Source organism: Lemur catta, chromosome 3 (assembly GCF_020740605.2).
Source record: "Lemur catta isolate mLemCat1 chromosome 3, mLemCat1.pri, whole genome shotgun sequence".
Lineage (NCBI taxonomy): Eukaryota > Metazoa > Chordata > Mammalia > Primates > Lemuridae > Lemur > Lemur catta.
This window is the reverse complement of record NC_059130.1, coordinates 94909954-94982042: the sequence shown is the minus strand read 5'-3', so window position 1 is coordinate 94982042 and position 72089 is coordinate 94909954. Positions and strand designations below refer to the sequence as shown.

Here is a 72089-nt window from a genome sequence, read left to right as displayed (position 1 = left end):
TTCACTACAACCTCATGAGGACCTGAAGCCAGAGCCACCAGCTAAGCAGCTCCAGAATTGGAGACCCACAGAAACTACAAGCTAATAAATGTTTGTCATTTTAAGCCACTAAGTTTTGGTGTAATTTGTTTTGAAGCAGCAGATGACTAATACAGTATCTTTAAAGTATCCCCAATGACTATTGATCTTTGTGTCAGTATTACTAGCCCCATCTGCAAAATAGGGACACTAATAGTACCTCACTCACAGAGCTGTTTATAAGGGTATACAATGCTCAAAATAGTGCCTAGAACAGAGAGAATTCAGTAGATCTTAGCAATGGTAGTAGTGGCAGCACTAGTACTACTACTAATATCTAGTGAATTCTCACTCTGTAATCTCAAGATTCAAATGCCCAGGAAAGAGAATATGGTTAACTTATCTTGGGCCATGTGCCCTCCTCTTGGATAAGGGAGAAGTGGGCACTCTGATTGGAAACCCTACCAAATTTCTATTTCCTCAAAGGAAATTAAGATGCTCTTGCCAGATTAAGGGACAATGGCTGCAAGGCAGGCAGAAACAATACCCACTACCAAGGGTGTACACACCTGTAAGGCTTTTAATATATAAAACCTAATTGCTTTCCAAAAATGTATCAATCTGTGCTCCTGCTAACAGCATATGATAGCATCCTTCTCACTATACCTTTGCCAACATTGCTGCTGTCCTGAAAAAGACAGAAAGAGCCAGTTTAATGGGTAGAAAATAGTATCTCATGGTTGCTTATGTCTGCATTTCTTTACTTGTGAGATTGGACATGTTTTCATGTTTTTATTGGCTATTTGCATTTCCTGTTTTGTGAATTAAGGGAAACTCATCTAAAAAGTGAGACTTAGGGTTCTTCTTATTGATTTATATGAATTATGTTTGTGCTCATGGTATCTATTCATTTTCTGACATATACTACAAATATTTCCTCAGTGTGTATTGTTAGTTCTAATTTTGTTTATAAAACTTTTTGCTTGGCAGGGCATGGTGGCTCACACCTGTAATCCTAGCACTTTGTGAGACTGATGCAGGAGGATTGCTTGAAGTCAGGAGTTCGGGACCAGTCTGAGCAAGAGTGAGATCCCCTCTTTACAAAAAATAGAAAAATTAGCTGGGCATCGTGGCTCACACCTGTAGTCCCAGCTACTCCGGAGGCTGAGGCAAAAGGATCGCTTAGAGTCCAGGAGTTGGAGGTTGCAATGAGCTACAATAACGCTACTGCACCCAGGGTGGCAGAGTGAGACTCTGTCTCAACAAAAACAAACAAGGAAACTGAGCACCCCTCCTCACAACCCCACATCCCTTCAAAAAAAAAAGTCAAATATATCACTGATATCTGGAAATGTTTGTATGATCAACTTGACCCCTGGAAGTTAACTGAGCTTGGATCACCAGTGTCAATATTTAGTATAAAAGGCTTATATATGCAATAAAACTTTGTAATTCTCCCACCAAAAGAAGGCATTCCTCCAGTCATCAGAAATGTACCTAATATCAAGGTGTCTGTATATCTGAATATTCTGGGGTTTTCTGTTTGTTTTGTTACAGCTGGAACTAAAAGTTTTACTTTTAACTTTATTTTGACATGATTTCAGACTCACAGAAAAGTTGTAACAATAATGCAAAGAACCAATAAACTCTTTACACATTTTTCTCTATGTACATATATATATTTTTTGACTTTTCAAGACTAAGTTGCAGAAATGATGCTCCTTTGCTCCTAAATATTTCTGTGTGTGTGTTTGTGTATATCCCTCCAATATTGAGGATGTGTTTTAATAACCTCAACATAATGATCAAAACCAGGAAATTAACATTGATACAATACTATTTTCTAATGTATAGACCTTATTCAGATTTTGCCAATTGTTCCAATAGAGTTCTTTCTTTCTTCCTTCCTTCCTTCCTTCCTTCCTTCCTTCCTTCCTTCCTTCCTTCCTTCCTTCCTTCCTTCCTTCCTTCCTTTCTTTCTTCCTTCCTTTCTTTCTTCCTTTCCTTCTTCCTTTCCTTCCTTCCCTTCCTTCCCTTCCTTCCCTTCCTTCCTTCTTTCCTTCCTTCCTTCCTTCCTTCCTTCCTTCCTTCCTTTCTTTTCTTTTCTTTCTTTTCTTTCATTTTTTTGAGACAATCTCCTTCTGTCGTCCCAGCTACAGTGCAGTGGTGTCATTGTAGCTTACTGCAACCTTAAACTCCTGGGCTCAAGTGGTCCTCCGGCTAATTTTTCTATTTTTAGTACAGACAGGGGTCTCACTCTTGCTCAGGCTGGTCTCGAACTTCTGAGCTCAAGCGATCCTCCTACCTCGGCCTCACAGAGTGCTAGGGTTACAGGCATCAGCCGCCACGCCCGGCCCCCAATAGAGTTCTTTATAGCAAAAGAAGATCTTTAATCAGGCATTGATCCCAGTTGTCGTGTCTCTTTAGTCTTTTTTAATCAAGAAGAATTCTTCTGTCTTTTTTTTTCCATACAAAATTTGATATTTTTGAAGGTATTGGTATAAATTTCCTATTGTTTGCTATAACAAATTACCACAAAGTTAGTGGCTTACAATGACACAAATTTATTATACCTTACTTACAGTTCCAGAGATGCGAAGTCCAAAGTGGGTCTTGCTGGGCTCAGATCAGGCGTTAGCTGGGCTGTGTTCCACCTGGAGGTGCTAGAGGGAGCCCACTCTAGTGTCCAGAGGCAGCTGCGTTCCGTCTCTCCAGGCTCCGTTTCTCCATTTTCACAGCCAGCAATGTTAGCTGAGTCCTTACGCTGCCCTCTTTCTGGTTCTCTCTCTGTTGCCTCCTTCTTCACTTATCACTTGTGATTACATTGGGCCCACCTGGAGGATCCAGGCTACTCTCCCCCGTCTCAAAGCCAGCTGATTAGAACCTCAGTTCCATCTGCAACCTTATTTCCCGTTTGCTGTATAACCTAACATATTCACGGGTTCTGAGGATTAAGACACGGCGTATTCTGCCTACTACAACAGGCCAGTTAGTCTTTTAGAATGTCTCTTAATTTGGGTGTGTCTGATGTTTCCTAATGATTAGATTCAGGTTATGAACTTTTAGAAGAAATACTACAGATATTTTTTAGTCAGTTGATTTTGTATCTGGAAACCTTTGCTGAACTGTTGTATGCATTTGTCTCCCGATTGTTTTGGGTTTTCTGTGTGTGTTCATGTCATCTGTATAGTAATAGTATAAGTTTTCCCTTCCCATTTCTACACTTATTATTTTTCTTTTGTATTGGACAGGACCTCCAGGTCTATGTTCAACACTAACTGGGATAGCAGGCATTTTTTTCCTTGTTCTTGATCTTACTGGGGATATATCTAAAATTCTATGCTAAGTACTGTATAATGTTTGCTATAGGTTTTTTTATTTATAGCTTTTATCAAACTAAGAAAAATCTTTTCTATTTATAGCTTTCTGAAAGATTTTTTTCATTAAAAGAAGTTGAACTTTGTAGGGGTATCCACTACCCTCTGAAGCACGTGTCTCCCCAAGGCATTCAGAGTCCTTGTCACCTCATGCCCATTAGGTCTGATTAACATGATGTTACCAAAGAGATATTCTGTGGGATGGTCACAGTCCAGGACCCCTTGGATTCTATTATAACAGAGAGAAGATCCAACACAGCACTGGAGAAACGTGAATTTTGTGAATATGAATATGAAGCCTGTGAATGCATAACGGTATCTGTCCCATGTGCATGGAAACCGCTGTGACTCTTCCTAAACAGAACATCCTCATACCTTTAGTCTGTCCTTACCAAAAAAGCACATCTTTCATACCTCACAGTTTTACCTACCAAACACATGTATTACTTTCCTCACATATGGGTTTTTTTTTTTTGAGATAGGACCTCACTTTGTTGCTGGGGTTGGAGTGCAGTGGCATCATCATAGCTCATTGCAACCTCAAACTCCTGGGCTCAAGTGATCCTCCTGCCTCAGCCTCCTGATAGGTGGGACTACAAGAGTGCACAACCATGCCTGGCTAATTTTTTAAATTTTTTGTATAGACAGGATCTTGCTATATTGCACAGGCTGGTCTTGTACTCCTGGGCTCAAGTGATCCTCCCACCTCCCAAAGTGCTAGGATTACAGGCGTGAGCCACCATGGCCAGCTTGATTAGAATTTTTTTCTTTTAACTCTTGGTAACCTTAATTTCCATTAAAAATTAGCAAGCATTGTGAACTGTCTTATATTAGCATTCATCATTTTATAATTCCTAGGAACATGGGCTTCATCATAGAACACTTTTTTGATGTTTACTAACAGACTCAAATATATTTAGTCTTTTTATAAAATTTTAAAAGCCAAAAATAAAATTAAACTTTTATGTTTAGCAATTTATGTTTTATTATTTTATCTTAATTGAAAATGATCCAGATATTCCATGAATAGCCATCATTTAATCTAACTTAGCAAAACTCTTAGGGTCTAGGAACTAAAGAGATTTGGGAAACATTTTTAAGCAGACTTATTAATAAAACATAATTATTCTTTTTTTAATTATTAATTTTATTATTTTGCATATTATGGGGGTATAAATGTTTAGGTTACATATATTGCCTTTGCCCCAAAACATAACTATTCTTAAAGAGTTCAGTTATAAACTTTATCCTAGTTACACCTATTTAATTCGCTTGTTCTTAACAATTGTGCCTAGAATACTTATGAAAATTAAGTGAGACATTAGATAAAGTTAGCCATCATCCTAAATTATTTCCCCATTAACTATTATTAGAGCATGCGCATATCAGGCAGTCATTGCCAAAGCAAGAATCCTAAAGTTAAATACACGGGCATTTTGCTGATATCCCAGAAGATGCAGCTGTTTTCATTAAACCAATAATACTAAGCTAGTCTTATTTACCAAAGATTTACCCAAGTCATGTGAACTTGGCAAGCATTTTGGGTTAGTTATTATATTTCTAGCAATTTTAGGTATGCTCATTTATCTCTAAGCCAATTTGAATACAACCTTTTACTAATATTAGTAGAAAAGACTTGAAGATTTTTCATTTGCTCGATTTTTTTTTTTTTTATTTCAGCTCATCATGGGGGTATATAAGTTCAGGTCATATACATTGTCCATGTCCCGCCCATCCCCCTGAGTCAGAGTCCCAAGCGTGTCCATTCTCCAGACAGTGCGCCTGGCACTCATCATGTAGTCATACCTCCATCCCCCCCCCAATCATGCCCAGAAGGGGGCACAGCATATAATTAGCAGGAATTTGAGAAGAGGGGTTCAGTGGACTGAGAAGTTCCCACGGGGAGAAGCAGGATCCAACAGAGAGAACAGAGTGGCCAAAACACCATAGCCTGAATATCAGCTCCCAATTATACTGACTTCTGACCATAGAGTTTTTTTTAAAAAAAATCCTTTTTAAATATCTTATGATCAGGTTTCAGTCAAGATAAACAGCAGATATTCCCGGCAGTACTGAACACGCAGGTGGTTCCATCTGAGCTTAGGAGAGAAGGCCAAATGAATCAACAAAAAGGAAGTTCCTATCATGCTCTGAATATGTGAATAATTCAAACTAATTCAAACTGATGTTTCTTTCCTGAGCTAAATGAATTTACTGAAAAAAGAATTTATGGTGAGTTTAAAGGATTTGAACTTTGTTCTGATTTTTGCTTTTTGGTCATGTTAAGGTGTCTCTAAGGCTGTTAGACTCCTTGTGTCCTTTTTATCAGTCAGTTGATGAAGCTTTTTGTTTGCCTTCTGTGAAGAGTCTTTTAAAAGAAGCAATAAAAATTTTTTAAATCTTTTTAGAAGCTTCTGCACATCAGTAGGTATCCCTGGGTGAGCCTAATTTGGGAGGCTTCATTTTAAAATGCCCTTCTTAAAGTGCAATGTTGTTCACATGGAATGGTCCACATAACGGCCATTGTAATTTTAAATTATCTTTGGTGTAATTTGCCCATAAGTTTAAAAATGTGCACAATAATGGACTATAATGTTTGAATGTATAGTTGGCTGGAATCCTGGAAGGGGTATAATCTTTGTATGCCTTAGAATTTGGGGATCCGATTCCACTTCGTATGTATCTCGTGAAAGCAAAAGAAAAATCCTATAAATTTACTAGCTGCAAATGGGGTGCAAAGCACATTTCTATCTGGCCATGTTTTTGGGTGCTCCCAACTTTTTGGTTGTGTACCTGCACATGTAGGCCTGATAACCTGTGTGCCCCCAATAGACAGAAAGTCAAAACAGTGTTGACCAGTGCCTGTTAGAATGTTATTTTGCTCTTGGAAGGTATTCAGAAACAAGAAAAATCTAACTCATCAAAATTTTAAATTAGGTGCACAGAAACCAAAAGAGTACTCACCAGAAGGACAATGTCCTCCAGACCTTTATAAAACCAGATCCTGAATAAAGTCAGAGCTCAGCCAAAAGGAGGCAGCACAAAATCTGAGAAGAGACTCATGAAAGTGAAGGGCATGGGGGCTTGGGTGGGTATGACACACTGTTCTTGGGGGTCACCAATCTGTTCATGTTGAGCTTGCTTCAATCCCACTTCTGACACCAGATTATGTCAACCTAAAATGAGTGACAGACCAACTCTTCAAAGCAAAGAGTTTATTTGGGAATAGCAAAAGGATTGCAATCTGGGATATGCATGCTATGGTAACCATATGCATATCTGGGAGTTGAGACAAAGGGAAACTTTTAAAGACAAAAAAAAATTCCATGTAATCTGTTTTTAAAACAAAGACCATTGATTACAGGGGCTTGTTGCAGGAGCTGGCATCAGTTCATTGGTGGTGACACTTGTTGCTCAGGTAAGTGTTCTTGTGTAGGTGGCTTACTAGGAATACTGCAATCTTGAGGAAGTTCTTGTGATCAGGCCCATTGCTGCTCTGTGTGCAGGGATGTCTTGTGATAAGTCTTGGTATGGGCATGTGTGCTCGAGGGCTTCTTTTTAATGGCTCCCCCAATTCCATTTTGTTAGAGTTTGACATAGGTGACTTCATTTTGGTACTGACAATTTTCATAGCTTCTTTTAAGAAATGCTATATCCCAATGTTCATGATGGCACAGGAGCAAGACTGTTAAATTGGCAACTCTGAGTCAAAATGTAGTTTAGAAGAGTCAGACTCTGTATATGGAGACGTTTTAGGGTTAATTTTACATATCTATTTCACTTATTAATTTACTTCACAAATTTACTTCCTTTTAATGTAAATGCAGAAGTGATATATAATAAAAATATGAGAAAACTTTTTCAATATCTATTTAGTAAAAATTCAGTGTGAAAGAAGAATTATGTTATAGTTCAATTGGTAGAATTTTTTCTTTCTTAGTGATTCATATAATAATGATGCTCTTAAAAATTGATGATGTCTTATATTTAAAAAATGCAGCACTTAAAATGATATCCTCTACTTAGTATACACAAAAAAATTAGCTATTATTATTATTGCATCATTTTAGTTCTGTTTCTGGAGGAGGGGGGAAGAGAACTCCTATTTTTTTGTGTTAGCAAAGTGCAGGTGCTTCTGCCATAATGCCACATCCTGAAAAATCTTGCATTGTGTAAAATCAGGCACTGAAAATAGCAATGTATGGGAAAAATGGGATTGGGGAAGACCTCTCAAAACCATTGCAGCTTTGTAAGCACAGCAATAACAAATGCAAAACGATCCTAATGAAAAAACTCATACACTAAAAAAAAAAATGCTAAACTTCCTAATGAATAAAGAGATAACTGTGAATTTAGGACTTTAGCTTAAAAAGGTGAAGGTAGCTTGATGCAAAGGAGGTAAAGAAGGGATGTGGGTGCTGACTTACGGAGATACAGGCAAGATGCACACATAGCGGGGGAAAATTCACATCAGCTACTTCCATGACACAGCTGTGGCCAAAAGGAAGAACGTGGAGTGAGTGAGTATTATGGACCCAATGGGTCACATACAGTTGCTCCTTAGCTTGCTGCATTCGGTCACATTAGTGTGCTTAAATTCAGATGCTGTTAGTTGGTGGCACCAAGCATTAACATTCTGGAAAAATTACATATGAACCAGTGTAACTTCCATGTAATAATGGCTTCGTTCCTGTATATGCTAGTCACATGGGGCTAATTGGAGTTACAGACACATGCTTAAGAGCAGAACATCTGGAACATCACATTGTCCCCTAGTAACCTTGCCAAGTAGGCGCTATTCAACATTTTACAGGTAAGAGAATAGATTGAGGATCAGAAACCTGCTTTGGGTCAGTTGTGTGGGTGGTGAGTAACGATGATGCTAGGAGTCAAATCCAGGTCTTCCCGGCTCCAGAGCCCACGCTTTTTATACATCACAAAGCCTGCTTCATCCACGTTTTCTCCCGACCCCTCATGTCCTTTTCTCCCATTTTGTCCCCAAGAATAATCCTGCCTTTTCCTGGATGAACTCGTAGCAAGTCTTCATCAGGCTAAGGTTTTGGAAATGGTAGCCTAGCAGGAGCAAAGATAGTTGATTTTTCCTTTAAGTGTTTTCTCTTGTTGTTTGGTATGTTTGGCTCTCCAATTTTTATCTTTATTTTTTTCCTTCCCCCGCCCTCCCTCTCCAATTTTTATCTTTAATTGGCAACTGAATTTCCTAATGTAAGAGTTGTGACTTCAGGATGGGTAAAACATTGCCTTTTTTTGCTTATTTATTTTATTATAGAATTTCCAAAGTTTATCTTGGTCATAATTCCTGATTTGGGGACTTCACCTGATATTAGGCCCCTGAGAGTAATTCTCTGTAGACTCCAGAGCCTTCTAACCTTATGCAAAAGGAGATGTTTCTGTTTCTGTAAGACTTTTGTATCTTTCTTGCGGTAGACGCAGGAAAAGAGAGTTAAAATTGTTACAGAGTATGAAAAAAACCGCTCAGGACTAGGTTCACTAGAATTTGGAAGTTTATTTATGACTACTTATTTTTTTTCTTTTTGGGAAACATTTCTGGTTTTTCCCACCAGGAAGATCATTTGCTTGTGCATACAGTGGTTGATTGCATGGGTACCAGGTTGTGTTTTTAGCAAATATTTATTATTTGAAACCACAGATCATAATCTCAGTACTCACAGAAGCTGAGCCCAACCGTCTCACGTGAAAGATGACGCTGGCCAGGCGTGGCCCCAGGGAAGCAGGCCCTGTGCTGCCAGATCTTCTGTTTTCAAGACAGGGTAGAAATCACAGTATTTTTATCCATAAAATCTCCTGATTTATAAGTGTTGGCAATTAATTAAACAATTTTTTTTTTTTTTTTGAGACAGAGTCTCACTCTGTTGCCCAGGCTAGAATGAGTGCCATGGTGTCAGCCTAGCTCACAGCAACCTCAAACTCCTGGGCTCAAGTGATCCTTCTGCCTCAGCCTCCCAAGTAGCTGGGACTACAGGCATGTGCCACCATGCCCGGCTAATTTTTTCTATATATATTTTTAGCTGTCCATATAATTTCTTTCTATTTTTTAGTAGAGACGGGATCTCGCTCTTGCTCAGGCTGGTCTCGAACTCCTGAGCTCCAAGGATCCACCCGCCTCGGCCTCCCAGAGTGCTAGGATTACAGGCGTGAGCCACCGTGCCTGGCCTAAACAATTTTTTAAAACAATGCTGAGCAGGTTGCTGGAAGCCGCTCAGGCCCTGCCAGTTTTTGCAGCCTCATGTCTGACTTAATGACTGACACCTGCCAATCTTGATGCACTATTTCTTTAGGAAGCTAATATATCAGAATTTACATCTCCTTTTTGTTTATTTAGGTCCAGCTAAGTTGTTGTATGTTAAGGTTTTTCAGAACTTTTGACTTTGAAAATTTTCAAACCAATGAGAAAGTTGAATGAATAATACAATGGACACCTGGGTGCCCCGTGCCTTTGACCTGGGCATGGTGAATTGGATTTCACAACTGTTAATATGTTGCCATGTCTATTTTGTTAGACCAATCGAAAGTAAGTTGCAGAAATGATGACATTTAGCCCTAAATGTTTTGTCATGTATTTCCTAAGAACAAGAATATTCTCCTATGTACTGATATTGCTGTTACCACATCTAAGAACTTTCACATTGATAACAACAATATATCTAATAAGAAGTCTGTGTTCAAATCTGTCATTTTCACTTTGGTTGCCCAGCATCAGCTTTTACTTCCTTCCCAAGAGCATTCTGATTTTCCTTTTGGGAAATTCCTCCCTTAAATGTGGAAATAGTGTCTGCCTCTCTCCATGACTGTCCTAAGGGTCCCTCCTCACCCGCCCGAGTGTGGCTCACCAGGGGATTAGTACTTGCCTTAGCTTTGGCTAATCAGATGTTCTGAGGACCCTTGATACTAAGGAAAGACTTGGAGGTGATTGGAGGTGAATTCATTGCAGGAAATGATGTCATTGCATAGGTTAGGCTACTCTATTTTGTCTTCTTATAGTTATGCTTTTATTTATTATTTATTGATCGGGTTATCTTGCTATGTCATTATTTATGATTCCTGCTGCCAGTACCACTAATTCTTTTCCAACCTTCATTTTCCAGCCTTTAATTATTTCTGTGAACCCCAATAATTTCCCTTTTTGCTTAAACAAACTAGAATTGGGTCCTTGTAACCAAGACCCCTGATACAATTATGGCTGGCAAATATAGCAGAACTATTCACTTCCATATGTTATTTTTGTATCAAGCCACCTGAATAAACACTCAGTTTCAATGCTTATCGTGAATTTTGGATGTTAATTCTAATAGTTTTTCCAATCAATTACCCTGCCTCAGATTTTCTGCTATTCAGATTAAGCAATCTATAAATAACAGACAGTATTGTCTCTTATATTCTAAAATATAGAATATATTTTATATATAGAAATATGGAGGTATAAAACAAGACATATGTCTTGTTTCTTGTTCTTGACTTATTGTATTGGGTAGGACATCCAGAAAAATATTGAATAAAAACAGTGATGGTAGACATCCTTCAAGAATGATATTTGCTGTTTTTTGTTTTTGGTACATCTAAGGCTTACTTATATTTCTAGATGACTAAGTGTTTTTAAAATAAATGAGTGTTGATTTTATGGAAAGTCTTTTCAGCAGCAATTAAGGTGGTCATGGTTTTTCTCTTTTCCTAAATTCAAACCATTCTTGTATTTCAGTGGTGATGATAATATTGATACCTGATATTTATTAAGCTTTTATTATATACCATTTAGTGTTCTCAGTTCTCTATGTTCAACTCACCATCATAACCCCATGAGATAGCTACTACTGTAGTATACTGTTTTATGGAGGAGGAAAATGAGACACTGAAAAGTGAAAAAACTTGTCTCTAGGTTGCCTAGCCACTTCTTGGGCATAATATCATTTTTACTCTAGAATTCTGCTGGTTTGAATTTTCCTGCTCTTATTTTATTCAGAAATTTTACAACTATATTTGTAAGTGAAATTGGTCTATGGTTTTCTGTTTTTATGAGCTAGCATCCGGTTTTTTTTTTTTTTGAGACAGAGTGTCACTTTGTTGCCCTGGCTAGAGTGACTGCCATGGCATCAGCCTAGCTCACAGCAACCTCAAACTCCTGGGCTTAAGCGATCCTACTGCCTCAGCCTCCCAAGTAGCTGGGACTACAGGCATGCGCCACCACGCCCGGCTAATTTTTTCTATATACATTTTAGTTGGCCAGATAATTTCTTTCTATTTTTAGTAGAGATGGGGTCTCGCTCTTGCTCAGGCTGGTCTCAAACTCCTGACCTCGAGTGATCCACCCGCCTCGGCCTCCCAGAGTGCTAGGATTACAGGCGTGAGCCACCGCGCCCGGCCTTAGCATCCGGTTTTAATAAAGGGATTGTGTTTTTCTTGAAGCATTGGTTTGAAAAGGTTCTTTCTGTTTCTCTGCTCTCTTATTTCTCACTTCATTTTCTAATTTAGCTAGTATTATATTTAATAATAACACCCATTTGCTAACTACTTACTGGGTTAGGCACTATATAAAACCTTTCATATACATTAGGTTATTTCTCACAGTTGATAAATATATACATATATATTTCTTATTTATTAGATCTTTTTGCAAAACAAGGTTAAGTCATTTATCCAAGTTTACATAGGTAGTATGGATAGGTAAGGGTGTGAATCCTAAGCTATCTCACTTCAGAGCTTGTAAATACTCTTAACTTCTCTACTAAACTGTCTTCCCTCTACCTCCCTTGCACAATAAAGGTTCCACAAGGCAGACGGCACTTTTTCCTGTTTTCTCCATTTCCTGACCACTCTGCTCCAGCCCTTCTCTTTACATTGCCTCTGTTTCCTTAGTTTTAATTTTATAAAATGTTTGGTGGAATTAGAAACACATGTCCATATCCTTTGTTTGACCCAGGAATTTCATTTATGGATTAAACCTAAAAATACAAGTTTCACAAATAAGAAATTTTTGTGTATAAAAGGGGATGTATTGTGCCATTGTTTTTAAAGGAAAAATTAGAAGTGATCTATGTGCCCATTGGTAGGTGATTATTTAAAATAAAATATCTTTCCAAAGATAGCACCTATCATCTATTAAGGTATCATTATGTATTGGGCATTCCAAAAATTCTTTTTAAGCATTATTTAATTTTCACAACATTTATGGTAGATATTATCAACTCCCTTTCTCAATTAATGGAACTAAGGCTGAGAGAGATTACATAATTTGCTCAAGGTCCCACTGCTAATGTATGAGGGAGTCAGGATCTAACTCATGACTGTCTGATATCAGAGGGGAGATGCTCGTAGCCATTTCATTTTAATCCATGCACTAGCATACTGGGAAGCAAATAAAAATAATGATACACACCTCAATTTTATACGGAAAGATGCCTATGACATGTTGTGGGCAAAGCAGATTATCCAATAGCATATACAGAATGAATCTATATTGGTACTGTCTGCATCTTTTAATCATCAACAGAAAAAAACTCCACTATTTTATTTTTGAAAACAAATGTCTAAATCATAAAGTCTCGTGTGGGCAGACCCAAGGGTAAATAATCCTTAAAAACAAAACAAAACTGTTGGGGCCTCTTAATTCTAATCCTGATCTTCCCCAGATAATGAAAAGTAAGATAATTGCATTTTCTCTTCATTCTTTCAGGTTTTGAGATAGAGGTGAGAAGGATGACAAAAACACAGACGAGAACATTTTTGAAGAACCGTTGCTGGACAATGCATTTTTAGCTCTCCACACAGTACTATGGAAGAAAAGATTTTGCTATTGAATGTAAAATAATACACCCGGAACATCAACAGGGAGAGTCCACCCTTGAAGGGGACAGTTTAAGATTATTTGCAAGACACAAGGGGTCCCGTGCAGAGGTGCATGTGAGTTCTAAACGCGGAAGGAGTTTTACTCAGAGCTCACGCTTTATAAAACGTCACCTGGTCCACACAGGAGAGAAATACTATCATTGCCCAGACTGTGGGGAAAGTTTCAGTAACAGCCCAGACTTTCTTAGTCACCAGTGTACTGGCACTGGAAAGAAGCCCTGTTAATGCCCTGACTGTGAATGGCCCTGCAGCCAGAGCTCAGCCCCTGTCACTCATGAGAGACACACATTGGTGAAAAGCTAGACCCATGTGGGGAATGTGGCAAGAGCGTCAGCCCGAGCTTCAACCTCACCACCCACTGGAGGACATGTGGTGGGGGAGATAGTACCAAGCTCTCTCTATATTATGTTTTTTCCCGTGCATATATACCTATGATAAAGTTTAATTGATAAATTAGGCAGAGTAAGATATTAACAATAATGGCTAGTAATAAAATAGAAAAATTGTAAGAATATACTATAATAAAAGTTATGTGAATGTGGTTTCTCTTTCAAAATATATATATATTTAGAGACAGAGTCTCACTCTGTTGCCCGGGCTAGAGGGCTGTGGCGTCAGCCTAGCTCACAGCAACCTCAAACTCCTGGGCTTAAGCGATCCTCCTGCCTCAGCCTCCCAAGTAGCTGGGACTACAGCCATGCGCCACTATGCCCGGCTAATTTTTTCTATATTTTTAGTTGCCTGGCTAATTTCTTTCTATTTTTTTCTTTTTCAGTAGAGGCGGGGTCTCACTCTTGCTGAGGCTGATCTCAAACTCCTGAGCTCAAGCAATCCTCCCACCTTGGCCTCCCAGAGTGCTAGGATCTCAGAATATCTTGTTGTATGGTACTTGCTCACACTGCGGTTGACCTCGGGTAACTGAAACTGCAAAAAGCAAAACCACAAATAAGGAAGGACTACTCTAGGATGCTCAATAAATATTACTCGCCATAAATACTTTTATGTCCTTTTCATTCACTTGTGCCCTGGAAGCTCAGAAGGGACTGACCTAATTAAGTCTGAGAAAAGGTGTGGCTTTATCACTCAGCATAATTTGAATGTCCTGATGTCCTGGTGGGAGTACTGGGAAGAGCAGGACTCTATTGTCCTTGCATAGTGGACTCTATTGTGCTAAATAAATGTGAGTTGCCTCTCTCTTCCATTTCCTTATTTGTCCCAGTATATCAGTGTGAGTACACAGTGTTCATGGCAGTATTTTTATCAATCTAATCATCAGCTCAATATATATATATATATATAAACTTTCAGAGTCTTCCTTGTTTATGTGTTTCCTGGGGCCAAGGCTCATTGTCTTGTTTAATATTTCCTAGAAACTAAATGATCTTCTGTACTTAGTTGCCCCAAGAATTTTGATCAAAACATGAACCAGGCTTTGGGATTAAATTTGGGAAGGCTAGAGGCTGAAAGTAGTTTGAAGGAGAGTTGATATACTTTAATCGGGCAGTTCTTCTTTTGTGTGTGTGTGTGTGTGTGTGTGTGTGTGTGTGTGTGTGATTTTTAAAAATTTCTGGAATATTTTAAAATACAAAAAATAGAAATTAATGTAACAAGAATATAACAATCATCCTTATAGCCATCAGTCAGATTTAACAAATTTTAAGTTTTTGCTATATTTGTGTCAACCCATTCTTCCCCAGTAGACACTCTTTTGAAGTTAGTGTGTATTCTTCTGTCCATGTTTATGTTATTTTATCAAATATGTGTCTATTGGAAAATAATATACAGTATTATGTTGTTCTTATATATAATATATATTAATGTATGTTTCACTTTTTTCAATTTGTTTTTTTTCACTCAACATAACTTTTAAAGATTTATCTATGATGAGGCCGGGTGCAGTGGCTCACGCCTGTAATCCTAGCACTCTGGGAGGCCAAGGCAGGAGGATCACTCAAGGTCAGGAGTTCGAGACCAGCCTGAGCAAGAGTGAGACCCCATCTCTACTAAAAAATAGAAAGAAATTATCTGGACAACTGAAAATATATACAAAAATTAGTCGGGCATGGTGGCACATGCCTGTAGTCCCAGCTACTCAGGAGGCTGAGGCAGAAGGATTGCTTGAGCCCAGGAGTTTGAGGTTGCTGTGAGCTAGGCTGATGCCATGGCACTCTAGCCAGGGCAAACGAGTGAGACTCTGTCACCCAAAAAAAAAAAAAAGATTTATCTATGATGATACACGAATCATTGTAGCTCTTTCATTTTGAATTGTTATATAGAATTTCATTCCCTAGATATACCACAGTTTATTTATTCACTCCCCTACTGATGGACACACACTGTAGAGACAGAATATAATTTCCACCTACCTTAGTCCCTTAGTTTTTTATGTACTTATTACTAATTCATCTTCATCATTTCTACACTATTGTCTGAATTTCCTCTCAAATTCAAACACAGCAGACTTTAAAATTTCATCTTGTTCAAGATATCGTTCCTGGAGCCGTCTGAGCTGCTTTCACCTGGTCTGGTTACACTGTCATCGTCCTGAAATCTCACTTCTCTTTCACAGTGAGGGTTCTCTCTTTGCTTCTCTATCGTGCCAGATGCTCTGTCCTTGTGCCCCTCGCCTCTGTGCCCACCCAGGCATGCTCCATGTTCATGCAAGGAGCTATAAGGGGGGGATTAAAAGGAGCTTCAGAAGACGAAAGACCTAGGTTGAATCTCAGTCTATCACAATTCTGAGCAAATTTATCATCTTAACTGAGCCTCAGTTTCCACATTTATAAGATAGACATAAAACACCTACCTTGCAGGGTTGCTGTGAGGATTAAGTGAAATGCTGTTTCAGTTGTTAGATGAGGGTACCACAAATATTTTCTCCCAGGCTGTGCCATAACTTTTCAATCTGTTTGTAGTAACTTTCAATGCATAGATACATTTTATTTGTAGTCAGATCTGTCATCCTGCATAATCTGTATTTTACGTGTTCTGTATAGGTAATACTTTCCTACCCCAAGCTCATGAAGATAGTATAATTTTTTTAAAAAGTTTAAAGTTTTGCTTTCACATCAAACTATTAGTCCACCTGAATTGGTCTGTTGTTATGGCAGGATAAATAGGGCTCCATTCTCTCATACGGGTAACAAATCGTCCCAAGATCCAATATTGAACAGACCGTCCTTTCCTACTTTGACTTGCAGTGCTTACTGTTGTCACATTAATATTCCATATGTGGAAGTCTGTTTCTGTGCTCTTTATTTGCTTCATTGGTCTAATACGACACTGTCTTCCTCACTGTAATTTAAAAATAAGTCTTAATATCTTTAAAAATTGCTTTAGTTCTTTTTGACCTTTTTGCTATTTCACAAAATTGATAAACTCTTATATGAATTTACATCATACTTTGCGCTTTCTTTTGGAGTTTCTGTGTAGACAGTAATATTATATTATCTATGAATGCTAGCAGCTTTGTTTACTCCTTACCAATTTCTAAACTTTACATTCGTTTTTCTTGTCTTATTGTGTAATACTAGCTAGGACACCTAGTACCATGTGAAGAGAAGTGGCAATTGTGGGCATCGTTGTCTTATTTCTCATTTTAGGGGGATTATATCTACTATTTCACCATGAAGTTTGATGTTTGCTGTAGATTTTTAGAAGATATCCTTTACTGAGTTAAGGAAGTTTTTTTAAGACCTTATTTGCTAAGAGTTTTTGTTTGTTTGTTTATTTGTTGGTACACATGAGATATGCTTTGCCAATGTACCAAGGCTCTTTATATCTCTCTTCATAAGTGGAATCAGTCTATATCTTTTCCTTCTTCAACCTTCTCTCTCCGGCATTATTATCAAATTATACTAGCCATCTTAAATGAATTTGAGGGCATTCCATTTTTCTGATTATTTGGAACACTTTATATAAAATTAGGATCATGTATCACTTGAACATGTGGCAGAACTTGCCGTTAAAACTTCCAGGGCTCTCAGACTTTGAAGATTAAAATAAATACCTAACTCTTCAATGCCCAGACATTGACAAATATCCATAAGTGTCAGGAACTCCCAGGAAGACATGACCTCACCAAACCAACTAACTAATGTACCGGTGATCAATCCTGGAATGATGATGATATGTGACCTTTCAGACAAAGAATTCAAAATAGCTGTCCTGAAGAAACGCAATGAAGTTCAAGACAACACAGAGAAGGAAGTCAGAATCTATTAGAGAAATTTAGCAAAGAGATTGAAATAATAAAAAAAAATCAAGCAGAAATTCTAGAGCTTAAGAATTCAATTGACAAACTGAGAAATGCATCAGAGTCACTCAATAGCAGAATTGACCAAGGGCACGACTCTAATCCCGGCTTAGGTGAGGCAAAGTCATAACTTGTAGCCAAAATGCGTGTACCCCCCTAATATCCTGAAATAAAAAAAATCAATAAACTAATTTAGCTATGGTTAAAAAAAAAAGAATTGACCAAGCAGAAGAAAGAATTAGTGAGCTTGAAGACAGACTATTTGAAAACACACAGTCAGAAGATAAAAAACAAAAAATAAGAATGAAGCACACCTACAAGATCTAAAAATAGCCTCAAAAGAGTAAATCTAAGAGTTATTGGCCTTAAAGAGGAGGTAGAGAGAGAGACTGGGGTAGAAAGTTCATTTAAAAAAATAATGAGAGAACTTTCGAAACCTAGAGAAAGATATCAATATTCAGGTACAAGAAGGTCATAGAACACCAAGCAGATTTAAGCCAAACAAGGCTACCTCAAGGCTTTTAATGATCAAGTTTCCAAAGGTCACAGATAAAGAAAAAAATCCTAAGGGAAGCAAGAAAAAAAGAAAAAATAACATATAAAGGAGCTCCGATACGTCTGGCAGCAGACTTCTCAGTGGAAACCTTACAAGCCAAGAAAGAGTGGCATGCCATATTCAAAGTGCTGAAGGAAAAAACCCTTAACCCTAGAATATTATAGCCTGCAAAAATATTCTTCAAACATGAAGGAGAAATAAAGACTTTCTCCGACAAATAAAAGATGAGGGATTTCATCAACACCAGACATGTCCTACAAGAAATGCTAAAAGGAGTTCTTTAATCTGAAAGAGAAGGACATTAAGGAATAATAAGAAATCTTCTGAACGTATACAACTTACCGGTAACAGTAAGGAAACAAATACAGAATATTCTATTGCTGTAACTGCAGTGTATAAACTACTTATATCTTGAGTAGGAAGACTAAAAGACAAACCTATCAAAAATAACAACTTTTTGAGAGCTAGTATAAAAAGATATGGAATGGAAACAATAAAAAGTTAAAAAGTGGAGGATGGGATAGAGTTTAAGGGTAGAATTTCTGTTAGATTTCTCTTTGCTTGTTTGTTTGTTTGTAAAACTTCCAGGGCTCTTTTCTTGAGGTGAGTGGGGGGACAGTTTATAATAGACTATAAATTCTATCTAAAGGTTATAAATCAATGGACTTTTTAAAACAGTCTTGGTAAATCATATTCTTATATATGACCGCCCATTTCATCTAAGTTATAATTTTTATAAAATTTTCCTTTTCATCAGTTTGAAAATTACCCAATTTCAAATTGATTAGCAAAAAGTTATTCATAGTATTCTCTTATAACTTCAAAACTATTGTGTCGGTATTATTTCTTTTTTAGTCTTATTTATTTATTGTTTTTTCTCCACTGTGGTACAGTTTATATAGCACTGAAGCATGAATTGAAAGATTTTTTCCGTTGACAGGTTCTGGGTGGACATGGATTTTGAGGGACACTCTTCAATCCTGTTCCCCTCCTCCCACACAATACACCAATCTTAATTCACAGCACTCCATACCAGTACTATATTGTGCTATTCTCCACAGTCTGCCAGGGTCTCCGCAGAGCGGATGTTCTCCAGGAAGAGCGTGTATGACTTTATTTACTTCTTTTTGCCTAGTTGGACCCTGTGTTAGTCCATTTTGCGTTGCTACCCTGAGGCTGGGTAATTTATAAAGAAAAGAGGTTTATTTGGCTCACAGTCCTGCAGGCTGTTAAAGAAGCACGGCACCAGCATCTGCTTCTGGTGAGGGCTTCGGGGAGCTTCCAACCAAGGTGGAAGAGGAAGGGGGAGCAGGTGTGTCACAAGGTGACAGAGGAAGCGAGAGAGGGAGGAGGGGGGTACCAGGCTCCTTTAATGAGAACTCACTCATTACTGTAGGGTGGGCACTGAGCCATTCACAAAGGATCTGCCCCCGTGACCCAAATACCTCCCACCAGGCCCCACCTCCAGCAATGGGGATAGAATTTCAACAGGAGATTTGCAGGGGACAAGTATCCAAACTATATCAGACCCAAATACCTAGGCATGGCCCTTGGTCTCCAAGGATTTGGGATAGAAAGTGAGCCAGATTTGGGAGCCAATCCTTGGAGACATGGGGACACAGGTGGGAGTGGAGTTTTGATTCAATTTAATAATGCAGCTCATTCTTTGTGTTTCTGGTGCTCAGTGTCTGACACATAGTAGGTGTGTAATAAATATTCACCGATAGGCTGAGGGAAATAACATGTGTTTCACGGCTGCTAAAGAAAACACAAAAAGGCACACAAGGTACGATCCCAGTCCTTGGGGCTCTCGGCCTAGCTGGGGAGATAATATAACCTCACGGATTAAAGTACATAGCAGCATAATGGGATCTGCAGTCCAGATGTTTGAGATGCTAGAGGGGAAGGGCTGTGGTTCAAAGGAGAGAGATCCCTGGGGTTTGGGTGGGAATGTTCAGGGAGGATTTGGGGAAGGGGATAACTTCAGTTGGGCCTAGAAGGACAGGCTGGTTTTTGGAGAGGAGAAGATTGTGGGAGGAGTGTGTAGAATGAACTTGGTGTCCCTCCAAAGGATGGGTGGACTGGGCAGGCAGAGGTGGCAGGTTCTGGTTGGTGATGGAGGGGTGAGGGTGGAGAGGAAAAGTCTGTAGGCAGGAGGCATCTCTAGGAAGCCAAGATCCTGCTCTTGCACACTAAAAAAGAGCAAAAAGGAATCCTTATGTCTCCCATCCACCTAGACTCCATGTTGGGCCAAGATGCGAGGCCCTGGGCTCAGACACACAACGATGGGGCTTGTGTCTGCTGTGGGTGTGTGTGGCATCGTCTGTGGTTTTCCATTTCTGAGTAAGTTTGAAGCCATATCTAAAGATTCTTAGTTTGGGCTAGTTTAGCTGGTTTTTGTTTTGGGTGGTGTATGGAGGGAAATCTTGGATTTACTTTACTTTTAAGGCAAAAAAGAATTCATCTGTGGAGACATGTGAGATACCAGGCTGGAGATCTTTTCTCCTTTGGAAGCTGCAGACGTAGGGGCCTGCTTCTCTCCTAAGAGGTAGGAACAGTTTAGGGGTTCAGCATATGCTCTTGTGCCAGGTGCCTCCTTGACTTTGAGGAGGAGCTTTGTCACTTTCTCCTAGGAGAACCTTAGGTGACTCACTCAATATCTCTGAACCCAGTTTCTTGATTTGTAAATAGCAATAATAAGAGTATCAAATTATAGGGTTGTGAAGATCAATTAAATAATGCACATATAGCACTTAGCACAGAGCCGGGTACATACTAAGTGCTCAACAAATGGTAGCTACTATGATTATTAATAATTATTATTTTATAGCTTAATGTAGTATGATTGACATATCAGAAACTGCTCATATTTAAAGCACACAATTTGAAGAGTTAGCAGTAACTATTATAATTGTTAGTTTGGGATCTACTACTTTCTGTGTGACCCTGGACTCTGAGCCTCGGTCTTCTCCTCTGTTAAATGGGAGGCGAGTGTTAGTCTTGACTTGCAGAGTTGAATCACGTGATGCAGTGTATCAGGAAGGGCTTTGCCTTGACGGCAGCAGGGCCTCTTCCTGCCTCTTCCTCATCCCTTCTGCTTATCTTTGCTGCATCCCTTTCCCAGGACTTACCTGTGGGATTTTGGGATTCGCATGGGCCCCAGTTCACAGTACCAGCCATCCTCCTTGTTCCTGAATGTGACCACGCCACCCCCGATGTGGTTGCTGGCTTCCAAGACGGTCACCTGGTGTGTGGAGAAGCTGCTGCTGTTTCCAGAGATGCTCTGTCCTTTGTCCCCCCTCATTCACCACCCCTGTCCCCAGCAACTCCCACCCCTACCCAGCTACGAGCTCTGGCCTGGAATTCCAGCATCAGGCCGCTGAATGTGCAGCATAACAGCACCAGGGGTTTCCTCCAGGGCTGCCCTGAGTAACGTAAGTGAAGCTCCTGGTGGGCAGGGGACCGGGCACCGCTTGGCCCTTGCCCATTAGCGTAGCCCTTAACTTTTGTTTTCATGAGAACACAAATTGCAGTTGACAATGTTTAAGGGCCAAGGGTTTAAGAGACCTGTGAGTTATGTGCAGTTGTGCAAGAGTTGGCTGTTAGCTCTGCACTTTTGTCTTTTCCCACCCAAGGAAGCAAACTGGAGGCGAATGACTGAGGCCCCTCCATGGCCTCCTCACCTTGTGGCCAGTGTCTTGCAGGGTCTTGGCTGCCGCCAAGCCTGACACGCTAGCTCCCACTACCGCCACACATTTGGGCAGAGGGGAGACAGGGAGCCCCTCCTGGGCTGTGCCAAGGAAGGACTCATAGTCGGGGTCCTGGAAGCACTTGGCCAGGTCCTCATCATAGCCAAGGCAGCTGGGGGTAGCCAGCAGGAGCCCCAAGATCAGGATTCCTGGGGGCAGAGAAAGCAATGGGGGCTGTCCTTCTGGAGCCCAGGCTCTGTGTGCTGCCCGCCTCACCCAGGAGGAGCTTAGCTGTGTGCACAAATGCAGGGCACTCGCTCAGGGCCGTGTCTGGTGAACGTGTGCTCATAAATACGCATATCTGTGACTGTGTCTTGGGGGTGATTGTGTTGTGGGGATTATCGATGTCTGTGTGAATGGCAGTGGTGTTAGTTGTATGATTAACGTGTGACCATGAATGTGGACTGCAAGTTCACGTGCGTACATGTGATTAGAAGCTCGTGGAGGTGTGTTCATATTTGACTGTAAATGTACCCGGTAGTGAGTGTATGCGTGAGCTTGTCTGTGAGTGTTGTCGCAGTTGACAATGTTTCAGGGCAAAGGGTTTAAAGAGACTGTGGTTTTACATGCATGTCAGTTTATGTGTGAGACTGTGACATAGTGTCTGTGATTGTGAGTTTGTGATTGCTGCCCGGGGAGCCTGTGCACCGTCTGTGATTGTATGTGAGGGGTGTGTCGGCACCTGAGTACATGTGTGTGTGAATCTGTTTGGAAAGGTGAGCTGGACCATAGCACGGGGTGTGGATTTGGAAGGGGGGTGATGGAATCCGCGCATTTGCTGGAGGCAGAGCGAGGGTGTGAGTGTTTCCGTGCTGTGTTTGATTCTGTGTGTGCACTTTGAGTGTGAGGCTGGCTGGGGCAGCCTGAGGGTGTCCGTGTTCTTTGGGAATGCATCATTTGTGAGCGGATGTGTGTGGGGTGTTGCGAAAGCAAGAGTGCGTGAAGGAGGAAGGCATGGTTCTTTTGGAGGGTGAGGCATGACCCAAGGGAACTTGGCAGTCCTGTTGCTCTCTGGCCTCACAATAATTTTTTTTGGAGCTTTTCTGGTATTTAACGGAAAGCTAAGTTTGGAAACAATTGCCCAGATAGTTAATAGTGCAACAAGTCCTGAGTGACTTGGTTTTCTTCTCCACTATTAACTGGCCTGATATCATTTACAGAGAAATTCACCTGGGGGCTGAAACGAGGGGCTGTGTGGTTTTGTCAGTGTCACCTGCTTGAAAGGGGAGCAACCAGGAACTGTGACACACTGTACCCCTCCACTAGCCCTAGGATTTCTGGGCAGGTGAGAACCCCCTTGGTCCAGTCATTGTACAGGTGGGACATCTGAAGCTCCCAGAAGGAACAGGGTCTTCAGGGGCTGCCTGCTGAGGGAAGACAGGAGACCCAGCTGGCTCCCAGTGCAGCCCCCCACCCCACAGAGCCTTTGCAGGGTGACTCCTCAGGAAAGAGGAGAGGGGTGACCATGCCCATGGGAGAGACTCCACACTCCCCACTCCCCAAGCCATCTTTCTATCCCCCACACCTCCCTCAACCTCCCTAATCCAATCTCCACCCTTGAACATTTCCCCGTCTCCCTGAGCTATCACCATTTCTCCCTTAGTCCCCATGTCCTTCCCCTTGAATGGACTCAACCCCCAGACTCATTCTCCAGACCCGTCTCTATTCTACTGACCCGCTTTCAACACCTCGACCCCTCCCGAGCCCTCCATGGGGCTCCTGTCCATGTCTCAGGCCCCATCCTCCTTCCCCTTGCACGGCCCCTTTGCAACCTCCCCCTCAGACCCATCTCAGGCCCCTTGGCCATTCCCACTGCCTGATCATGTTCCTCTTCTATCTCAATGTCCCCACCTCCTTCCTCAGGCTTCCTCAGATCTCTCAGTCCCTAAGGGGCACCCCGCTTACCGGTCATCTTGGCCTTGGCCCTACAGCTCACACTGAACCCTAGGCAGATCCCTCCTTTTATGAGGAGCCAGCTCCACCCCAGCAGTAACTGGCTTTCGTTCCACCAGTCCGCACCCAGCCCTATTGGCTGGGCCAAGCAAGGAAGCCCTGCCCTCAAGTCCTGGCTCAGCGGGTGAGGTGATCACAGTGACTGATCCCATCCTCAGCCTCATCGTCTGAATCCCTCCCTTCTTCCTGACCGTCTCCCCTCCCAGGGAACACCCCTTCTCCTAGATCAGACCCTAATACCTGGTGCCAATGGGGAGAAGGGTTGTGGGACCCAGGTGGGCCATTCCAAACCTGCTGGGATAACCTTCCAGGAAGGAGTGAAGGTTGGGGCTGAACATCTGGGCTGGTTTAGATATGCAGTGTCTGGGCTGCCAGCACAGGCCAAAGCCCCTGACAGCTGTCCCAGACTACGTCCTTGTTCCCACTGCTGTCCTACTGGAGAGTCTTCTGCTCTGCTGGAAGTCTGCCCAGGGTGGGGATTCTGGCCAGGAACTCCTGTGGGAGAACTGTGCCCTCACTGCCCCTCTCAGGGGCTCCCTGGCAGGTAGGGCAGTGGTCTCTGGCCCAGCCTATTTCTCTCTTAATTATTGAGAATGTTTCTCCCCTCTTTTTCTGGGCCCCTGGGGCTTCCTGAGGCACAAGCAAGCTTCTCTGGCCCAGGGATTCCTTGCCCAGAGCAATGGGGCCAGCTGGCTGTGGTGCCAAGACTAGATCCTTGTTCTCTATGTGCGGTGGGGGTGGAGACAGGGTGGCTGGCAAGACTCCTGGTCTTGAACCAGTCCATCACTGGTTAACTATGGGATCCTGGGCAAGTTACTTACCTTCTCAGTGCTTTAGTTCATTTATAACATGAAGACAGCAATGAATAGCACCTATGTCATAGGGTTGTTGTAGGGATTAAATATGTTACCTATTTTATTTATTTATGTCATTTAAAAAATTATTTTTAAATTTCAAAATATTAGGGGAGTACAAATGTTTTTGTTACATGGATACCTTGTATAAAGCTTAAGTCAGGGCTTTTAGTGTGCCCATCACCCTGATAATGTTCATTGTACCTGATAGGGTATGTTTTTACCCCTCTCTTCCTCCGCCTTTTCTTGATTTCCAATGACCTTTACATTTCTCTGTGCCTGTGTGTGTCCAATGATTAACTCCCAATTATTAGAAAGTACGTGTGGTATTTGTTTTTCCATTCTTGAGATACTTCACTTAGGAAACTGGTTTCCAGTTCCATTCAAGTTACAAGACATTATCTCATTCCTTTTTATTGCTGTGTAGTATTCCATGGTATGTGTGTATGTATATATATATATATATATATATATATATATATATATACACCACATTTTCTTAATCCACTCATGAATTGATGGGCACTTAGGTTGATTCCACATCTTTGTGATTGTGAATTGTGCTCAATAAACATTTGAGTGCAACTGTCTTTTTGATAAAATGACTTCTTTTCCTTTGGGTAGATACCCAGTCATGGGATTGCTGGATTGAATGATAGGTCTACATTTATTTCTTTGAGGAATCTCTATATTGTTTTCCATAGAAGTCACACTAATTTGCAGTTCCACCAACAGTGTGTAAGTGTTCCTTTCTCTTTTCATCCATGCCCGCATTTATTGTTTTTTGACTTCTTAATAATAGCCATTCTGACAGGGGTAAGGTGATATCTCATTGTGGTTTTAATTTGCATTTCCCTGATGATTAGTGAGGTTGAGCATTTATTCATATGTTTGTTGGTCATTTGTCTGTCTTCTTTTGAAAAACTTCTGTTCATGTCTTTTGCCCACTTTTTAATGGGGTTGTTTGTTTTTTTGTAGCCCATTTGTTTGAGTTCTTTGTAGATTCTGGATATTAGCCCTTTATCGGATGTATAGTTTGTGCATGTTTTCTCTCATTCTGTAGGTTGTTTGTTCAGTCTTGATTATTTCCTTCACTGTTCAGAGCTTTTTAAATTTAATTAGGTCCCATTTATTTATTTTTGTTGTTATTGTATTTGCCTTTGGGGTCTTAGTCATAAATTCTTTGCCTAGGCTGATGTCTCAAAGAGTTTTTCCTACATTTTATTCTAGAATTTTTATGGTTTTATGTCTTACATTTAAGTCTTTTATCCATCTTGAATTAATTTTTATATATGGTGAGAGATATGGGTCCTGTTTTCATTCTTCTGTATGTGGCTATCCAGTTTTCCCAGCATCATTTATTGAATAGGGCTTCCTTTCCCTGGTATATGTTGTTTTCTGCTTTGTTGAAGATCAGTTGGTTATAGGTGGATAGTTTTATATCTGGGTTATCTATTTGTTGCATTGGTCTATGTCTCTAATTTTATACCAGTACCATGCTATTTTGGTTACTATAGCCTTATAGTATAATTTGAAGTCTGGTAATGTGATGCCTCCAGATTTGTTCTTTTTGCTTAAGATTTATTTGGCTATTAGGGCTCTTTTTTTGGTTCCAAATGAAGCATAGAATTAATTTTTCTAGATCTTTGAAATATGACATTGGTATTTTGATGGGGATTGAGCTGAATTTGTAAATCACTTTGGGCAGTGTGGACATTTTAACAATGTTGATTCTACCAATCCATGAGCATGAGATGTTTTTCCATTTGTTTTTGTCATCTGCAATTTCTTTAATCAGTGTTTCATAGTTCTCCTTGTAGAGATCATTTAACTCCTTGCTTAAGTATGTTCCTAAGTATTTTATTTTCTTTGTAGCTATTGTGAATGGTAGTGAGTCTTTTATTTGACTCTCAGCTTGACTCTTATTATATAGAAATGCTACTGATTTATGTACATTGATTTTGTAACCTGAGAATATCAATTCTAGGGATCTTTTGGTGGAGTTTTTGGGATTTTCTAGATACAAGATTATATTGTCAGCAAAAAGTGATGGTTTGACCTCCTCTTTCTCAATTTTTATACCCTTTATTTCTTTTTCTTGCCTGACTGATCTGGCTAGGACTTCTAGTACTATGTTGAATAGAAGTGGTGACAGTGGGTCCCCTTGTCTTGTTCCAGTTCTTAGGGGGAATGCTTTCAATATGATGTTGGCTGTGGCTTTGTCACATATGACTTTTATAATTTTGAGGTATGTGCCTTCTATGCCTAGTTGTTGAGGGTTTTTATCATGAAAGGGTGCTAGATTTTATCAAATGCTTTTTCTGCATCTACTGAGTTGATCATATGGTATTTGTTTTTGCTTCTGGTTATGTGGTGAGTCACATGATTTGTGTATGTTGAACCATCCTTGCATCCCTGGGATGAAACCCACTTGATCATGGTGAATTATTTTTTGATGTGTTGTTGAATTTTGTTTGTTTGTATTTTATTGAAGATTTTTACATTTATATTCATAAGGGATATTGGTCTATAGTTTCCTTTTATTTTTGTTGTGTATTTTCATGGCTTTGGGATCAAGATGATACTGGCTCCAAAGAATGAGTTAGGGAGGATTCCTTCCTTCTCAAAGTCATGGAATAATTTCTGTAGGATAGGTACCAGTTCTTCTTTGTAGGTCTGGTAAAATTCAGCTGTGAATCCCCTCTGGTCTGGAGTTTTTTTTTGTTGGGAGGTTTTTTATTACTTCTTCAATTTCACTGCTCATTCGTGGTCTGTTCAGGATTTCTATTTCTTCCTGATTGAGTTTTGAGAGGTCATGTGTTTCTAGGAATATATCCATTTCCTCTACATTTTTTAGTTTATGGATGTAGAAATTTTTGTAGTATTTATGGATGATATTTTGTATTTCTGTGATATTATTTGTAATATCTACTTTTTCATTTGTGATTGAGCTTATTTGAGTCCTTTCTGTTCCATTCTGGTTAATCTAGCTAGAGGTCTATCAATTTTGTTTATCTTTCAAAGAACCAACTTTTTGTTTCATTGATCCTTTGTATCACTTTTTATTTTCCATTTTGTTTAGTTCTGCTCTGAGCTTTGTTATTTTTTTTCTTCTGCTGGCTTTGGGTTTGGTTGGCTCTTCCTTTTCTAGTTCCTTGAGATGTGACATTGGGTTGTTAATTTGTGACCTTTCTGTCTCTTTGATGTAGGCATTTAAGGCTATGAATTTTCCCCTTAGCACTGCTTTTTCTGTATCCCGTACATTTCAATAGCTTGTGTCCCCTTTGTTGTTCAGTTTGAGGAATCTTTTGATTTCCATCTTAATTTCATTATTGACCCAAGGATCATTCAGCAGTAGGTTATTTAGTTTCCATGACTTTGTGTAGATTTGAGTTTTTCTCTTGTAATTGATTTCTAGTTTTGTTCTACTGTGGTCTGAGAAGATACATGGTATGATTTCAGTTTTTTTGAATTTGTTGAGACATGTTTTGTGGCCTAAGATATGATCATTCTTGGAGAATGTCCCGTGTGCTGATGAGAAGAATGTGTATTCAGTACTGTTGGGGTAGAATGTTCTGTGAATGTCTGTTAGGTTCATTTGTTCTAGAGTCCCATTTAAGTCTGTGTTTCTTTATTGATTTTCTGCTTTGAACATCTGTATAGCTCTGTCACTGAGGTGTTGAAGTCCCTGGAAATTATGATGCTACTGTTTATCTCTTTGGTTTGATCTAATAGGATTTGCTTTATGAATCTGGGAGCTCCTGTGTTAGGTGAATATATATTTAGGATTATTATGTCTTCTTGTTGAATTACTCCCTTTACTATCATGTAATGACCATATTTGCCTTTTTTTTAACCATTGTTGATTTAAAGTCAATTTTATCTGATATGAGAATGGCTACACCTGCTCTCTTTTGATTTCCATTTGTGTGGAATATTTTTTCCTGTCCCTTCATCTTGAGTCTGTGTGAGTCCTTGTGGGTTAGATGTGTTTCCTAGAGACAGCAGATTCTTGGGTTTTTTTTTTTCATCCATTCAGCCAGTCTACTGCATCTCTCTTTGCTAAAGGAAAATGTATTTCTTTAGTCCTCAGGCTATTTATTTTATAAACCAAATGTTGATATGCATAGTCTGACACACCGCTGAATATTTGGAAGTGAACTGTCTAGGTAATCCTTGAGTATAGTTCTATATTTTCTATTTCTTCATAGAGTATAACCAAATAATGGTCTTTGGAGCCTTAGAAATAGTTCAGTTACATATAATTCTCATATGGCAACTGTTTTGCTATCTCTGTTCATACTCAAACCATGCCCATTTTTATGTGCACAGTCATATGCACGAATATTGATAATGTTCTTTTTTTTTCTTTCCAATCTTTGTTTTTATTTCTTTTTGTTGCCTTTTTGCACTGGCTGGGATCTCCAGTACGATGTGGATAGGAGCAGTGATAGTAGTGGGTATTTGCCTTGTTCTTTGTTCAGTTTTTGTACCAGCTCTATTGAGGTATGGCTGACAGACACACACACACACACACACACACACACACACACACACACACACACATATATTTATTCCAGGTTTGAAATGTGATGATTTGACATTAATGTTTATACATACTGGGCAATGATTACCATAATCAAATTAATTAACACATCTATCACAACCCGTACTTTGAGAGGGGACCTTAAAATCAGCTCTGTCATCAAATTTCATATAAACAATACAGTATTATGAACCATAGTCACCATGCTGTATATTAGATCCCCAAAACTTATTCCTCTGATAACTGAAAGTTTGTCCCCTTTGACCAGCATTTCCCCATTATCTCACCCCTACCCCAGCCCCTGGAAACCACTGTTCTGTTTTCTGCTTCTAAGAGTTTGACATTTTTAGATTCCACATATCAGTGAAATCATATAGCATTTGTCTTTCTGGCTTATTTCGCTAAACATAATGTCCTGTAGGTTCATCCATGTTGTTGCAAATTGCAGGATTTCCTTCTTTTTTATGACTGAATAATATTTGTGTGTGTGTATGTGTGTGTGATATTTTCTTTATCCATTTATCTGTCAACAGATGCTTAGGTTGCTTCATACCTTGCCTATTGTGAATAATGCTGCAGAACATGAGGTACTTGTTCTTCATCTCAAAGGGGTCAATCTCAACATTTCATCACTAGGTGTGATGTTTACTGTAGCTATTTTGTAGATATTCATTATCATATTAAGAAATGGGGATGAGGAGCATGGGTAATATACACAACCTGAACTTTTGTACCCCCATAATAAGCTGAGATAAAAAAAAATAAATAAAATAAAAAAAGAAAATTCCTTTCTGATTCTACTTTGCTAAGATTTATAAAATTGTAAATGATGTTGAGTTGTAAATACATTTTCTATGCTTTTAAGATGCTTTGATTTTTTTCCTTTATTCTGTTAATGTGGTAAAATACATTGATTTTCTAGTGTTAAACTATATTTATTAATGCATTCCTGAATAAACACAACTTGGTTATATTTTTTAATAAATATTGCTGTATTTGGTTTATTAATATCCTGTTTAGGGGGTTGTTGCATCTATGTTAATCTATAATTTATCTTTCTCATTATATCCTTTAGTATTAGTAACATGCAAACCATATAAAATTAATTGGGAAGTGTTTCATCTTTTATCCTTTTCTGGAAGAGTTTATAAAAGATTAATATATATCTTCCTTAGAATTCACTAATGAAGACATTTATACTTGGAGTTTTCTTTGTGCAAAAATTATTAAATTATAGATTTGATTTATTTTATAATTATAGGGCCATTCACATTTGAAATTTCCTTTTGTGTCAGCTTTTGTGTATTTTTAAGGAATTTGTCCATTTCACCAAAATTTTCAAATTTATACCTTTTTAATTTATACAGCAATGTCTTCTTCTCCTTTTTAATAGAGTCCTTTTAAAATCGCTTTGTTTTTTGCCTTCTCTATTTTTTCTTCATTAGTCTCCTAGGAAGTTCACCAAGTAGTCTTTTGGCTTTGTTCATCCTTTTTATTGTATGTTTGTTTTTTAGTTTATGAAATTCAGCAAAGTCTCAGGTTATAAAATCAATGTACAGAAATCAGTAGCATTCATATACGCCAACAACAGTCAAACTGAGAACCAAATCAAAGACTCAATACCTTTCACAATAGCAACAAAGAAAGTAAAGTACCCTGGAATATATTTAACTAAGGAGGTAAAAGACCTCTACAAGGGGAACTACAAAACACTGAGGAAGGAAATAGCAGAGGATGCAAACAGATGGAAACCATACCATGTTCATGGGTCGGCAGAATCAACATTGTTAAAATGTCCATACTACCCAAAGTGATCTACAGATTCAATGCAATCTCTATTAAAATACCAACATCACTTTTCACAGATACAAAAAAAATAATTCTACGCTTCATATGGAAACAAAGAAGACCCCATATAGCAAAAGCAATCTTAAGCAAAAAGAACAAATTGGGAGGCATCAATTTATCAGACTTCAAGCTATACTATAAGGCTATAGTAATTAAAATAGCATGATACTGGCACAAGAACAGAGACATAGACCGATGAAACAGAACTGAGAACCCAGATATAAAACCATCCCCATATAGCCATCTAATCTTTGACAAAGCAGACAAAAACATACACTGGGGAAAAGAATCCTTATTCAATAAATGGTGGGAAAACTGGATAGCCACATGTAGAAGGATCCACACCTTTCAACTCTCACAAAAATCAATCCACAGTGGATAACAGACTTAAACCTAAGGCATGAAACTATAAGAATTCCAGAAGAAAATATTGGAAAAACTCTTATAGACATTGGGCTAGGCAAAGAATTTATGAAGAAGACCCCAAAGGCAATCAATCACAGCAACAAGAAAAATAAATAAATGGGAACAGATTAAATTAAAAAGTTTCTGCAGAGCCAAGGAAACTATCACGAGAACAAACGTTCAACCTACAGAATGGGAGAAAATATTTGCATGTTACACATCTGATAAAGGGCTGAGAACTAGAATCTATATAGAACTCAGAAAAATCATCAAGAAAAAAATCAAACAACCCTATCAAAAAGTGGGCAAAGGACATGAACAGAAACTTTTCAGAAAGAAGGTAGACTAATGGCTAACAAACAAATGAAAAAATGCTCAACATCTCTAATCATCAGGGAAATGCAAATCAAAACCACAATGACATATCACTTATCTCCAGTGAGAATGGCCTTTATCAAAAAGTCCCAAAACAATGTTGGTGTGGTTGCGGAGAGATAAGAACACTCATACACTGCTGGTGGGACTGCAAACTAGTACAACCTCTGTGGAAAGCAATATGGAGATACCTCAAAAAGATACAAGTAAACCTACCATTCGATCCAGCAATGCCATTACTGGGCATCTACCCAAAAGAACAAAAGACATTCTATAATAAAGACATCTACATTAGAATGTTTATAGCAGCACAATTCACAATTGCAAAGATGTGGAAACAACCCAAGTGCCCATCAATACATGAGTGGATTAATAAAGTGTGGTATATGTATACCATGGAGTTCTACTCAGCCACAGAAAACAATGATGATATACCACCTCTTGTATTTTCCTGGATAGAGCTAGAACCCATTCTACTAAGTGAAGTATCCCAAGAATGGAAAAACAAGCACCACATGTACTCACCATCAAATTGATTTTAACTGATCAACACTTAAGTGCACATATAGTAATAACATTCATTGGGTGGTGGGCAGATGGGAGGGGGATGGGGGATGGGTGTATACACACATAACGGGTGCAGTGTGCACCGTCTGGGGGATGGACTTGCTTGAAGCTCTGACTCGGGTGGGGCAAGAGCAGTATACGTAACCTAAACATTTGTACCCCCATAATATGTTGAAATAAAAAAAATTAAAAAAAATGAATTTCTAATTTTTATTCTTTACTTTCCATGAATTTATATTTTATTTCTTTTCTGATTTCTTGAGATGAATATTTCATGAAACTTTCAATCATTATTTTTAAATAGCTATATTTAAAACCATGACTTTTCTTTTAAGCACCACTTTAGCTTTGTATCTCACAACTTTGGGTTATAGAATTTTCATTATCATAGAATTCACCATACATTCATTTTTGTCTGTGGTTTTTCTTCTTTGACCAATGAGTAATTTACAAATGTCTTCTTTTTCTACTATGTATTTCTTAATTTTCAAACACATAAGGATTTTCTAGTTTTCTTTTTAAAAAATCAATTTCTGGACTAATTGTGTTATGGTAAAAGAAAATACTCCAAATGTTTTCAGCCCTTAGACATTTGGAACTTGCTTTCTGGCTCTGTATTTGATCAGTTTTACAAGAATTCTGAGAAAGAATGTGTATTCTGCAGTTTTAGGGAGGCAATGTCTATCTATGTTCCATTAGACAGGGTTGTCAATTGTTCTTTTTAAACATTTTATATATTCATTGAATTTTTTGGTCTGCATTTTGTATCAGTTACTGAGAGAAATGTGTTGAGATCTCCCATTATGGTTGTGGATTTATCTATTTCTCCCTGTAATTATGCCAGTTTCTGCTTTATATATTTTTGCAGCCATGTTTTGATGTATTACAATAGAACTACTGTATCTTCTTGGTAAATTGAAACTTTTATCACTATGAAATGTCCCTCTTCACCTCTAGTAATGCTTTTTTCCTTAAAGTATATTCTATTTTATATCATCAAAGACAACCCAGCTTTCTTTGGTCAGGTTTGCATGGTGGTTCTCTCCCATTCTTTGATATTCAACCTTTCTGTGTTCTTGTGTTTTAGATATATTTTGTATGCAATACATTTAGTTGAGTTTTATGGTGACATATTTATTAAGATACAATTCACATATCAAACAATCCATTTAAAGTAAACAATTCAATGGTTTTTCATATATTCACCGAGTTGTGAAATCATCGCTAAAATGGTGGAATACGCATAAGGTAGATATTCCCATTCAAAAAAGGGAGAAATTGGAAGAAATAAAGGGGTCACAGGTGCCAAGTGAGGTTGAAATGAAACACGGCAGATTCCATTAGGTTTCAAGCCCTGGGAATAAACTTCTGTAGTTTCTATGCCACCTTGACCCACAGCTCCATCCCCCTGGAGCCATGGCTCTGCCCTCTAGGTCTGAAGCTCCACCTTCTGTCTCTGCCTCTGGCGCTGTCCTCAGAGTCATCCTTTCATTGTCTTAAAGGGTAGCACACATTTGCAGCCAAGCATCTCTATCAGCCCATTTTCTGATTGCAGATGTCCAACAGCCTTCCCTTCTTTTGTCCTGTCTGTTTCTTTCGGTCACGCTGGCAGCGTTTCTGCTGATACAACATTTTCAAAAATCTTGTGGTTCTTCTGCATACGTCATGGGTCAGGGGAGCCCATGCCCTTAGGCAAGAGGGTACTCCACAGATCTCTCCTAGATAATTCTGTATCTATTCTTGGTGTCTGCCGAGATGATTGATTTTATTTATGAGTCACACACTTAATCGCTTTAGCAAAAGATTGTCCAGTCACAAACTTCTCTCCAGAGCATGATTTCTCCCAAATTAATTTTCTGATTTTAGCATTCTTTGGAATCAGGAAAATCATCAAGTACTGGTTCCTTTTGGCTTAACAGTTGCTTCATCAATTTATCTTTTTTTTTCTTTTGTTGCTTGTGCTTTTGGTGTTATATCTAAGAATATATTGCCAAATTCAATGTGATGAAAACTTACTCTTATGTTCTCTTCTTGGAGTTTTATCGTCTTAATTCGTATATTTCGGTCATTGGTCCATTTTGAGTTAATTTTTGTATATAGTGTGAGGTATGGATCTAACTTATCCTTTTGTGTGTGGCTATCCAGTTGTCCCAGCACCATTTGTTGAAGAGACATTTGTTTTTCCATTGAATAGTCTTGGCACCCATATCGAAAAGTCAATTGGCTGTAGATGTATGCATTTAATTCTGAACTCTCAACTCTATTCCACTGATCTATATGTCTATCCTTATGCCCACAACACTCTTGTTTTAATTATTGTAGTTTTGTAGTAAAATTTGCAGTTAGGAAGTGTGAGCTCTCCTACTTTGTTCTTTTTCAAGACGGTCTCAGCTATACAGAGCCCCTTAAAATTTCATATGAATCTGATCAGCTCAGATTCTTTTTTTTTTTTTTTTTTTTTTGTATTTCTGCAAAAAAGGCAGCAACTTTGACAGGGGTTGCATTGAACCTGCAGATCACTTTGGGTTGTATTGTCATCTTAACAACATTAAGTCCTCCAGTCACGAACATGAAATGTCTTTCTATTTATTTAGCTCTTATTTAATTTCTTTCAGCAACATTTTATAGATTTCAGTGTACAAGTCTTTCACCTCCTTGGTCAAATTTACTTCTAAGTATTTTATCTTCTTGGGTACTATAATCAATGGTATTGACTTCTTAATTTCCCTTTTGCATTTTATATTGTACTGTATAGAAATACAACTGATTTTTTTTGTGTGTTAGTTTTGCATCCTACAACTTTGCTGAATTCATCTGTTAGTTTCAATAGTTTTTTTTGTTTGTTTTTGGGGGATTCTCCAGGGCTTTCTATCTGTAAGAGCATGTCATCTGAAAATAGAAATAGCTTTATCCCTATTTTTCCTTTTCAGTTTGGATGGCTTTTATTTTTATTTTTTATGCCTAACTGCTCTGACTAGTACCTTTTCTACAGTGCTGAATAGAAATGGTAAAAATGGGCATTCTTGTCTTTTTCCGCTCTTATGAGGAAGGGCTTCAGTCTCTCACCATTGAGTATGATATTAGCTGTGACTTTTTCATAAAAACTTTTTTATTTTTTTAAGAGACAAGGTCTTGTTCTGTCACCCAGGCTTGAGCGCAGTGGCGTCATCATAGCTCAGAGCAACCTCAAACACCTGGGCTCAAGTGATCCTCCTGCCTCAGCCTCCTGGGTAGTTGGCACTGCATGTGCATGCCACCATGCCCAACTAATTTTTCTTGTTTTTTTGTAGAGATGGGGTCCTTCTATGTTGCTCAGGCTGGCCTCAAACTCCTGGGCTCAAGCAATCCTCCCACTTTGGCCTCCCAAAGTTTGGGGATTACAGACATAAACCACCATGCCCGATCATATAAATGCTCTTATTGGATTGGGGAAGTTCTCATCTCTTCCTAGTTCGTTAATATTTTTATCATTAAAGTGTGTTGGAGTTTGTCAGTTGCTTTTTCTGCATCAGTTGAGATGATCGTATATTTTTTTCCTTCACTCTATTAATGTGGTATATTCCATTGATTGATTTTTGAATGATGAATTATCTTTGTATTTCTGAGATAAATACAACTTGGTCATGGTATATAATCCTTTCATATGCCAGATTTGGTTTGCTTCTGTTGAGGATTTTTTTAAATCTATATTCACAAGGAATATTGGCCTATTGTTTTCTTTTTCTTTTATTGTTTTGATGAAGGTGTCTGGCTTTGGTATCAGGGTTACACTGGTCTCGTGGAATGAATTGGGAATTGTTCCTTCCCCTTATGTTTTCTTGGAAGGGTTTCAGAAAGAGTAGTACTGTTTCCTTTTTAAAAGTGATTGGTAGAATTCACCTGTGAAACTATGTAATCATAGACTTTAATTTGTTGGGAGGTTTTTTGTTACTGATTCAGTCACTTTACTTGTTATATGTCTATTCAGATTTTGTATTTCTTCCTCAGTTAGTTTGTTGGTTTGTGTGTTTTTAGGAATTTGTCAATTTCCTCTAGCTTATATAATTTGCTGGCATGCAATTATTTACAGTAGTCCTCTACAATTCTTTTTAAATATTTCTGAATAAATATATTACTTTCTGCAAGGTTGGTTCTAATGTTCCTAGTTTGAAACTGATTTTATTAACTTGAGATTTTTTTCTCTCTTTTTCTTTTGTTACTTCTTTCCTTTTTTTTTTTTTTGAGATGGGGAGATGGGGACTCACTCTGTCACCCAGGCTGGAGAGCAGTGGCATGATCATAGCTCATCGTAGCCTGCAACTCCTGGACTCTAGTGATCCTCCCGCCTTGGCCTCCTAAATGGCTGTGACTACAGGTGTGAGCCACCTTACTTGGCCTGGTCAGCTCTTTCTTCACCTTCCCAGAGAACAAAGCTGAAAAAGGAGCCTGCGGGCCATAGAAAGAACCCAGGGCCAGGAGGGCAGACACCTAGGTTCAAGTATCCTACACTAGCCCACCTGGGGCTAGGAAGGAAAGCCCACTTTCCTTCTCTGGGCTTTAATTTGCATGGCTCTCAGACTAGGAAGCTGGGCATGTTGACCGTGAAGGCCTCTTTGGACTCAGAGAGCAGTGAAGTGACTAAAAACAGTATCAGTGACTCCCTCAGGCTTGGCCCATGAAAAGTGCTCAGTAAGCGTCTGTCATCATTGTTACCATCTTCACCACCATCATCATTTGTGAAATGAGGATCAAAGCACCTCCCTCACAGGAGTGCTGAGAGGACCTCCTGAGAAAGCACACATGAAAGTGCCTTGGAAACTGCAAAGTTCTATGAGAATGTCCCAGAGGACCATTAAAATGATCTTAATCATAGGTATCATCACCACCTCCTGAAGTTCCGTCAGTTTCTCTCCCTAGCCACAAGCCCAGAAAACTTTCTGGGGTCCCATCTCCCCAAATGGGAGCTGATTCCCACAAGGTTCTCCCCTAGAGGCATCCTCAGCCTGGGGCCAATTAGGGGGTCCCAGGTGGCCTGGCCTGCGTCCAACCCTAGCAATCCACGTCTCTGGCCTGCCGTCGGCTCCTTGAGGCCTGTGGGCCCACCCAGTTCAGAATTAAGCACCCAGTCCCTGGCCTTCTCCCTCGTGCCCACCCCTGCACTGGCCCCAGATGCACTGGTGACCATGACCAGCTCCGGGGCCAGCAGGAGGGATTTCAGAGCTGAGGTGTAGCCATTCATTTAGACTCAGGGACTTAAGTGTGGGACACTGCAGATGCACCCTAGCCCAGGAGACCTGTTCCCAGGTTCTGGCAGTGGCTCTACCATACTCTAGTTGCATGACCTGGGCCCAGTCCCTCACATCTTCCTGGTCACAGTTCACTTCTTGGGGAAATCTGTGGGTAAGATCATGCCTGGCAGTGTTAAGTAATTCTGTAATTTAAAAAATGAGGGTGGTCCAAGTTTCTGTCTATGATCCTAGATTGCTTCTGACCTAGGAAGTCACTGCACCTCCCTGGGCCTCAGCTTCCTTGTTCGTACAATGGAGAGATAAATCCTGCCTGGACTAGCTCTCCAGAGATGTAGTGAGGGTCACTGACATGTGTGAGAGCTCTTAGGGCCTGGCTCAACTCCCTAAAAACGCCACATCTAGATCTGCATCATACCACTGTGGGAGGGATAAGAGTCCTCCCCATTTTAGAGACGTGGAAGTGGAAGCTGCCTGAGAAGACACAGCCATGTGGGGAATTATGGACTCAGTGTGTGTCTGGGCTGTTCCACGTATCAGCCATGTGACCTTGGGGCAAGTCCCTCACCCTTTGCAATGCTGTTTCTCATGTCAGATCCCTGCCTCCCGAGGCTGCAGGGGTGCCCCTGAGCGCCCTTAGCCTTTGCCCATAAGGCCGAGAGCCAGTGGGCCTGGGAGCTTGTCCTGCTCTCTGAATAGCTGGGGGCCAGCGCTGGTCTGCTGTGTGGTCCCCACCAGGAGCCCTCAGCCAGGCCTGCCCTGCTGAGTGTGTGAGGAGGCTGGAAAGGGCCAGAGGAAAGGGGAGGCCGTGGTGGGGGCCAGGCAGGGAGGTCTGGGCTGAGGACTGAGCCCATGGGCTGGGCCTGTCCTGCACGGGGCTGCTCACTGAGGCTCCTCCAATTCCTGAGAACAGCAGAGCCGGGGCCTCAACATTGGACTGTCCCGAGACGCCCAGGTTCTCAGGACTCAGGACTGGAGCAGTCGTGTTCCATCAGTGTTTGGCCATCAGCCCTCTGATTTGTACAGTTTGCTGATTTCCGTGCTGTAAATACACCCATGTGAGCTCACTGAGCTCGGGCTGGGAAAGGTGGGCAACAGTGGAACATTCTACGGTGTTTCTACCATACAAAGATCGTCCATGGAAATGAGCCCTAGAACATAGATAACTGTAAAATGTAATAAAATAGTTAGGATGTGATGTGCTTTCAGTATTCGGCACCTTCATTTTTAATGCAATTTATTTAATTACACTGATATGAATTAATTTTTAATAATGGCTGTGTTAAACAGCCAGCTCATAATACGTCTGAGAACATTCCAATGGCTCTGCTGGCCTCTGGCTGACTAGAAGGGACCTCAGAGTCCAACACTCTCATTCCATATTGTTGGCAGGAACAGGGACTCAGAGTCCTGGAAGGCACGGCCAGGACTCGTGCCAGGGTTTTCAACACATGAGCTCATTTAGTTCTCCCAGCAAGCCCTGAAGGGAAGAAGGTATTATTAGCATTTTAGAGAGGAGAAAACTGAGGCAAAGTAAGAGAACTGGCACTAGAGCTTGATAGGTCTGGATCCAAATTCTGGTTCTGCGCTTAAAAGCTTAAGCCCTTGGAGAAGTCCCCTCAGTCCACAGGGCCTGAGCGTCCTTGTGTGTGGCCTGGGGACGATACTACTCACTTCTAGAGGCTGTTTGCCAGGACCTAGTTGAAGACCTGGTATAGCGTGGATGCTCCAAGGTCAACTCTCAATTATCATCAGAGAGGCTGAGTAACCTGCCCAAGTTACTGTCCTGGTGCAGAATGGAGGAGGATTATAACTTGCTCAAGTGTGACTCAAACATGGTCTAACTGACAAGTCAGGACACAGGGATTTGGGATGTAACAGGGGAACCCACATGGGGACCTCAGTTCTTGGCCTTTCTGCAAGGTGACTGTGTCCTCCGCCCCTCCCCTCCAGGCTGGTATCCCCTGAGAAGGCTGGAACAAGAAATAGGGCTTCCCCTCCCTCAGGGGGTCCTTTGCTCTTCCCCAAGGGCCTCTTCCTGGTAGGGTTGTTGTTGAAAACATCGGGGGAATTCCATTTTGGCATTCTCACTGGGGACAGGGAGGGTGGTGGCAGGAGGCAGAGGGATACCCCTTCCACAGGTCTTGCAGGAAAGCATGGCGTGGAGGCAGGACCAAGAAACCTGTGCATCTTGACCCACTGGGAGGAGCCTGGGGTGTTTGAGTCTCCCTTGGTCTGTGTCCCAGGAGCAGATGATCAAGGCCTTCAGGACCCAGGCTGGCCTGGCCAGGTGCAGACTGTCACAGGGAGACAAGGCAGGGGATTCAGCCCCTGTCCTCTCAGAAACCCAGGGCTTTTCTGGAGTCTGGGCTGCCTGGAATCTTGGGTCTCAGGACTCAGTTGCCTGAGGAGCTTCCTGTTTAGTCCCTTCCCTTAGGAGCAAGTGACAACCTCTCAGTGACTTGTTTCTGCAGATACAGAGAAGGATAAGGTAACTGCTGGGCTTGGGGATGTGGGTTGGATCCCAGGCACCTGTGGGGGCTTGAGGTCAAAAGTAGCCGGGACACCCAGTCCCTAGGTCCTGTGTGTACCTGCACCCCGACATCCCTGGAGCCCCTTCCCCTCATTTCCTAATGTACTTTCCTCACCACATCTCCTCTCAATGCTCCCTCATGGCTTCCTCCTTCCTGGTCCCTCCCTGCTTCCTTCATTTATACATGTTTACTGACAGCTCCTCTGTGGTAAGCCGTGTTCTAGACACTAGAAACAGGGAAATGAATAACACAATTTCCTGAGCACCCAGGTCTCCAGCAGATGCTGAGCGTCATATCCCTGCAAGGACAAGGGTGTTCCACATGCCAGAGATGCCTTCAGCAATCATGGGGACCCAACCCTGCTCTCTAGGCCTGGGGCGTCATAAATGAACGCAGAGACTGTAGGGGGAGGGGGCAAGATTTAGAAGACTCTGTGTGACTAAACGATGTCCCCCAATCCGTGGAAATCAAGTGTGACTTGGAGAGAGAGGCTTTTACAAAGATTTACTGAGCTCTAGCATGGTGATAATTTCCTGTCTCTCCTGCATTGGTACCCTCTGTCTTCCAACACACTCCGGTGGCCTCCCACATCACAGGACGGGAGCAGATGGAGGAAACTGTATGATGAGAAATAGTTTGTGGCGCCATTAGAGCCCTTTGTCCTCAGAGGGCTCTGATCCTGTCTGGTCTGATGACCTTACCTCTGCCTCTGAACTCCACATGGGTGTGACTCTGTGGTCTCCCTGCCAAAGCTCAGGCAACTGAGACTGATGTGCAGCTGGGGAAATGCACATTCCTGCCCCTTCCCCCTCAATCCCTGTTTGCTGGAAGCATGAGAAGGTCATGGTTAAGAGTGGTCTCTGAAGTCACATTCCCTCCATTGCCATCCCAGGTCCCCCCCCCACCCACCATATCATCTGGAACAAACTGCTTGCTGTCCCTTAGTGTTGCCTCTCTAGAATAGAAGTCGTAAGATTTACTCAATGGGTTTTGTGGATGAGGTAAAGTTAGTGTAGCAGAGCCTGGCAAACAGACATTGCCCATTAGATATTAGCTATTAATATCACTAAAAAGGAGGTTATAAACTCCCCTGTGTGTCCATACTTAGTTACAGATACTCTAACTCAATTAACAGGAGAGGGAGAAAGCTTTTCCAAGTTCTTGGATCTGAAAATCAGTATCAGAGCCTTCTCGGATTCCCAGGATTATAACTTGCCGGTGAGCAGAGGTGTCTGCGAGAAACAGAAGTTTGGGGGTGGGAGGGGGCGAGGCAGGTCAGGGGAGGCTGCTGGGATGAGCTGAGCCCTAACGAGGGTTTAGGGCTGGACATGTGACGGAGTGTGGGGGCAGCAGGGGCCCGGGTGGTGGCACTGCCATGCTGAGGACCAGCCCAGGGCCCGAGGGCATGAGACAGGTAGCGACACACAGGAGACTGGGAGCACCTGTGTGGACACTATGCCCGTGTGGCGTGTGGAGGGGTAGGGGGTGGACTGGCCAGGGGAAGGGGTGGCACAGGACAAGTGAACCCTCAGGATAGCTGGACATGTCCTCTGTCCTCTATCCCCACCAAAGGTACCTCTGCCTGAATACACCTCCATGTTTTTATCCATTGTACTGTTGAGCAACACTTGGAGGCTACCTTGTTATGAACTATTTTGACAAGTGTTTTGAACATTTTTCATGCTTCTTTTCTTGAACATATGTATGTACCTGTGTGTGAGTATGTGGGAATCTCGGTAGGAATAGAATTGCTGGGTAATGTGGTCTATGTATGTTCAACTTTAGAGGATAGTGCTAAACATTTTCTAAAGAGATTGTTCAAATTTACACTCCCATCACAGTGTAAGAAAGTTCTAGCTGTTCTGGCCAACACCAGGTGTTATTCGTTTTAGTCTTTCTGGTGGACACGTAGTGGGGCTGGGCTGCGGTCTTCATTTGCAAGTATGAGATGACTGTTTCGCTTGAGGAATGGTTATTTAGATTGCCTCTCTGAGAAGCGTCTTTTTAAATCTCTTGCCTGTCATTCTATTGGGTAGTCAGTTTACTTGTTGATGTTGCAGGAGTTCTCTATTTATTCTGGATATAAATCTTCTGAGTTCTTCTTTGTAATACATTCTGGTTTATCATGTTTCTCTCTATGGTCAGAATTTTGGTGTTCTATTTAAGGAATTTTTTGCTTACTTTGAGAGGATAAAGATATTTTTCTGTGTTTGATTCTAAACATTTGATTGCTTTACATTTACCATTTAAATCTACAGTACATCTGAAATTTATTTTTGTGTAATATTTGAGGTAGGAGGAAAAATATTTATTTTTCTGTCTGAATATCCCCATGATCCTGCAACATTTATTGAAAAGATCACCTTTTCCCCATTGCATTGTAGGATCAACTGTGTTATAAATCAGGTGACTGTATATGCATGGGTGTGGTTCTAAGGTTTATTCTATTCCATCGGTCTCTTTGCTTATTCTTGTGCCAATCTCACACTCGCTTATTTAGGTTTTCTAGTAAGTCTGCTATCTGTTAAGTCCTCCAACATTGTTTTTTTATTCAGGAATCCTCAAGATTTCCATATAAATTTTATAACTATGGTGTGAATTTCTGCAAAAACATTAAACAAAACTTCTGGGGCTTTGACTAGGATTACAATGAATCTATAAATCAACTTAACATCTTTATAATGTATACTTGTTCAGCCCATGAACATGGCATATCCCTCTATTTACTTAGGTCTTCCTAGATTTCTCTAAATAATGTTTTTTACACATATTTTGTTAGATTTATTTCTACATATTTTATTGTTTAAAATGTGATGATACATTTTTTTTGTGTCCACTTGCTTAATAATTTGTTTGTGTTTGGTTTCTTTTATATTGTCTACCTACACAATCATGTAGTCAGCAGAAAATGACTGTTTTATTTCTTCCTCTCCAATCATTTAAACTTTTATTTCTTTATGTTGCCTTATTTTACTAGCTAGGACCACCTATACAATGGTTAATGAAAATGGTAATAGGAAACATTTGTTTCATTCCCATTGTTAGGGAATAAGTTATCAATATTTCACCATTTGCTATAGGCTGTTTCTTTTTTGTTTTACTGGAAATAATTTTTATCACACGAAGAAAGTTCTTGTCTATTGCTATTTTACTGAGAAGTTTATTTCTTTTCCCTTTTTTAAAGTATCCATCTTTAAAGAAGGAGGTTAATTTCTAATAATAAATAATTGTTGAATTTTATCAAGTATTTTTTCTGCATCTCCTGAGATAGTCATATTACTTTTCTCTCTTACTTCTACTGTATGGTGAATTACATTGATTATCAAGTGCTAAACCACCTTGAATTCCCATGGCAAACCCTATCTGACTGTGATGTATTCTCTCTCTTATATGTTGGTGAATTCAATTTCTAGTATCTTGTTTAGTAGTTTTGCAACAATACTTATGAGAGTGATTGGTCTGTAAGTTTCCCTTCTTGTAATGTCCTTGTTATTTTCTGGTATCAAGTTTATGCAGGTCTCATAAAACACATTGAGATGTTTTCACTCTTTTTTCATTCTTTGGAAGAGTTAGTATTTTTCCTTTCTTAAATATTGGAAGAATTCACCAGTTAAGAGATCTGGGAGTTTTCTTCCCATGACAGTTTTAAATGATAGATTCATTTTTAAAAAAGATTTTGGACTCCTCTGAATTTTGTTTCTTCTTTTGTCAGTTTTGGTAATTTGTATTTTTAAAGACATTTGTTCATTTTATTTAAATTGTTAAATTTACCAGCATAAAGTTGTTTCTAATTATCTAAATTATCTTTTCAATGATTGTAGGACCTTCAGTAATGTTCTCTTTTTCAGTCTTGATATTGTCAATTGGTTTCTTTTATCACTCTTGCTAAAAACAAATCAATTTATTATTAATAGTTGTTTCAAAGAACGAATTTTTAGATTTGTTGAGTTTTCTCTGTTGCTAGTTTAATTGCCATTTTGTTGTTTCTGCTCTTATCTTTGTTGTTTCCTTCCTTTAACTTCTTTTTGGGTTTGATTTATAGGTTTTTTTTTTTTTTAGCTTCTTGAGATGGAAGTTTAGCTAATGAATTTTCAGCCCTTCCTCTATGCCAACATATACATTTAAAGCTATAAATTTCCCAGCATTTGTTTGTTTGTCATGACTGATATTTTTTAAGATTACAATCTAGTTATTTTATGCATCATTCCTGAATTTGGATTTCTTTAATATTTCTTTATCATTAGATTCAGGTTTTACATTTTTGGCTGAAATACAGATTGTGCATTCTTCTTAGTATTTCATATCTGGAGATATACTGTGTCTATTTACTCCGTATTGGTGATATTAACTGTGATCACTCAGTTAAGATGTTGTCCAGTTTCTCTACTGTATATTTACCATTATTTAATTGTGTAATAAATAAGTACTTTGTGGATAGATAGCTTAAAACTATGTAAATATTCTGTTCCTCATGGAACTCACTCTCCATAAATTTAGCATCTGTATCAGTCAGGATCCAGTCAGCAGACAGAACGTAGTAGTAATTTGAATAGGAAAAATTCAGCATAACATATTGTTAATTGGCCAGGCACAGAGGCTCCCAGCTGTAATCTCAGAACTTAGGCAGGTGGGGGTGGGAGGATCGCTTGAGGCCAGCAGTTTTAGACAAATTGTTAATTAGTATAAGGTGAGTACCAAAAGGTTGAAAAAGAACTTTAAGAGATCCAGAAGTAGGAAGTAAAACAAACAAACAAACAAACAAACCAAAAAAAAAAAAAAAAAGAAAAGAAAAAAAAAGAAAAAGAAGTTAGTGTAAGATTTGGACTATTTCAAAGAGAGCGTGACTCACAGTGAGCTAGCCCACCACTGGGCACAGGCTGCAGCTGGCACTGAAGTGGCCACTGTGCGGGGACAGTGCTGCCTGAGAGTGTGGCCAGGGTGGTCTCTGGAAACGGGCTGCCAGGTGGGGAGCAGGTGCCTGGGCGCAGGGCCAGAGCTGCCATGGAGGCAGCCACTGGAGCTGCCAGGAATGCAGCCGCCAGGTGGGGAGAGTGTGGCCCGAGTGTGCGGCTGCTGTGGGCACACTGGGGTCAGCTGCAGTGAGTGCTGCTGCCCTTCCACACACCAGCCCGCTCCTCGCAAGCTGAATGAGGAAGGAGAAGTGAAGCGGGCAACAGCAGTCCCCTCCTGCTGCTCTCACAGGACAGTGCCCTGCACTGCTCTGTGTGAACCAAGCCTCCCGGTGCACCGGCTGGGAAAGCAGCAATGTTTCCAGGGTGTGAGGAGAGGCACGTAGCACATCCAGACAAATGTTTTCTAAGGGGGAGGGAAACTCCATCTCTAAGAGGTTTGGGGGCTGGGGCTCATGTGGTTGAATCCATTGTTGTTAGACATGTGAGTGAGCAGTTTTCTACCGAGGGGTGGGAAGTGAGAGTGGGAGATTGCACACGAGCATTTTATGTGTCCTGGACTGGTTTTTGAGGCATTGGATCAGATGTGTCACATACATTGCTTCTGCTCCTCATAAGGATCCCGAGAGGTGAGTATTATTATCCACATTTTACAGATGAGAAGACTGAAGATGAGAGAGATTAAGTAACATGTTTAAGATAACACAGCCAAAGAGTAATGAGGCCAGAATGAAAATCCCACCCTGTCTGCTTGCACAGCTGGCATTCTTGCCAGGGTACTACACTTTAGATGGACTTTACTCAAGTGTGATTTTCCCGCAGGCCCCACCATGCGGATGCTTCCAGGGCAGAACCAAACCTGGGTTTCTGAATTTATACTGCTTGGCTTCTCCAAAGACCCCATGACTAACAGGACCCTGTTCGTTGCCTTCCTTCTCCTCTACCTGAGCTCAGTCCTGGGAAACGTGCTCATTGTCATCTTGATCCGCCTGGACATACATCTCCACACCCCCATGTACTTCTTCCTGTGTATCCTGTCCCTGATGGATGTGGCCTACGTCACCACCACCGTGCCCCAGATGCTGGTACATCTTCTCACTCACTCTCAGACCATCACCTTTGCTGGCTGCTGGCTGCAGATGTACGTGTTTGGTGCCCTGGGCGTGACCGAGTGCACCTTCTTTGTAGTCATGGCTTATGACCGATACGTGGCCATTTGCCACCCACTGCGTTATACTGTCATCCTCAGCTGGGGCCTGTGCACGCGGCTGGCAGCTGGGACATTGGCCTGTGGTTTCTTCTTCTCTCTGATCCACACCTTCCTCACCATGAGGCTGCCGTATTGTGGGCCAAACGTGGTCAACCACTACTTCTGTGAAGGCCCCTCATTATGGAGCTTGGCTTGCAAGGATACCCACCTGATTGAGACGGTGGACCTGGTCTTCAGTGTCTTTTTGATTGTCACCCCACTGTGTGTCATTCTGGCCTCCTATGTTCATATTGCCCTGGCCATCCTGAAGATCAAGTCCATTCGGGGCCGCTGCAAGGCTTTCTCCACCTGTGCCTCCCACCTGACCGTGGTCACATTCTTCTATGGTCCGGCCATTTACATCTACATGAGGCCGAGCTCCAGCTACTCCCCTGAGCGAGACAAGCTGATCTCACTGTTTTACAATGTCTTCACTGCCCTGCTCAACCCTGTGGTCTACAGTCTGAGGAACAAGGACATTAAGGAGGCATTTCTCAAGGTGATGGGTCATGGTAGGGTTGTCTGGTGAACTGGGATCCAGGCGAGGTCTGGGGTACAGTGTCCAATGTTGAAGAAGTGGACAGCATCTGTATGCAGCCTACATTGTGCATTTGGACCAAGGTGGTACTTGGTCAGTGACACAAATGTAGGTGAAACCAACATGGCTGTCTTGATCAACTTGCTACTTTGTGGTACAGTGACAAGTCCATAATATCAGTAACTCACAACAGCAAAAGTTCACTTATTGGTCATGTTCCCTATTGGTTGTAGGCTCACTGTGGCCTTGTGCAGTCTCAGAAACACCGTGAAGGAAGGAGTCCTTGCCTGGAACATGTCATTCTGATGACAGAGGAAAGGCCCAACAAGTAAAACACAAAATGATCCTAATAGCTTCTCAGAGGTGACACACATCTCTTTGCTCACATCCTGTTGGCCAAAGCCAGCTATATGGTCAAGCCAAGAGCCAAGAGACAGGAAGTATTTTCTCCCACAGAGAAGTGCAAGTCACATGGCAATGGGCAGGCATGTGTAATTACTCTACAGGGAGGGATCAAGTAAGGAGAATAAATATAATCTACCATAGTGTCACAGAACCCAGGAGAGTACATGTAACCAACATGAAGCATGGTAATTCTAAGTGACCTGGTATATGGAACACAGAGATCTAAAGTGTTGTAAACAATGCAGTACATGTAAATAATATCTGTTGCCAACATTGGAAAGTAAGCCAATGGTTTGTGGAACCCATACAGCCCATGGACCTGACTTGGTGCCTGGAATCAACATGGTGCACGGGGTTCAGGTCCTGTCCTCTGCGTGTGCTGTGGAAGGACACAGGACTTGATGTCAAGTTGCCAGGGTTCTAGTCCCAACCGTGATTACCTGCTGTGTGTGTGCTATTTTGGGCAATTTGTCTCCCTCTCTGGATCTCACTTTATTCATGTATGAAATTCACACCTTGAATTTAATTGTCTTCAAAACGTCTTGTGACTCTAAAATTCTCTTTCACAGCAGGTAGAGTGGGTGTGTACAAAACTCGAACACAATGAATTCGTGACTGACCTCTGTGGACCATAGCAGGGTAAGGAAGCCAGAGCAGAATGAGAGCTGCTGTTGTCTGTCAACCATAGTGGGGAGCACACCTAGCAGTGACTCTTATTCTTTCTAGGGACTGAGACGACACATTGGGCTTTCTAGGAATCCTAGCACGGGCCTCAGGGTCAGCATGGACACACAGCTTTCTTCCAGGCCTTGCTGGTGGCCCAGAGGTCTTAGGGATGAGTCAGTTCAGCCCCACTATTTCCTGAGTATCCACTGTGGTCCCGCTAGGATCATGCCCTCTGGAATCCAAGAGAGACATACGGAGAGATTTACAGTCATCAAATTATAATACCCCAACTCAAGGGGGTGCTACAGTGACCTGTGGGGAGCAGTGACCTCATGGGAGTGAGGTTCTTTGAGAGGGCAGCAGCCATGAAGGACCAGGTTACACCTGATTCCATTTCTATCCACCGCTGTGAACTTGAATGTTGTAAGCCTTCAGAGCTTGGAGTCAGGGAGAAAGAGAATATGATTTAGGCTGTGTGACCCCTAATTGTGTCTCCCCAGAAGTAATATGCTGAATCCCTAATGCCCAACTTGCCTATATCTTGACTAAAAAAGTAATTCACATTAAATGAGGTCATAAGGGTGGGACCCTAATCCAAAAGAATTCATGTCCTTATAAAAAGAGACGCCAGAGAACTTTTTCTCTCACAGCAAGAAGGCAGCCGTCTGTGACCTCCAAGGAGAGCCTTCACCAGAACAGGACCCTGCTGGTGCCCTGATCTCAGATTTAAGCCTCCAGAACTATGAGAAATTTCTGGCGTTGAGTATGATATTAGCTGTGAGTTTTCATAAAAACTTTTTTTTTTTTGAGATACAAGGTCTTGCTCCAGCAACCAGGCTGGAGTATAGTAGTGGGATCATAGCTCACTGCAACCTCAAACACCTGGGCTCAGCCTCTGCCTCCTGAGTAGCTGGGACTAAGGTGCACATTGGTATGCCTGGCTATTTTTTCTTACTTTTTGTAGAGATGGGGTCTTTCTATTTTGCCCAGGCTGGCCTCGAACTCCTGGCCTCAAGCAAGCCTACCATCTCGGCCTCCCAAAGTTTGGGGATACAGGTGTGAAACACCGTGCCCAAGCACATAAATGTCTAATTAGGTTGGGAAAGTTCTCATCTATTCCTAGTTTGTTAATAATTTTATCATTCAAGTGTGTTGGAATTTTTCAGATGCTTTTTCTGCATCAATTGCGATGATCATATGTTTTTTTCCTTCACTCTATTAATGTGGTGTATTACATGGATCGATTTTTGTTTGATGAACCATCTTTGAATATCTTAGATAAATACGACTTGGTCATGCTATGTAATCCTTTTCATATGCCAGATTTGGTTTGCTAGTATTTTGTTGAGGATATTTTCATCTATGTTCCCAAAAAATATTAGCCTATTGTTTTCTTTTTCTTTGTTTTTTTTTTGATGAAGATGTCTAGCTGTGGTTTCAGGGTTGTGCTGGTCTCCTGGGATGAATTAGGAATTGTTCCATCCCCTTCTATTTTCTTGCAAGAGTTTGAGAAATAGTAGTATTGATTCCTTTTTAAAAATGATTGGCACAATTCCTCTGTGAAACTATGTAATCGTAGACTTTTATTTGTTGGGAGAATTTTATTACTGATTGAATCACTTTACTTGTTACATGTCTATTCAGATTTTGTATTTCTTCCTGAGTCAGGTTGGTGTTTTGTTTTTTTTAGGAATTTGTCCATTTCATCTAGGTTACATAATTTGCTGGCATGTAATTGTTTCTAGTAGTCCTTTATAATCCTTTAAAAATATTTTTGAATAAATATATTTCTGCAAGGTCGGTCCTAATGTCCGCAGTTTCAAACTGATTTTATTAATGTGAGATTTCTCTCCTTTTCTTTGTTTCTTTCTTTCCTTTTATTTCTGGAGATGGGTAGATGGGGTCTCACTCTGTCACGCAGGCTGCAGAGCAGTGGCATGATCATATCTCACCAGAGCCGTGAACTCCTGAGCTCCAGTGATCCTCTAGCCTCGGCCTCCTAAAGTGCTGTGACTCCAGGTGTGAGCCACCTTGTCCAGCCTGGGCAGCTCTTTCTTCACCTTCCCAGAGGGCAAAGCAGAAGAGGGAGCCTGTGGACCATGGAAAGAGCCCAGGGCCGGGGTCAGGACACCTCGGTTCTAGTGTCCCACACTAACCCACCTGGTTCAGAGCCACTTTCCTTCCCTGTGCTCTAATTTGCATGGTTGTGAGACTAGGAACCTGGGGCTGTTGACCGTGAAGGCCTCTTTGGACCCAGAGAGCAGTGAAGTGACTAAAAACAGTATCAGTGACTCCCTCTGGTTGGCCCATGACAACTGCTCAGTAAGCATCTGTCATCACTGTTACTGTCCTAACCACCCTCATCATTTGTGAAATGGGGACCATGACACCTCCCTCACAGGAGTGCTGGGAAAACCTCCTGAAAAAGCCCCTGTGAAAGTGTCTTGGAAACTGCAAAGTTGTATGAGAATGTCCCAGAGGACCATTAAAATGATCTTAGTCACAGGTATCATCACCACTGCCTGATGTTCCGTCAGTTTCTGTTCCTACCCAAAAACCCAGAAAACTTTCTGGGGTCCCATCTCCCCAAATGGGAGCTGATTCCCACAAGGTTCTCCCCTAGAGGCGTCCTCAGCCTGGGGCCAATTAGGGGGTCCCAGGTGGCCTGGCCTGCGTCCACCCCTAGCAATCCGCGTCTCTTGCCTGCCATCTGCTCCTTGAGGCCTGCGGGCCCACCCAGTTCAGAATTAAGCACCCAGTCCCTGGCCTTCTCCCTCGTGCCCACCCCTGCACTGGCCCCAGATGCACTGGTGACCATGACCAGCTCCGGGGCCAGCAGGAGGGATTTCAGAGCTGAGGTGCAGCCATTCGTTTAGACTCAGGCACTAAGGTGTGGGACACTGCAGATGCACCCTGGCCCAGGAGACTGGTTCCCAGGTTCTGGGGGCAGCTCTACCATACTCTAGCTGCATGACCTGGGCCCAGTCCCTCACATCTTCCTGGTCACAGTTCACTCTTTGGGGAAATCTGTGGGTAGGACCATGCCTGGCAGTGTTAAGTAATTCTGTAATTTAAAAAATGAGGATGGTCCAAGTTTCTGTCTATGATCCTAGATTGCTTCTGACCTAGGAAGTCACTGCACCTTCCTGGGCCTCAGTTTCCTCGTGTGTACAGTGGAGAGATACATCCCGCCTGGACTAGCTCTCCAGAGATGTAGTGAGGGTCAGTGACATGTGTGAGAAGTGTTAGGGCCTTGCTCAAGTCCTCAAGACTGCCATGTCTAGATCTTCTTCATAAACTGTGGGAGGGATAAGAGTCCTCCCCATTTTAGAGACGTGGAAGTGGAAGCTGCCTGAGAAGACACAGCCATGTGGGGAATTATGGACTCAGTGTGTGTCTGGGCTGTTCCACGTATCAGCCATGTGACCTTGGGGCAAGTCCCTCACCCTTTGCAATGCTGTTTCTCATGTCAGATCCCTGCCTCCCGAGGCTGCAGGGGTGCCCCTGAGCGCCCTTAGCCTTTGCCCATAAGGCCGAGAGCCAGTGGGCCTGGGAGTTTGTCCTGGTCTCTGAACAGCTGGAGCCAGAGCTGGTCTGCTGTGTGGTCCCCACCAGGAGCCCTCAGCCAGGCCTGCCCTGCTGAGTGTGTGAGGAGGCTGCAAAGGGCCAGAGGAAAGGGGAGGCCGTGGTGGGGGCCAGGCAGGGAGGTCTGGGCTGAGGACTGAGCCCATGGGCTGGGCCTGTCCTGCACGGGGCTACTCACTGAGGCTCCTCCAATTCCTGAGAACAGCAGAGCCAGGGCCTCAACATTCGATTGTCCTGAGACGCCCAGGTTCTCAGGACTCGGGACTGGAGCAGTCGTGTGCCATCAGTGTTTGGCCATCAGCCCTCTGATTTGTACAGTTTGCTGATTTCCGTGCTGTAAATACACCCATGTGAGCTCACTGAGCTCGGGCTGGGAAGAGGTGGGCAACAGTGGAACATTCTATGGTGTTTCCACCATACAAAGACCGTGCATGGAAATGAGCCCTAGAACATAGATAACAGTAAAATAATAAAAATAGTTAGGATGTGATGTGTTTTCAGTATTTGGCACCTTCATTTCTAATGCAATTTATTTAATTACACTGATATGAATTAACTTTAAATAATGGCTGTGTTTAAAGCCAGCTGACAATAGGTCTGAAAACATTCCAATGGCTCTGCTGGCCTCTGGCTGACTAGAAGGGACCTCAGAGTCCAACACTCTCATTCCATATTGTTGGCAGGAACAAGGGACTCAGAGTCCTGAAAGGCATGGCCAGGACTCTACCAGGGTTTTCAACACATGAGCTCATTTAGTTCTCCCAGCAAGCCCTGAAGGGAAGAAGGTATTATTAGCATTTTAGAGAGGAGAAAACTGAGGCAAAGTAAGAGAACAGGTGCTAGAGCTTGATAGGTCTGGATCCAAATTCTGGTTCTGCACTTAAAAGCTTAAGCCCTTGGAGAAGTCCCCTCAGTCCACAGGGCCTGAGCGTCCTTGTGTGTGGCCTGGGGACGATACTACTCACTTCTAGATGCTGTTTGCCAGGACCTAGTTGAAGACCTGGTATAGCGTGGATGCTCCAAGGTCAACTCTCAATTAGCACAGAGAGGCTGAGTAACCTGCCCAAGTTACTGTCCTGGTGCAGAATGGAGGAGGATTATGACTTGCTCAAGTGTGACTTAAACATAGTCTAACTGACAAGTCAGGACACAGGGGTTTGGGATGTAACAGGGGAACCCACATGGGGACCTCAGTTCTTGACCTTTCTGCAAGGTGACTGTGTCCTCCGCCCCTCCCCGCCAGGCTGGTATCCCCTGAGAAGGCTGGAACAAGAAATAGGGCCTTGCCCTTCCCTCAGGGGGTCCTTTGCTCTTCCCCAAGGGCCTCTTCCTTGTAGGGTGGTTGTGGAAAACATCGGGGGAATTCCATCTTGGCATTCTCACTGGGGACAGGGAGGGTGGTGGCAGGAGGCAGAGGGATACCTGTTCCCCAGGTCTTGCCGGAAAACGTGGCGTGGAGTCAGGACCAAGAAACCTGTGTATCTTGGACCACTGGGAGGAGCCTCGGGTTTTGAGTCTCCCTTGGTCTGTGTCCCAGGAGCAGATGGTCAAGACCTTCAGGACCCAGGCTGGCCTGGCCAGGTGCAGACAGTCACAGGGAGACAAGGCAGGGGATTCAGCCTCTGTCCTCTCAGAAACCCAGGGCTTTTCTGGAGTCTGGGAGGCCTGGAATCCTGGCTCTCAGGACTCAGTTGCCTGAGGGGCTTCCTGTTTAGTCCATTCTCTTATGAGCAAGTGACAACCTCTCAGTGATCTGTTTCTGCAGATACAGAGAAGGATAAGGTAACTGCTGGGCTTGGGGATGTGGGTTGGATCCCAGGCACCTGTGGGGGCTGGAGGTCCAAGGTAGCTGGGACACCCAGTCCCTAGGTCCTGTGTGTGCCTGCACCCCGACATCCCTGGAGCTTTCTCCCATCATTTCCTAAGGTTCTTTCCTCACCACATCTCCTCTCAGTGACCCCTCATGGCTTCCTCCTTCCTGGTCCCTCCCTGCTTCCTTCATTTATACATGTTTACTGACAGCTCCTCTGTGGTAAGCCGTGTTCTAGACACTAGAAACAGGGAAATGAATAACACAATTTCCTGAGCACCCAGATCTTCAGCAGAGGCTGAGCATGATCCCACATCCCAGAGATGCGTTCAGCAATCCTGGGGATCCACTCTCTGCTCTCCAGGCCTGGGGCATCATAAGTGAAGTCAGAGACTGCAAGGGGAGGGGGCAGGATTTAGAAGACTCTGTGTGACCAAATGATGTCCCCCATCCCATGGAAATCAAGTTAGACTTGGAGAGAGAGGCTTTTACAAAGATTTACTGAGCTCTAGCATGGTGATAATTTCCTACCTCTCCTGCACGGGTGCCCTCTGTCTTCCAACACACCCCCGTGGTCTCCCACATCCCAGCGTGGGAGCAGATGGAGGAACCTCTACCAGGAGAAATAGTTTGTGGCACCACTAGAGCCCTTGTCCTCAGAGGATTCTGATCCTTACCGCTGTCTCTGAACTCCACATAGGCTGTGACTCTGTGGTCTCCCTGCCAAAGGTCAGGCAGCTGAGACTAATGTGCAGGTGGGGAAAACGCGAATTCTTGCCCCTTCCCCCTCAGTCCCTGTTTGCTGGGAGCAGGAGAAGGTCATGGTTAAGAGTGGTCTCTGAAGTCAGATTCCCTCCATTCCCATCCCACGTCCCCCCTCCCACCCTATCAGCGAGAACAAACTGCCTGCTGTCCCTTAGTGTTGCCTCTCTAGAATAGAAGTCGTAAGATTTACTCAATGGGTTTTGTGGATGAGGTAAAGTTAGTGTAGCAGAGCCTGGCAAACAGACACTGCTCATTAGATATTAGCTATTAATATCATTGAAAAGGAGGTTATAAACTCCCCTGTGTGTCCATACTTAGTTACAGATATTCTAACTCAATTAACAGGAGAGGGAGAAAGTTTTTTCAGGTTCTTGGATCTGAAAATCAGTATCAGAGCCTTCTCGGATTCCCAGGATTATAACTTGCCGGTGAGCAGAGGTGTCTGCGAGAAACAGAAGTTTGGGGGTCGGAGGGGGCGGGGCAGGTCAGGGGAGGCTGCCGGGATGAGCTGAGCCCTAATGTGGATTTAGGGCTGGACATACGACGGAGTGTGGGGGCAGCAGGGGCTTGGGTGGTGGCACTGCCATGCTGAGGACCAGCCCAAGGCCCGAGGGCGTGAGACAGGTAGCGACACACAAGAGACTGGGAGCACCTGCGTGGACACTATGCCCGTGTGGCGTGTCGAGGGGCAGGGGGTGGACTGGCCAGGGGAAGGGGTGGCACAGGGCAAGTGAACCCTCAGGATGGCTGGACATGTCCTCTGTCCTCTATCCCCACCGAAGGAACCTCTGCCTCAATATACCTCCATGTTTTTATCCATTGTACTGTTGAGCAACACTTGGAGGCTACCTTGTTATGAACTATTTTGACAAGTGTTTTGAACATTTTTCATGCTTCTTTTCTTGAACATATGTATGTACCTGTGTGTGAGTATGTGGGAATCTCGGTAGGAATAGAATTGCTGGGTAATGTGGTCTATGTATGTTCAATTTTAGAGGATAGTGCTAAACATTTTCTAAAGAGATTGTTCAAATTTACACTCCCATCACAGTGTAAGAAAGTTCTAGCTGTTCTGGCCAACACCAGGTGTTATTCGTTTTAGTCTTTCTGGTGGACACGTAGTGGGGCTGGGCTGCGGTCTTCATTTGCAATTATGAGATGACTGTTTCGCTTGAGGAATGGTTATTTAGATTGTCTCTCTGAGAAGTGTCTTTTTAAATCTCTTGCCTGTCATTCTGTTGGGTAGTCAGTTTACTTGTTGATATTGTAGGAGTTCTCTACTCTGGATATAAATCTTCTGAGTTCTTTGTAATTCATTCTGGTTTATTATGTTTCTGTCTATAGTCAGAATTTTGCTGTTCCATTTAAGGAATTTTTTGCTTACTTTGAGAGGATAAGGATATTTTTCTGTGTTTGATTCTAAACATTTGATTGTTTTACATTTACCTTTCAAATCTACAGTACATCAGAAATTTGTTTTTGGGTAATGTTTGAGGTAGGAAGAACAATACTTATTTTTCTGTCTGAATACCCCATGGTCCTGCAACATTTATTGAAAAGATCACCTTTTCTCCATTGCATTGTAGGATCAACTGTGTTATAAATCAGGTGACTGCATATGCATGGGAGTGTCTCTGAGGTTTATTCTATTCCATCGGTCTCTTTGTTTATTCTTGTGCCAATCTCACACTCGCTTATTTTGGTTTTCTAGTAAGTCTGCTATCTGTTAAGTCCTCCAACACTATTTTTTTGTTCAAGATTCCTCGGATTTCCATATAAATTTTATAACTATGGTGTGAATTTCTGCAAAAACATTAAACAAAACTTCTGGGGCTTTGACTAGGATTACAATGAATCTATAAATCAACTTAACATCTTTATAATGTATACTTTTTCAGCCCATGAACATGGCATATCCTTCTATTTACTTAGGTCTTCCTAGATTTCTCTAAATAATATTTTTTACACATATTTTGTTAGATTTATTTCTATATATTTTATTGTTTAAAATGTGATGATACATTTTTTTGTGTCCACTTGCTTAATAATTTGTTTGTGTTTGGTTTCTTTTATATTGTCTACCTACACAATCATGTAGTCAGCAGAAAATGACTGTTTTATTTCTTCCTTTCCAATCATTTAAACTTTTATTTCTTTGTGTTGCCTTATTTCACTAGCTAGGACCACCTATACAATGGTTAATAGAAATGGTAATAGGAAACATTTTGTTTCATTCCCATTGTTAGGGAGTAAGTTATCAATATTGCACCATTTGGTATGACTTTTGCTATAGCGTGTTTCTTCCTTCCTTTACTGGAAATAATTTTTATCACACCAAGAAGGTTCTTGTCTATTCCTAGTTTACTGAGAAGTTTATTTCTTTTTCCTTTTTCAAAGTATCCATCTTCAAAAAGGAGGTTAATTTCTAATCATAAATAATTGATGAATTTTATCAAATACTCTTTCTGCATCTATTGAGATAGCCACATAATTTTACTCTCTGACTTCTACTATATGGTCAATTACATTGATTATCAGGTGCTAAACCAACCGTGAATCACCTTAACAAACTCTGTCTGACTGTGATGCATTCTCTTTTTTATAGGTTGCTGAATTCAATTGCTAATATCTTGTTTAGTAGTTTTGCAACAATGCTTATGAGAGTGATTGGTCTGTAAGTTTTCCTTCTTGTAATGTCCTTGTTATTTTCTGGTATCAAGTTTATGCAGGTCTCATAAAATGCATTGAGATGTTTTCACTGTTTTTTCATTCTTTGGAAGAGTTAGTATTTTTCCTTTCTTAAATATTGGAAGAATTCACCAGTTAAGCGATCTGGGAGTTTTCTTCCCATGACAGTTTTAAATGATAAATTCATTTTTTGAAAAGATATTGGAGTCCTCTGAATTTTATTTCTTCTTTTGTCAGTTTTGGTAATTTGTATTTTTTAGGACATTTGTTGATTTTATTTAAATTGTCAAATTTACCAGCATGAAGTTGTTTCTAATTCTCTAAATTATCTTTTCAATGATTGTAGGACCTTCAGTAATGTTCCCTTTTCCATTCTTGATGTTGTCAATTTGTTTCTTTTATCACTCTTGCAAAAAACTAATAAATTTATTATTAATAGTTGTTTCAAAGAACGAATTTTTAGATTTGTTGAGTTTTCTCTGTTGCTAGCTTAATTGCCATTTCATTTTTTTCTGGTCTTATCTTTTTTGTTTCCTTCCTTTAACTTCTTTCTGGGTTTGATTTGTAGGTTTTTGTTTTTTTTTTAGCTTCTTGAGTTGGAGGTTTAGCTAATGAATTTTCAGCCCTTCTTCTATGCCAATATATACATTTAAGGCTATAAATTTCCCAGCATTTCTTTGTTTGTCAGGACTGATTTTTTTAAGATTACAAACTAGTTATTTTATGCACCATTCTTCAATTTGTACTTCTTTAATATTTTTTCATCATTAGATTCAGGTTTTACATTTTTGGCTGAAATACAGATGGTGTATTCTTCCTGGTATTTCATATCTGGAGATATACTGTGTCTATTTACTCTATATTGGTGATATTAATTGTGATCACTTAGTTAAGAATGTTGTCCAGTTTTTCTACTATACATTTATGATTATTTATTTGTGTAATTAATAAGTACTTTGTGGATAGGTAGCTTAAAACTATGTAAATATTCTGTTCCTCATGGAACTCACTGTTCTTAGATTCAGCATCTGTATCAGTCAGGATCCAGTCAGGAGACAGAACGTAGTAGTAATTTGAATAGGAATAATTCAGCATAACATATTGTTAATTGGCCAGGCACAGTGGCTCCCAACTGTCATTTTAGCACTTAGGCAGGTGGAGGTGGGAGGATCGCTTGAGGCCAGGAGTTCTAGACAAATTGTTAATTAGTAAAAGATGAGTACCAAAAGGTTGAAGGAGAACTTTAAGAGATTCAGAAGTAGGAAGTAAAACAAAAAACAAAAAACAAAAAAAAAAAAAAAAGAAGAAAAGAAAAGAGAAGAAAAAGAAGTTACTGTGAGGTTCAGACTTTTTCAAGGAGGCCGTGACTCACACCGAGCATAGCCCACCACTGGGCACAGGCCGGAGCTGGCAATGAAGCGGCCACCGTGCAGGGACAGTGCTGCCTGAGAGTGTGGCCAGGGTGGTCTCTGGAAACGGGCTGCCAGATGGGAGCAGGGCCAGAGCTGCCATGGAGGCAGCCACTGGAGCTGCCAGGAATGCAGCCGCCAGGTGGGGAGAGTGTGGCCCGAGTGTGCGGCTGCTGTGGGCACATTGGGGTCAGCTGCAGTGAGTCCTGCAGCCCTTCCACACACCAGCCCGCTCCTTGCAAGCTGAATGAGGAAGAAGTGAAGCGGGCAACAGCAGTCCCCTCCTGCTGCTCTCACAGGACAGTGCCCTGCACTGCTCTGTGTGAACCAAGCCTCCCGGTGCACCGGCTGGCAAAGCAGCAATGTTTCCAGGGTGTGAGGAGAGGCACGTAGCACATCCAGACAAATGTTTTCTAAGGGGGAGGGAAACTCCATCTCTAAGAGGTTTGGGGGCTGGGGCTCATGTGGTTGAATCCATTGTTGTTAGACATGTGAGTGAGCAGTTTTCTACCGAGGGGTGGGAAGTGAGAGTGGGAGATTGCACACGAGCATTTTATGTGTCCTGGACTGGTTTTTGAGGCATTGCATCAGATGCGTCACATACATTGCTTCTGCTCCTCATAAGGATCCCAAGAGGTGAGTATTATTATCCACATTTTACAGATGAGAAGACTGATGATGAGTGAGGTCAAGTAACTTGTTTAAGATAAGACAGCAAATGAGTAATGGGGCCACGATGAAAATCTTAGCCCGTCTGCTTGCACAGCTGGCATTCTTGCCGGGCTACTACACTTTAGATAAATTTTACTCAAGTGTGATTTTCCTGCAGGCCCTACCATGGGGATGCTTCCAGGGCAGAACCAAAGCTGGGTTTCTGAATTTATACTGCTTGGCTTCTCCAGGGACCCCACGACCAACAGGACCCTCTTCATTGCCTTCTTTCTCCTCTACCTGAGCTCAGTCCTGGGCAACGTGCTCATTGTCATCTTGATCCTCCTGGACACACATCTCCACACCCCCATGTACTTCTTCCTGTGTATCCTGTCCCTGATCGACATGGCCTACGTCACCACCACCGTGCCCCAGATGCTGGTACATCTTCTCACTCACTCTCAGACCATCACCTTTGCTGGCTGCTGGCTGCAGATGTACGTGTTTGGTGCCCTGGGCGTGACCGAGTGCACCTTCTTTGTAGTCATGGCTTATGACCGATACGTGGCCATTTGCCACCCACTGTGTTATACTGTGATCCTCAGCTGGGGCCTGTGCACACGGCTGGCAGCTGGGACATTGGCCTGTGGTTTCTTCTTCTCTCTGATCCACACCTTCCTCACCATGAGCCTGCCCTATTGTGGGCCAAACGTGGTCAACCACTACTTCTGTGAAGGCCCCTCGGTACGGAGCTTGGCTTGCATGGACACCCACCTGATTGAGACTGTGGACCTGGTCATCAGTGTCTTTTTGATTGTCACCCCACTGTGTGTCATTCTGGCCTCCTATGTTCATATTGCCCTGGCCATCCTCAAGATCAAGTGCATTCGGGGCCGCTGCAAGGCTTTCTCCACCTGTGCCTCCCACCTGACCGTGGTCACATTCTTCTATGGTCCGGCCATTTACATCTACATGAGGCCGAGCTCCAGCTATTCCCCTGAGCGAGACAAGCTGATCTCACTGTTTTACAATGTCTTCACTGCCCTGCTCAACCCTGTGGTCTACAGTCTGAGGAACAAGGACATTAAGGAGGCATTTCTTAAGGTGATGGGTCATGGTAGGGTGGCCCAGTGAATTTGGAGCCAGGCGAGGCCTGGGGTACAGTGTCCAATGATCAAGAAGGGGATAGCATCTGTATGTAGCCTACATTGTGCATTTGGACCAAGGTGGTACTTGGCGGTGACAGAAATGTAGGTGAAACCAACATGGCTGTCTTGATCAACTTGCTACCTTGTGGTACAGCGACAAATCCATAATATCAGTAACTCACAACAGCAGAAGTTCATTTATTGCGCATGTTCCCTGTTGGTTGTAGGCTGGCTGTGACCTTGTGCAGTCTCAGAAACACCCTGAAGGAGGAGTCTTTGCTTCGAACATGCCGTTTTCATGACAGAGAAAAGGACCAACGGGTAAAACACAAGATGACTCGTAATAGCTTCTCAGAGGTGACACACATCTCTTTGCTCACATCCTGTTGGCCAAAGCCAGCTACATGGTTAAGCCAAGGGCCAAGCAACAGGAAGTATTTTCTCCCACAGAGAAGTAATGCATGTCACGTGGCAAAGGGCATGCATGTGTAATTCCTCTATGGAAAGGGATCAAGCAACGAGAATAAATATAATCTACCATAGTGTCACAGAACCCACTAGAATACATGTAACCAATATGAAGCATGGTAATTTTAAGTGACTTGGTATATGGGCACAGCAGAGGTCCAAGGTGATATAAAAAGGCACTACATGTAACTGCTGTCTGTTGCCAACACTGGAAATTAAGCCAATGGTTTGTGGAACCCATACAGCCCAGGGACCTGACTTGGTGCCTGGAATCAACATGGCTCATTGGGCTCAGGTGATGTCCTCTGCGGGTGCTGTGGAAGGACACAGGACTTGATGTCAAGTGACCTGGTTTCTAGTCCCAACGGTGATTACCTGGTATGTGTGTGTGATTCGGGGCAATTTATCTCCTCTCTCTGGATCTCACTTTATTCATGTATAAAATTCATACCTTGAATTTAATGGTCTCCAAAACCTCTTGTGACTCTAAAATTCTCTTTCACAGCAGGCGGAGCGGGTGTGTACAAAACTCCAACACAATGAATTTGTGACTGACCTCTGTGGACCATAGCAGGATAAGGAAGCCAGAGCAGAATGAGAGCTGCTGCTGTCTGTAAACCATAGTGGGGATCACACCTAGCAGTGACTCGTATTCTTTCTAGGGACTGAGAGGCACATTGGGCTTTCTAGGAATCCTAGCATGGGCCTCAGGGTCAGCATGGACACACAGCTTTCTTCCAGGCCTCATTGGTGGCCCAGAGGTCTTAGGGATGAGTCAGTTCAGCCCCACTATTTCCTGAATATCCACTGTGGTCCCGCTAGGATCAGGGCCTCTGGAATCCAAGAGAGACATATGGAGAGATTTACAGTCATCAAATTATAGTACTCGAAGTCAAGGGGGTGCTACAGTGAGCTCTGGGGAGCAGTGAACTCATGGGAGTGAGGTTCTTTGAGAGGGCAGCAGCCATGAAGGACCAGGTTACACCTGACCCCATTTCCATCCACTGCTGTGAACTTGAATGTTGTAAGCCTTCAGAGCTTGGAGTCTGGGAGAGAGAGAATATGATATAGGCTGTGTGACCCCTAATTGTGTCTCCTCAGAAGTAATATGCTGAAACCCTAACTCCCAACTTGACTATATCTTGACTAAAAAAGTAATTCACATTAAATGAGGTCATAAGGGTGGGACCCTAATCCAAAAGAATTCATGTCCTTATAAAAGGAGACACCAGAGAACTTTTTCTCAAACAACAGGAAGGCAGCCGTCTGTGAGAATTTTCTGGTGTTGAGTATGATATTGGCTGTGAGTTTTTCATAAAACCCTTTTTTTGGGGGGGGAATACAAGGTCTTGCTCCATCAACCAGGCTGGAGTATAGTAGTGGGATCATAACTCACTGCAACCTGAAACACTTGGGCTCAGCCTCTGCCTCCTGAGTAGCTGGGACTACAGGTGAACGCCATTATGCCTGGCTATTTTTTCTTATTTTTTGTAGAGATGGGGTCTGTCTATGTTGCCCAGGCTGGCCTCGTACTCCTGGCCTCAAGCAATCCTCCCAGCTCGGCCTCTGAATTTGGGGATACAGGTGTGAGCCACCGTGCCCAACCACATAAATGTCTAATTGGGTTGAGGAAGTTCTCATCTATTCCTAGTTTGTTAATATTTTTGTCATTCCGGTGTGTTGGAATTTTTCAGATGCTTTTTCTGGATCAATTGCAATGATCATATGTTTTTTTCCTTCACTATATTAATGTGGTGTATTACATGGATTGATTTTTGTTTGATGAACCATCTTTGAATATCTGAGATAAATATGACTTGGTCATGGTACGTAATACTTTTCATATGCCAGATTCGGTTTGCTAGTATTTTGTTGACGATTTTTTCATTTACATTCACAAAAAATATTGGCCTATTGTTTTCTTTTTCTTTGTTTCATTTTCGATGAAGATGTCTGGCTGTGGTTTCAGGGTTGTGCTGTTCTCGTGGGATGAATTAGGAATTGTTCCATCCTCTTCTAATTTCTTGCAAGAGTTTGAGAAACAGTAGTATTGATTCCTTTATTAAAATGATTGGCACAATTCCTCTGTGAAACTGTAATCCTAGATTTTTATTTGTTGGGAGATTTTTCATTACTGATTGAATCACTTTACTTGTTACATGTCTATTCAGATTTTGTATATCTTCTTGAGTCAGGTTGGTGTTTTGTGTGTTTTTAGGAATTTGTCCATTTCATCTCAGTTATATAATTTGGTGCCATATAATTGTTTCTAGTAGTCCTTTACAATCTTTTAAAAAATATTTTTGAATAATTATATTATATTTCTGCAAGGTTGGTCCTGATGTCCCCAGTTTCAAACTGATTTTATTAATTTGAGATTTCTCTCTTTTTCTTTGTTTCTTTCTTTCCTTTTATTTGTGGAGATGGGTAGATGGGGTCTCACTCTGTCACGCAGGCTGCAGAGCAGTGGCATGATCATATCTCACCAGAGCCGCGAACTCCTGAGCTCCAGTGATCCTCTAGCCTCGGCCTCCTAAAGTGCTGTGACTCCAGGTGTGAGCCACCTTGTCCAGCCTGGGCAGCTCTTTCTTCACCTTCCCAGAGAGCAAAGCAGAAGAGGGAGCCTGTGGACCATGGAAAGAGCCCAGGGCCGGGGTCAGGACACCTCGGTTCTAGTGTCCCACACTAACCCACCTGGTTCAGAGCCACTTTCCTTCTCTGTGCTCTAATTTGCATGGCTGTGAGACTAGGAACATGGGCATGTTGACCTTGAAGGCCTCTTTGGACCCAGAGAGCAGTGAAGTAACTAAAAATACTATCAGTGACTCCCTCTGGCTTGGCTCATGACAAGTGCTTAGTAAGCATCTGTCGTTGCTGTTACTGTCATCACCACCCTCATCTTTTGTGAAATGGGGACCATGACACCTCCCTCACAGGAGTGCTGGGAAGACCTCCTGAGAAAGCACACGTGAAAGTGCTTTGTAAACTGTAAAGTTCTTTGAGAATGTCCCAGAGGACCATTAAAATGATCTTAGTCACAGGTATCATCACCACCGCCTGATGTTCCGTCAGTTTCTCTCCCTACCCAGAAACCCAGAAAACTTTCTGGGGTACCAATCTCCCCAGAGGGAGCTGATTCCCACAAGGTTCCTCCCCAGAGGCGTCCTCAGCCTGGGGCCAATTAGGGGGTCCCAGGTGGCCTGGCCTGCGTCCACTCCTAGCAATCCGCGTCTCTTGCCTGCCGTCGGCTCCTTGAGGCCTGTGGGCCCACCCGGTTCAGAATTAAGCATCCAGTCCCTGGCCTTCTCCCTCCTGCCGACCCCTGTGCTGGCCCCAGCTGCACTGGTGACCATGACCAGCTCCGGGGCCAGCAGGAGGGATTTCAGAGCTGAGGTGTAGCCATTCGTTTAGACTCAGGGACTAAGGTGTGGGACACTGCAGATTCACCCTGGCCCAAGAGACCAGTTCCCAGGTTCTGGTGGTGGCTCTACCATACTCTAGCTGCATGACCTTGGCCAAGTCCCTTACATCTTCCTGGTCACAGTTCACTTCTTGGGGAAATCCGTGGGTAGGACCATGCCTGGCAGTGTTAAGTAATTCTGTAATTTAAAAAATGAGGGTGGTCCAAGTTTCGTTCTATGATCCAAGATTGCTTCTGACCTAGGAAGTCACTGCACCTCCCTGGGCCTCAGTTTCCTCGTCTGTACAATGGAGAGATAAATCCTACCTGGACTAGCTCTCCAGAGATGTAGTGAGGGTCACTGACATGTGTGAGAGCTGTTAGGGCCTGGCTGAATCCCCTAAAAATGCCACATCTAGATCTGCATCATACCACTGTGGGAGGGATAAGAGTCCTCCCCATTTTAGAGACGTGGAAGTGGAAGCTGCCTGAGAAGACACAGCCATGTGGGGAATTAGGGACTCAGTGTGTGTCTGGGCTGTTCCACGTATCAGCCATGTGACCTTGGGCAAGTCCCTCACCCTTTGCCATGCTGTTTCTCATGTCAGATCCCTGCCTCCCGAGGCTGCAGGGGTGCCCCTGAGCGCCCTTAGCCTTTGCCCATAAGGGTGAGAGCCAGTGGGCCTGGGAGCTTGTCCTGGTCTCTGAATAGCTGGGGGCCAGCGCTAGTCTGCTGTGTGGTCCCCACCAGGAGCCCTCAGCCAGGCCTGCCCTGCTGAGTGTGTGAGGAGGCCGCAAAGGGCCAGAGGAAAGGGGAGGCCGTGGTGGGGGCCAGGCAGGGAGGTCTGGGCTGAGGACTGAGCCCATGGGCTGGGCCTGTCCTGCACGGGGCTGCTCACTGAGGCTCCACCAATTCCTGAGAGCAGCAGAGCCGGGGCCTGCACATTCCATTGTCCCGAGACGCCCAGGTTCTCAGGACTCGGGATTGGAGCAGTTGTGTGCCATCAGTGTTTGGCCATCAGCCCTCTGATTTGTACAGTTTGCTGATTTCCGTGCTGTAAATACACCCATGTGAGGTCACTGAGCTCGGGCTGGGAAGAGGTGGGCAACAGTGGAACATTCTATGGTGTTTCCACCATACAAAGACCGTGCATGGAAATGAGCCCTAGAACATAGATAACAGTAAAATGTAATAAAATAGTTAGGATGTGATGTGTTTTGAGCATTCAGCACCTTCATTTTTAATGAAATTTATTTAATTGCATTGATATGAATTAACTTTTAATAATGGCTGTGTTTAAAGCCAGCTCACAATACGTCTGAAAACATTCCAATGGCTCTGCTGGCCTCTGGCTGACTAGAAGGGACCTCAGAGTCCAACACTCTCATTCCATATTGTTGGCAGGAACAGGGACTCAGAGTCCTGAAAGGCATGGCCAGGACTCGTGCCAGGGTTTTCAACACATGAGCTCATTTAATTCTGCCACTAACAGCCTAAAGGAAGAGGTTATTATTAGCATTTTGGAGAGGAGAAAACTGAGGCAAAGTAAGAGAACTGGCGCTAGAGCTTGGTAGGTCTGGATCCAAATTCTGGTTCTGCACTTAAAAGCTTAAGCCCTTGGAGAAGTCCCCGCAGTCCACTGGGCCTGAGCGTCCTTGTGTGTGGCCTGGGGACAATACTACTCACTTCTAGATGCTGTTTGCCAGGACCTAGTTGAAGACCTGGTATAGCGTAGGTGCTCTATGGTCAACTCTCAATTATCATCAGAGAGGCTGAGTAACCTGCCCAAGGTACTCTCCTGGTGCAGAATGGAGGAGGATTATGACTTCCTCAAGTGTGACTCAAACATGGTCTAACTGACACGTCAGGGCACAGGGGTTTGGGAAGTAAGAGGGGAACCCAAATGGGGACCTCAGTTCTTGACCTTTCTGCAAGGTGACTGGGTCTTCCTCCCCTCCTTTCCAGGCTGGTATCCCCTGAGAAGGCTGGAACAAGAAATGGTGCCTTTCCCTTCCCTCAGGCCGTCCTTTGCTCTTCCCCAAGGACCTCTTCCTTGTAGGGCGGTTGTGGAAAACATCGGGGGAATTCCATCTTGGCATTCTCACTGGGGACAGAGAGGGTGGTGGCAGGAGGCAGAGGGATACCTCTTCCCCAGGTCTTGCCGGAAAGCGTGGCGTGGAGGCAGGACCAAGAAACCTGTGCATCTTGACCCACTGGGAGGAGCCTGGGATGGCTGAGGCTCCTTTGTTTGGGTCCCAGGAGCAGACGGGCAAGGCCTGCAGGATCCAGGCTGGCCTGGCCAGGTGCAGACAGTCACAGGGAGACAAGGCAGGGGATTCAGCCCCTGTCCTCTCAGAAACCCAGGGCTTTTCTGGAGTCTGGGAGGCCTGGAATCCTGGCTCTCAGGACTCAGTTGCCTGAGGGGCTTCCTGTTTAGTCCCTTCCCTTAAGAGCAAGTGACACCCTCTCAGTGACTTGTTTCTGCAGATACAGAGAAGGATAAGGTAACTGCTGGGCTTGGGGATGTGGGTGGGATCCCCGGGACCTGTGGGGGCTTGAGGTCAAAAGTAGCCGGGACACCCAGTCCCTAGATCCTGTGTGTACCTGCACCCCGACATCCCTGGAGCCCCTTCCCCTCATTTTCTAATGTACTTTCCTCACCACATCTCCTCTCAATGCCCCCTCATGGCTTCCTCCTTCCTGGTCCCTCCCTGCTTCCTTCATTTATACATGTTTACTGACAGCTCCTCTGTGGTAAGCCGTGTTCTAGACACTAGAAACAGGGAAATGAATAACACAATTTCCTGAGCACCCAGGTCTCCAGCAGATGCTGAGCGTCATATCCCTGCAAGGACAAGGGTGTTCCACATGCCAGAGATGCCTTCAGCAATCATGGGGACCCAACCCTGCTCTCCAGGCCTGGGGCATCATAAATGAACGCAGAGACTGCATGAGGAGGGGGCAGGACTTAGAAGACTTTGTGTGACTAAATTATGGCCCCCTAATCCCTGGAAATCAAGTGTGACTTGGAGACAGTGGCTTTTACAAAGATTCACTAAGCTCTAGCGTGGTGGTATTTCCTACCTCTCCTGCATTGGTACCCTCTGTCTTCCAACACACCCCTGTGGCCTCCCACATCCCAGCGTGGGAGCAGATGGAGGAAACTGTATCATGAGAAATAGTTTGTGGCGCTACTAGGGCCCTTGTCCTCAGAAGATTCGGATCCTGTCTGGTCTGATGACCTTACCTCTGCCTCTGAACTCCACATGGGTGTGACTCTGTGGTCTCCCTGCCAAAGCTCAGGCAACTGAGACTGATGTGCAGCTGGGAAATGCACATTCCTGCCCCTTCCCCCTCAATCCCTGTTTGCTGAGAGCAGGAGAAGGTCATGGTTAAGAGTGGTCTCTGAAGTCACATTCTCTCCATTGCCATCCCAGGTCCCCCACACCCCCCCCCCCCATCATATCATCTGGAACAAACTGCTTGCTGTCCCTTAGTGTTGTCTTTCTAGAATAGAAGTCGTAAGATTTACTCAATGGGTTTTGTGGATGAGGTAAAGTTAGTGTAGCAGAGCCTGTCAAACAGACGCTGCTCATTAGATATTAGCTATTAATATCATTGAAAAGGAGGTTATAAACTCCCCTGTGTGTCCATACTTAGTTACAGATATTCTAACTCAGTTAACAGGAGAGGGAGAAAGTTTTTCCAAGTTCTTGGATCTGAAAATCAGTATCAGAGCCTTCTCGGATTCCCAGGATTATAACTTGCCGGTGAGCAGAGGTGTCTGCGAGAAACAGAAGTTTGGGGGTGGGAGGGGGCGGGGCAGGTCAGGGGAGGCTGCCGGGATGAGCTGAGCCCTAATGTGGGTTTAGGGCTGGACATACGACGGAGTGTGGGGTCAGCAGGGGCCCAGGTGGTGGCACTGCCATGCTGAGGACCAGTGCAGGGCCCGAGGGCGTCAGACAGGTAGCTACACACAGGAGACTGGGAGCACCTGTGTGGACACTATGCCCGTGTGGCGTGTGGAGCGGCAGGGGGTGGACTGGCCAGGGGAAGGGGTGGCACAGGGCAAGTGAACGCTCAGGATGGCTGGACATGTCCTCTATCCCCACCGAAGGTACCTCTGCCTGAATACACCTCCATGTTTTTATCCGTTGTACTGTTGAGTGACCCTGTTACAGAGTATTTTGACAAATGTTTTGTACATTTTTCATGCATGTTTTCTTGAACATATGTACGTACGCATGTGCAAGTATGTGGGAATCTCGGTAGGAATAGAACTGCTGGGTAATGTGGTCTGTGCATGTTCAACTTTAGGGGATACTGCTAAACATTTTCTAAAGAGATTGTTCAAATTTATACTCCCATCACAGTGTAAGAAAGTTCTAGTTGTTCTGGCCAACACCAGGTGTTATTCGTTTTAGTCTTTCTGGTGGACATGTAGTGGGGCTGGGCTGTGGTCTTCATTTGCAATTATGAGATGACTGTTTCGCCTGAGGAATGGTTATTTAGATTGTCTCTCTGAGAAGCGTCTTTTTAAATCTCTTGCCTGTCATTCTATTGGGTAGTCAGTTTACTTGTTGATGTTGCAGGAGTTCTCTATTTATTCTGGATATAAATCTTCTGAGTTCTTCTTTGTAATACATTCTGGTTTATCATGTTTCTCTCTATGGTCAGAATTTTGGTGTTCTATTTAAGGAATTTTTTGCTTACTTTGAGAGGATAAAGATATTTTTCTGTGCTTGATTTTAAACATTTGATTGCTTTACATTTACCATTTAAATCTACAGTACATCAGAAATTTATTTTTGTGTAATATTTGAGGTAGGAGGAAAAATATTTATTTTTCTGTCTGAATATCCCCATGATCCTACAACATTTATTGAAAAGATCACCTTTTCCCCATTGCATTGTAGAATCAACTGTGTTATAAATCAGGTGACTGTATATGCATGGGTGTGGTTCTAAGGTTTATTCTATTCCATCGGTCTCTTTGTTTATTTTTGTGAATCTCACACTCACTTATTTTGGTTTTCTAGTAAGTCTGCTATCTGTTAAGTCCTCCAACATTGTTTTTTTGTTCAAGATTCTTCAAGATTTCCATATAAATTTTATAACTATGGTGTGAATTTCTGCAAAAACATTAAACAAAACTTCTGGGGCTTTGACTAGGATTACAATGAATCTATAAATCAACTTAACATCCTTATAATGTATACTTGTTCAGCCCATGAACATGGCATATCCCTCTATTTACTTAGGTCTTCCTAAATTGCTCTAAATAATGTTTTTTACACATATTTTGTTAGATTTATTTCTACATATTTTATTATTTAAAATGTGATGATACATTTTTTGTGTCCACTTGCTTAATAATTTGTTTGCTATTTTTTTTAATATTGTCTACCTACACAATCATGTAGTCAGCAGATGATGATAGTTTTATTTCTTCCTCTCCAATCATTTAAACTTTTATTTCTTTCTGTTGCCTGATTTCACTAGCTAGGACCACCTATACAATGGTTAATAGAAATGGTAATAGGAAACATTTTGTTTCATTCCCATTGTTAGGGAGTAAGTTATCAATATTTCACCATTTGGTATGACATTTGTTATAGGCTGTTTCTTTCTTCCTTTACTGAAAATAATTTTTATCACACTAATAATTTTTATCATACACTTCTTGTCTATTCCTACTTTACTGAGAAGTTTATTTCTTTTTCCTTTTTCAAAGTATCCATCTTCAAAAAGGAGGTTAATTTCTAATCATAAATAATAGTTGAACTTTATCAAATACTTTTTCTGCATCTACTGAGACAGTCATATAATTTTTCTCTGTGACTTCTACTATATGGTGCATTACATTGCTTATCAAGTGCTAAACCAACCTTGAATCACCATAACAAACCCTATCTGACTGTGATGTATTCTCTCTTTTATAGGTTGCTGAATTCAGTTGCTAATATCTTGTTTAGTAGTTTTGCAACAATGCTTATGAGAGTGATTGGTCTGTAAGTTTCCCTTCTTGTAATGTCCTTGTTATTTTCTGGTATCAAGTTTATGCAGGTCTTATAAAATGCATTGAGATGTTTTCACTCTTTTTTCATTCTTTGGAAGAGTTAGTATTTTTCCTTTCTTAAATATTGGAAGAATTCACCGGTTAAGCGATCTGGGAGTTTTCTTCCCATGACAGTTTTAAATGATAGATTCATTTTTTGAAAAGATATTGGAGTCCTCTGAATTTTATTTCTTCTGTGTCAGTTTTGGTAATTTGTATTTTTTAAGACATTTGTTCATTTTATTTAAATTGTTAAATTTATCAGCATAAAGTTGTTTCTAATTATCTAAATTATCTTTTCAATGATTGTAGGACCTTCAGCAATGTTCTCTTTTTCATTCTTGATGTTGTCAATTTGTTTCTTTTATCACTCTTGGAAAAAAGTAATAAATTTATTGTTAATAGTTGTTTCAAAGAACAAATTTTTAGATTTGTTGAGTTCTCTCTGTTCCTAGTTTAATTGCCATTTCATTGTTTTTTGTTGTTGTCTTTATTATTTCCTTCCTTTAACCTCTTTTTGGGTTTGATTTATAGGTGCTTTTTGTTTTTTAGGCTTATTGAGATGGAAGTTTAGCTAATGAATTTTCAGCCCTTCCTATATGACAATATATACATTTAAGGCTATAAATTTCCCAGCATTTCTTTGTTTGTCATGACTGATATTTTTTAAGTTTAGAAACTAGTTATTTTATGCACCATTCCTCAATCTGTATTTTGTTAATATTTCTTCATCATTAGGTTCAGGTTTTACATTTTTGGCTGAAATACAGATGGTGTATTCTTCTTAGTATTTCATATCTGGAGATATACTGTGTCTATTTACTTCTTATTGGTGATATTAATAGTGATCACTGAGTTAAGATGTTGTCCAGTTTCTCTACTGTATATTTACAATTATTTATTTGTGTACTTAATAAGTACTTTGTGGATAGGTAGCTTAAAACTAGATATTTTGTTCCTTATGGAACTCACTGTCTTTAGATTCAGCATCTGTATCAGTCAGGATCCAGTCAGGAGACAGAATGTAGTAGTAATTTGAATAGGAAAAATTCAGCATAACATTGTTATTGGCCAGGCACAGTGGCTCACAGCTATAATCTCAGCACTTTGCCAGGTGGAGTTGGGAGGATTGCTTGAGGCCAGGAATTCTAGATAAATTGTTAATTAGTAAAAGGTGAGTACCAAAAGGTTGAAGGAGAACTTTAAGAGATTCAGAAGTAGGAAGTAAAACAAACAAACAAACAAAAAAACAAAAAAAAAAAAAAAGAAAAAAAAAAGAAAAGAAAAGAGAAGAAAAAGAAGTTACTGTGAGGTTCAGACTTTTTCAAGGAGGCCGTGACTCACACCGAGCATAGCCCACCACTGGGCACAGGACGGAGCTGACACTGAAGTGGCCACCGTGCGGGGACAGTGCTGCCTGAGAGTGTGGCCAGGGTGGTCTCTGGAAACGGGCTGCCAGGTGGGGAGCAGGTGCCTGGGCGCAGGGCCAGAGCTGCCATGGAGGCAGCCACTGGAGCTGCCAGGAATGCAGCCGCCAGGTGGGGAGAGTGTGGCCCGAGTGTGCGGCTGCTGTGGGCACACTGGGGTCAGCTGCAGTGAGTGCTGCTGCCCTTCCACACACCAGCCCGCTCCTCGCAAGCTGAATGAGGAAGGAGAAGTGAAGCGGGCAACAGCAGTCCCCTCCTGCTGCTCTCACAGGACAGTGCCCTGCACTGCTCTGTGTGAACCAAGGCTCCAGGTGCACCGGCTGGCAAAGCAGCAATGTTTCCAGGGTGTGAGGAGAGGCACGTAGCACATCCAGACAAATGTTTTCTAAGGGGGAGGAAACTCCATCTCTAAGAGGTTTGGGGGCTGGGGCTCATGTGGTTGAATCCATTGTTGCTAGACATGCGAGCGAACAGTTTTCTACCGAGGGGTGGGGAGTGAGAGTGGGAGATTGCACACGAGCATTTTATGTGTCCTGGACTGGTTTTTGAGGCATCAGATGCATCACATACATTGCTTCTGCTCCTCATAAGGATCCCAAGAGGTGAGTATTATTATCCACATTTTACAGATGAGAAGACTGATGATGAGTGAGGTCAAGTAACTTGTTTAAGATAAGACAGCAAATGAGTAATAAGGCCACAATGAAAATCCTAGCCCGTCTGCTTGCACAGCTGGCATTCTTGCCGGGCTACTACACTTTAGATGAGCT

At 42.1% G+C, this 72089-nt stretch overlaps 2 protein-coding genes across 2 annotated transcripts; both read left to right on the top strand.

Moving 5' to 3' along the window:
• Positions 1 to 45881: 45881 nt before the first annotated feature.
• LOC123634264 (olfactory receptor 2A12-like) lies at positions 45882 to 46829 on the top strand. Its single transcript, XM_045545686.1, has one exon. The coding sequence runs from the start codon at positions 45882 to 45884 to the stop codon at positions 46827 to 46829; it is 948 nt and encodes a 315-aa protein (XP_045401642.1).
• A 12174-nt stretch (positions 46830 to 59003) lies between these two features.
• On the top strand, positions 59004 to 59953 carry LOC123634263 (olfactory receptor 2A12-like). The gene has a single exon (XM_045545685.1). The coding sequence runs from the start codon at positions 59004 to 59006 to the stop codon at positions 59949 to 59951; it is 948 nt and encodes a 315-aa protein (XP_045401641.1). The 3' UTR covers positions 59952 to 59953.
• Positions 59954 to 72089: the final 12136 nt, after the last annotated feature.

Coding starts and splice junctions, on each gene's coding strand:
- LOC123634264 (XM_045545686.1), top strand. CDS start 45,882: ATGCGGATGCTTCCAGGGCAGAACCAAACCTGGGTTTCTGAATTTATA.
- LOC123634263 (XM_045545685.1), top strand. CDS start 59,004: ATGGGGATGCTTCCAGGGCAGAACCAAAGCTGGGTTTCTGAATTTATA.